At 38.3% G+C, this 71,362-nt stretch overlaps 5 protein-coding genes and 1 pseudogene across 6 annotated transcripts; 3 read left to right on the top strand and 3 right to left on the bottom strand.

Annotated features, from left to right (window-relative positions):
* Positions 1-11,356: 11,356 nt before the first annotated feature.
* LOC122055681 ((-)-kolavenyl diphosphate synthase TPS28, chloroplastic-like) lies at positions 11,357-15,363 on the top strand. 2 transcript variants are annotated; one of them, XM_042617224.1, is made up of 13 exons: positions 11,357-11,461; positions 11,548-11,839; positions 11,922-12,105; positions 12,171-12,385; positions 12,450-12,570; positions 12,654-12,766; positions 12,853-13,079; positions 13,163-13,278; positions 13,377-13,475; positions 13,575-13,832; positions 14,508-14,628; positions 14,716-14,886; positions 14,964-15,363. In XM_042617224.1, exons 2-13 carry the CDS (start codon positions 11,563-11,565, stop codon positions 15,171-15,173), a joined length of 2,112 nt encoding a protein of 703 aa, XP_042473158.1. In that variant the 5' UTR covers positions 11,357-11,461; positions 11,548-11,562; the 3' UTR covers positions 15,174-15,363. The 2 variants fall into 2 exon arrangements, with proteins under 2 accessions (XP_042473158.1, XP_042473157.1); XM_042617223.1 differs by having other exon boundaries at positions 11,370-11,461; positions 11,536-11,839.
* A 2,513-nt stretch (positions 15,364-17,876) lies between these two features.
* On the top strand, positions 17,877-21,899 carry LOC122055682 (calcium-dependent protein kinase 20-like). Its single transcript, XM_042617225.1, has 8 exons — positions 17,877-18,904; positions 19,356-19,479; positions 19,678-19,821; positions 19,971-20,123; positions 20,477-20,592; positions 20,783-20,950; positions 21,152-21,382; positions 21,470-21,899. The coding sequence occupies exons 1-8, from the start codon at positions 18,401-18,403 to the stop codon at positions 21,623-21,625; spliced, it is 1,596 nt and encodes a 531-aa protein (XP_042473159.1). The 5' UTR covers positions 17,877-18,400; the 3' UTR covers positions 21,626-21,899.
* A 1,932-nt stretch (positions 21,900-23,831) lies between these two features.
* LOC122055680 (transmembrane ascorbate ferrireductase 2-like) lies at positions 23,832-27,725 on the top strand. Its single transcript, XM_042617222.1, has 4 exons — positions 23,832-24,094; positions 25,315-25,363; positions 26,896-27,095; positions 27,201-27,725. The coding sequence occupies exons 1-4, from the start codon at positions 23,951-23,953 to the stop codon at positions 27,498-27,500; spliced, it is 693 nt and encodes a 230-aa protein (XP_042473156.1). The 5' UTR covers positions 23,832-23,950; the 3' UTR covers positions 27,501-27,725.
* A 418-nt stretch (positions 27,726-28,143) lies between these two features.
* On the bottom strand, positions 28,144-30,788 carry LOC122054640 (annotated as a pseudogene).
* Positions 30,789-31,876: 1,088 nt separating this feature from the next.
* LOC122055679 (transcription factor MYB86-like) lies at positions 31,877-33,111 on the bottom strand. The gene is made up of 3 exons (XM_042617221.1): positions 32,839-33,111; positions 32,624-32,753; positions 31,877-32,533 (listed from the first exon to the last, which is right to left on the bottom strand). Exons 1-3 carry the CDS (start codon positions 32,969-32,971, stop codon positions 32,008-32,010), a joined length of 789 nt encoding a protein of 262 aa, XP_042473155.1. The 5' UTR covers positions 32,972-33,111; the 3' UTR covers positions 31,877-32,007.
* A 30,027-nt stretch (positions 33,112-63,138) lies between these two features.
* LOC121968041 lies at positions 63,139-63,896 on the bottom strand. The gene is made up of 2 exons (XM_042518561.1): positions 63,567-63,896; positions 63,139-63,477 (listed from the first exon to the last, which is right to left on the bottom strand). Exons 1-2 carry the CDS (start codon positions 63,590-63,592, stop codon positions 63,153-63,155), a joined length of 351 nt encoding a protein of 116 aa, XP_042374495.1. The 5' UTR covers positions 63,593-63,896; the 3' UTR covers positions 63,139-63,152.
* Between the last annotated feature and the right edge of the window lie 7,466 nt (positions 63,897-71,362).

Below are 71,362 nucleotides of genomic sequence, written 5' to 3'. Positions count from 1 at the left end.
GTCTGTTCGGAGCAAAAGGAGGGTGTTTCCTGGGTTACATAGTGACCGAGCGGGGTATCGAAGCAAATCCCAGCAAGGTGAAAGCCTTACAAGATATGCCGCCTCCAAGAAATCTGAGGGAAGTGCAGCGCTTGACCGGTCGGATAACAGTATTGTCTAGGTTCATCTCGAAGATCGCCGATCGGAGTCTCCCATTTTTCAAAATCTTGTGCAAGGCCACCAAGTTTCACTGGGACGAAGAATGCGATCGGGCGTTCGAAGATCTGAAGACATATTTGAATTCTCTTCCGGTACTAGCCAAGCCAGCTGCGGGTGAGTCACTTTGTATCTACTTATCTTCAACTGAACAAGCCGTCGGCTCGGCATTAGTAAGGCTGAGCGGAGAAGAGCCTGTGTATTTTCTGAGCCATATTTTAAAAGATGATGAATCTCGCTACACTGGGCTTGAGAAACTGGCTTTTACTTTGGTCCTCGCCGCTCGGCGCCTCCGTCCTTATTTCTTGGCTCATACTATTATCGTCCGGACGAATAGCCCATTAGGAAGAGTGCTGTTGAATCCCGAAGCGTCCGGACGGCTCATCAAATGGACAACGGAGTTGAGCGAATTCGACATTCAATACCAGCCCCGGTCGGCGATAAAAGCGCAGTCCTTGGCGGATTTTGTCACCGAAGTACAAAGGCCAGAACCCGAAGCCATGTGGAAGATATTTGTGGATGGATCGGCCACTCGGCTCGGGAGCGGTATCGGTGTATTGTTACTTTCTCCCCAAGAAGAAAAGATGCATCTATCCATCCGGCTGGATTATCGAGTTACAAATAATGAAGCAGAGTATGAAGCCCTTATAGCCGGCTTACAGGCCGCCCGGCATGTAGGGGTCGGACGGGTGACGCTACATTCAGACTCCCAATTGGCAGCTCAACAACTCTCAGGCTCTTTTGAAATCAACAACGCTCGGCTCAAGCTTTACGCTCAAGCCTTCGAGAAACTCAAGGCCGACTTCAGAGAGGTTATTATCCAGAAGATACCCCGAGCAGAGAACCAAGCGGCAGATGAGTTAGCCAAACTCGCAAGCTCAATAACGCCGGTCGCCATCCAGCAGCCAATTGAACAAGTTTCGCTGGTGGCTCACATCGACCGGATGGAGGGTCTCTCGTTTCCGATCGACTGGCGGACACCCATCATGGAATTCCTCCGCTCGGGAGCTACACCGTCCGATAGGGATGAAAACCAGCTACTAAGGAGGAGAGCCGGTCGGTTCACGCTCATTGGAGACCAACTATACAAGAAGACTTTCTCTCGCCCGCTGTTTAAATGCGTGAGCTCGGAAGACGCGGCGTACATCATCCAAGAAGTGCACCAAGGATCATGCGGAGGACATCCGGGCGGGCGATCGCTGGCTAAAAAGATACTGCTGGCCGGATACTTCTGTCCAACCCTGCAAACAGACGTCACTCGGACCGTCTCGACGTGCCTCTCTTGTCAGAAGTATCATAATTTCTCACACTGACCGGCAGAAGAAATGAAAGCAGCTACTATGTCCTATCCCTTCGACCAATGGGGAATGGACATTGTGGGTCCATTCCCTATGGCGACCGGGCAGCGGAAATTTTTACTAGTGGCAGTCGATTATTTTTCCAAATGGGTGGAGGCCGAGCCGCTAGCCAAGATCACCGAGCAGATGGTCAAGAAGTTTATCTGGCAGAATATCATATGTCGGTTCGGCATCCCCCGTCGACTCGTCTCCGACAACGGGCGGCAATTCGCGGGAAAGTTGCTCGAAGATTGGTGCAAAAGCTATGGCATCGAGCAACACTTCACGTCCGTGGCATATCCTCAAAGTAACGGTCAAGCCGAAGTAGCCAATCGGGAAATTCTTCGTATTTTGCGCGCTCGGCTCGACCATTTGGGAGGAAGTTGGGTGGATGAAGTGCCGGGCGTTCTCTGGGCCATCCGGACTACCCCAAAGGAAGGAACGGGCGTCACGCCTTTCCATCTGGTGTACGGCGGCGAAGCGGTGATTTCTGTTGAAGTCGGCATCGAGTCCGCCCGGATCCAAAATTATGATGATGGCAATGCCGAGCGGAGGAACATGGAGCTAGATTTGGTTGACGAGGAGCGAGCCAAGGCGTCCGTCCGGCTGATGGCGTACCGGCAACGAATGAAGCAAAACTACAATCGGCGTGTCATCCCCAGGTCTTTCCAGGTCGGCGACCTTGTCTGGAAGAAAGTGAAGCCGGTCGGCGACGTCGGCAAGCTAGAAGCTCCTTGGACGGGCCCCTTCAAAATCATCGAAAAGCTCCGCTCGGGCGCTTATTATTTGGAAGACGAAGATGGGCGGTAGCTGGATCGGATGTGGAGCGTGAATCATCTTCAGCCATACCGAGCTGGGTAAGAAGTGCGCTGATGTAATTTCGTATACGTTTCGGTTGCCCATGTACCTGTAATGCAGGGAGCCAAAATAATTAAAGGATGGCAAATAGCTTCGCCGAACGGCTGTGTCAAGTTAGCCTTAAAGGCCGTCGAGATCCGACGTTAAATATCGAGAGACGAGCCGGCGTCTATAAATCCTCCGAGCGGAAGACCGTCGAGCTCCGACGTTAAATATCGAGAGACGAGCCGGCGTCTATAAATCATCCGAGCGAAAGACCGTCGAGCTCCGACGTTAAATATCGAGAGACGAGTCGGCATCTATAAATCATCCGAGCGGAAGACCGTCGAGCTCCGACGTTAAATATCGAGAGACGAGCCGGCGTCTATAAATCATCCGAGCGGAAGACCGTCGAGCTCCGACATTAAATATCGAGAGACGAGCCGGCGTCTATAAATCCTCCGAGCGGAAGACCGTCGAGCTCCGACGTTAAATATCGAGAGACGAGCCGGCGTCTATAAATCATCCGAGCGGAAGACCGTCGAGCTCCGACGTTAAATATCGAGAGACGAGCCGGCGTCTATAAATCATCCGAGCGGAAGACCGTCGGGCTCCGACGTTAAATATCGAGAGACGAGCCGGCATATATAAATCCTCCGAGCGGAAGACCGTCGAGCTCCGACGTTAAATATCGAGAGACGAGCCGGCGTCTATAAATCATCCGAGAGAAAGACCGTCGAGCTCCGGCGTTAAATATCGAGAGACGAGCCGGCGTCTATAAATCATCCGAGCGGAAGACCGTCGGGCTCCGACGTTAAATATCGAGAGACGAGCCGGCGTCTATAAATCCTCCGAGCGGATGAGGGCAATAAAAAGGATGCGAGTGTCCAAGGAACTCGCCGTCAATATTGTTCGACCGTCTCTGCGTTCCGCTCGGATCAGTACCCAAAGGTACTTCATCAGCATCTAGTGAATGATCTCTGCTATCAAGGCGGAATGTTACGTATCCGGAGTATTACATATTTAGCCGAGCGGAAGGGTCACGCCAATTACACCGAAAAAAAAAATCCCTTTCGGGTACTAGAGGTGTGATAATAGACGAGCGGACAACACACATCAACTAGCAAAAGGACAAAGTACGCGAAAGGAAAAACATTGCATTAAAATTCAAACTTTAGGCCGAGCGGCCTAAGTACAAAAAAAGATCCATTTTTTGGCCTAGCGGCCTAACTACATCTAAAGACGTCTACTCAATGTAATCATAAAGGTTCTTGGGGATGTTTTCCAGGAGCGCCACTTGATCGCCGGCCTGAATCGTAGTGGACTCTGGAAGAAGACCCTTAGACTTCAGATACGTGGTGGTGGCGGTCATAGCCAAGTCGAAGGTTGTGTACATCCGCTCGCAGATTTTCTCCGAGAATTCAGGCGAGCGGATGTAGCTCTGTCTTAGGGCAGCAACCTGACTCGGCTTGGCCTCTTGATATTCTTTGAGGGCCGCCTGGGAGGCAGTAAGGGAATCCTGCAGATTTTGAAGTTTCTCCGCATCGGCCGAGCGACCCGCCTTCTCTCTATCAAGCTGCTCCGTCAGCTCCTTTACCTTCAGCTCCAGGCCCCGAGCCTCCACGTTCTTCTTCTCCAAGTCGGAAATGGCCGTGTTTTTCCGAGTGGTGGCCAAGGTTATTTTTGTGTCGAGCGACTTGACTTGTTGCTCGGACTCGGCCAAGGCATGGGCCTGATCGGCCGTCTTTTTCTGCTCGGTCGCCAACAAATCTTGAGTTTTCTTCAGCTCCTTTTGCAGCTCGGCATACGAAGGGCCTTGAGAGCTGGATGGGACGCTAGCCGCCTTCAGTTATCTCAATTCCTCGTCCACCATCGCCAGGCGGTTGGAGACAGCTATCTCTTCCACCCATCTCTGGCGAGAGAGGGAATTAGAAGTTGTTAGTGGCCGAGCGGAGATAATGCATACCAAACTTTGAAGAAAACAAACTTACTCCCGTGGCCTCCTGCATATGGATATTGGCCAAATTTCGAAGGGGGATCAACGCGACGCGCGCCCGAGCGTCGGCCCACATCTCGGCTAGGAGCCCCTTCAAGGTGATGGTGTGCTCGGGCACGGTTGGGCGATCGGCCTCTGGCAGCAGCTCTTCAGTCGGGAGATGAAGAGAGACTCGTACAGTGCGGCCATGGCCGGGGGTCGTCCGACCGGCGGTCGGAAGAGGATCAGAAGCTAGCGCCGAAAACTGAGAATGAATGGTTGAGCGCTTAACTGGTTGACGAGCGGGCGGAAGGGTGCTGACCGGAATAGCCTCAATCGGGGTTGCCGGTTCGTCCCATTCAGAAGGCGTCCGGTCAGACGAAATAGCTTCGACTTCTGGAGCCTTGCCGCGAGCACGTGCAGTAGCTCGGGCGGATGGTTGAACGGCAGAGGTAGCCGAGCGGAGTGGAGTTTCCACTCGGCGCCTCTTCGAGGCGGGTTGTCCCTCTTCCCGAGCGGAACCTTCTTCTTGGACAGTTCCTCCGCTGGGAGTGGCTCCGCTTGCCACATGCTGCTGAGAAGCCTGAGCGGCCGACTCTGCATGAGTCCCGCTCTCCCCTTCATGCGAGCCGACCGGCTGGATGCCGAGCGCCTCCATCTCCTTTGCTGTCGCGGCTTCGAGCGCCGCCGCCTTTCTCTTCAGAATGTCGGACATTACCGACTCCATGACAATGTCCGCTGCAAGGGAAAGGAGAAAAATCAGTTAGCAATCAAAATATATGCCCAAGTTAAATTCTTACCGAAGCTGCTCGGAAGGGGAGTCCGCATGGGACTCAGACCGAAGATGTACATCACTCCTTCGAGAAGAAGCTTATTGATGTCGAGTCGTAGACCGGCTAGCATATTTGCAGCATGGAGGTAGTCCGGTCGGGTCTTGAATTTCTTCAGCTCAGGAGTGGGGGTAGGTCGACCTGCCACTTGGTCCGAAAATTGGCCTGCTCGGGCATACGGATATAGAAAAAATACTCCTTCCAATGTTTATTGGAAGAAGGCAGTTTGTTAAAGAAGACTAGGCCGGGCCGAGCTTGAAACATGAAGGTGCCCGGCTCGGATTGCTTAGGGTAATAGAAATAAAAAAAGATGTCCGGTCGGAGGGGGATGTTGTGGATTTTGAACAAAACAACAACCCCGCAGAGAAGGCGAAAAGTGTTGGGTACTAGACTGCCGAGCGGAACACCGAAAAAGTTACAAACATCGATAATGAAAGGATGTACAGGGAAACGTAGACCAGCGGTAAACTGGTCGCGGAAGACACAGAAGGCTCCGTGCAGCGGCCTGTGCGGCCGAGCAGAGGGACCGGCCAAAAGAAGTTCAAAATCATCGGGGATTTCAAAATTGTCTGTTAGAACATCAAAATCACGCTGGTCGCATCGAGAATGCATGGTGGTGTACCATGGGCCGAGGGATTGATCTTCAGGATGAGAAGAACTAGCCATGATCCGAGCGGAAGGAATCAAAAAGGCAGAAAGGTAGAAGAAAGGCGGCAGCAAGCGAAAAGAGGCCCCAAGGATTGAAACTGGGGAAAGAAATGCGGAGGAAACGCCGGAAATAAGGAAGAAAGGATATAGAGCCTTACTGCGAGGAAAAGGATCAAGGAAGAGGCGCCGGAGAGCGTCGAAGAGCAGGAATGGAATCGCTGGAGCACCGAAACACCAGGGGCGAAGGTAGAAGTCGCGAAAGCAAATGAGGGGGATAGGGGAGAACGAAGATCTTATATGGCGGGGGCCGAGCGGCCTCCACCGTTGGATCCAGGTCACGAGAATCAAAACACACATCGCGTCGTCCATTTCGAACCACCTCGATCCCATCAAAGCACCACGCCGCCGCCACCGTACGATGACGACAGTACGCCACGTGGCATTCAGCCATTCGAGGCATTTAATGAGCGCATGCTCAGGCTTAATGTCGAGGATTAACGCAGATTACGAGGAGATTCGAGGAAGGTTGCTGTTGACTGACCTTACGGCCATCCCTGCGGGAAGCCGAACGGAGGAGGAATGCCCGAAAGTGCCGCCCGGCTAGGCTAGCAGTCCAGTCAGTCGCACTAATTGCCTCCTTCGACTAGACTTGAAGAGGAGGCAAGTGATCCGGAGGTAAGAACAGGAAACCCCCGTTCTGGGGAGTCAACGCCACGTGGAAGTCAAAGGGTCAAGTGGCCGACCGGAGAAGGGTGGTCCGACCGGAGAAGGGTGGACTGACCGCCCGGCCGGCCGGCCGGGATCTGACTGATGGCAAAAGGCGCCCCGGCAGGAGTTGGGGTTCCGACGCTCATGGAACAGGATCGCAAGACCGAGCGGAGGTCATGCTCGGCCAAAGACATAAGATAACATACTGCGAACAGTCCCCACATAGCATATTATCGAGGATCTCCCAAGCATACTAGTGCATATGGAGGGCCGGACGTGATGTGGGTGCCGGCCGGCCGGACGGGAGGTGAGTGCCGGCCGGCCGGACGCCCCGGCGTGGAGTAGGGAGAGAAGGACAAGGAACATCTGATAGCGGTCATGCTCTAGGACTAGGTCGTACTTCAAACCTTATGACAGGGGGTTCCGCTGTCCCATCGAAGACGTGCTTGGACTGTAGCAGTATGGGGTCAGGTAAGCTCACTGACAGGCCTTTACTGGGGTATGGGCTGAGGACACGTGTACACCTCGGTATGTGTGCACCCGCTTCTCCATAGCCCTATATAAAGGCTCTCATCCTTCGCCGGAGGTACGCATTCTACGATTCTTGTAGCCACTTCCTTGTTGAGCTCTGCCTGACTTGAGCGTCAGAGGGTCGCCGCCGGGAACCCCTTCCCGGCCCGACTTCTGTGCAGGTTTGCCGGAGGACCATACGACCGGTCGGAGATTCACGTCGGTAACTCGGAGAGCGCCACGTGCCCAGCGTCCGTTGATTCAGCTTTCGGACAGGATCAAAATTCCCATTTAATTTATATCATAACTACTTTATAGGTGAATGATTGTAGAATATCAAATGTGCAAGATTCTAGGATAATCAATTATGCATCTGGACCTCTTCATAAGATAATAGTGTATTTTGATTAATATGTTAATAACTTCAAATTCATGTGGCACAATGAGATTTATAGAGTCTAACTTTCAATTCTTGTATTTGCATAAAAGGATCTATCGAAAACAATAATTATGAGTTTGATTATTATCGGAGACTTAAATAAATCATAGAGGTTTAATATCCTGCCTTATCCATCAAAAGGTGTGTGTTATTCAAATATTCTTGGTATGATCTGGCTCCAAAAACAAATACTAAAATACATTCAAATTACATTTTAGTTGAGGTAAATGCAAACAAAAATTTCAACAAGTATAAACATTTCATTTTCACTATATAAGCGAATCTTGAATATTCGATAAATCGAAGAAGAGCTAGTGAATGGTTAGCAGTTTGTCGAATAAACCTCACTCTATCATAGAAATGTCCAACTCCATCACGATTCGAAATCATGATGCATTTTAAAATGAAGAAGTTGAGATACATTCAGTAGATTCCTATATTTAAACATTATTTGTAAATGTTAATACACCTTATGAGGAGATGATAATAGAGAGATGTCCAACAGTGAGGAGCTTGTTGAACTAACAGAGTCTAGTATGGAGGACCTATAAAATATTAATGTTTATGATTCAAATTCTTACATTTCACTAGTTATACTATATAAGTCATTAATGTTAAGGTAAATTTCTATTTAGATCTAAATCTTACTAATTCTATCATATAAGTCCCTATTGTTCTGATTTAATTATTATTATGGATGTATATGTGTTATAATATAATTGTGCAAATATAGATATGTCGGATCTAGTAGCTACAACCAGTGGGCAGATTGTGTTGCGGATTATTGAATATTGGCAAGTATTGGTGTTATTCGTAATTTTCATTGCATATATTTTTTTATAACATATTTCTAATATTTCTATTTTTTTTTATATAATTTTACCCCAAATAGTCATCGGATAGTGATGTGAATAAACCATAAGTTCATGGTCGTATCGTCAAGTAATAAAGATCAAATCACAGGGATTGGTGACTAATACCAACTTACTAGTCAAACTTAATTGTCCAGACCAAATAAGTTATGTACAGTGTCACGAGCACGATTAAAGAGAACAAAGAAAAGAGAGTGAAAGATAGCTAGCTCAGAAAGACAATAAGGACAGCAGTGGTCCAATCAAAGGAAACCCACGTAGTAGTAGAAATATAGTAAAGAAACAATAGCAAAGTAGAAATGGATACACTCAAAGAGAGAGATAGCGATTCTAGGACTTCAATTTTACTTCTATGCAAGTAAACACTTGATCTACATTTGAATTCCTATCTTCAATGTTGACTTGTGTAGATAGGCTATCCTATGTATTCGGTGAAAATTTTTGGAACTACACCGACGTACTAATCTCAATTATCACCTATTTTTGGAGCGAACTAAATTAAGGGTTGTAACCTAGGTAGGGCTCTGTCACGAGACCCCACAACCCTTAAATGACTATTCTCTTACTATGTGACGATGAATTAAGATTAATCCATTAAACTCTATGATAGTCTATGGTTCCTTGTAGCATACCGTTTTATTTTCCTAGCCGACTCTCCACGTCTAGTTTTCTACGAGTTGGAGGGTCAGACTCTCCCTTCGGCTCATCCCTGAACTCTCGTGGGATACGAATTTCGTACTTTTGGCATTGAGATCATGTTAACATAGTAGATTTGAACTATAAATCACATATCACATAATAAGAACCATCAAATAAGCATAGATCAAAAGAAATAGTGTTCACATCACATGAATCTATTCCATAATCCTAGAATCTACAGTTTACCCTATAAACGGGGAGTTACAATCCCAAATCATGATCAGAATACATAAATCCAATTACAAGTTCAGAGAATCAAAAAAATGAGAGAAAATGCTTAGGCTCGATCGACGAATCTTCCTCCTTGCTACTCTCGATCTCTCCTTGAAGCGTAGATGACGTTGGATCCACCCAAGATTGTCTCCTGAAGCTTCCTAGGGGTCGTTGGACGACCCTAGATCAAGAACCCCTTTCAAAATGGAGGGATCAACTTAAATTGGTGCTGGAGTGGAGACCTAACTTGGGCCGTGCCTGACGGCACAAGCACCCATGTTGGGTGTGGTTGCTTTAGAGCATGGTAGAACACAAGTTGTGCCACTGGACATAGGCGTCAGTGTTTAGTGCTAGGAGTTAGACATAGCTAGTGCCACTAGACACGAGCACTCTATGTCAGAAGTTGAATGGAACACGAGTCATGCTGCTAGGAATGGGGGTCGGTGTTTGGTGTTGGGAGTTGGACACGGCCCATGCGACTAGGCATGAGCACTCTATATCAAAAGCTGAATGGAACACAGGTTATGCCACTGGGTACAGGCGCTTGTGCCATTGGGTACGGGTCGTGAACCTAGTTTATTTTCTTGGTATGAGCTTATACTAAGTTTTTCTATCTTCGGATTATTTTCGAGAATGAGTGTTTTAGATAGTGAAGTGTGTACTGTGTGAATTTTTGGATTAGTCATCTCAAGAAGATAGATACCAAGTAAATCCTAGTATTAGTGATTATTTCAAATTTTTTTGTCATAACAAATCATCAACAAAGAGATTAAAGTTAATCATTCCCCTCTAACTCCTTAGGTGCCCTAATAAATTGCACTAAAGTTAAAAAGTAACATAACTTTTAATGACCAAGTAGAAAATTTTATTATCGAAATAAGGAACTACTCACTTAATTTAAATAAATTCATTATCATTTTAAAATTTTAATTTTTTATATATTTATAAATTTTTAAATATATTTTTTATAAAAAAAATATAAATTATAATCTCTGAATTCCGATAGAATCTAACGTCTTTAAAAATTAAAATTAATAATCAAATTTTTTTTTGAACCGTTTAATTATCAACCGTGATTTAATTGGAAGCTATTATCTCATATCTATCCTTGTTTAAGACGGCCCGACTAAGATTAAATTTGATTTACTTCTTTCAAAGTGCGTAGGACGTCCTAAAGAGATAACTAAGATGATAAATTTCGAAGGACGCTTAGTTATCATTCAGAATAGGACGTTGAATTTTTCACTGTTCGTCATGAATGAATGTTTCTTGATTTATTAAATGAAAAAAAAATCTGGTTTAATTAATCATTTTTAAGATGATAAACTCCACCTTTTACCACCACAGTAGAAGGTATCCTCGTATTTGTTCTCCGTGGGAATCTCCCTAAGACATCCTTTGGCCTCATTCCCTCTTCAGGCTGCTCCTTTTGTTATATTCCTCCCCCCTCCCTTTTGTTTCCTTCTCCTTCAACTCCCCCTTCCCTCCCCTACATAAGCCAACGCCACCCCTCCCACCCCCCACCACCATTAACTCCTCTTCTTCTTCTCCCCCGGCCTGCCAAGGCAATGACTCCGACGATGGCCATGATGTCGGCACTGCTCCCGCCCCTGCCTCTCCTCCTGCTTCCTGCAGGTAAATTCATTCATTATTAATTCATTGAGCTTCAAAGTTGGCCTTTGAAGTCAGCCACTAGTTTGCATGGTCCATGCTCCATGCATGGGAGCCTAAAGGAGGTGCTTTGGTTGAATTGCGTGCAGGTGCGCGGGAGAAGAGCTTGAGGTCGATCAGTACTGTGAAGGTCGAGAAGAGCTTGAGAAGGCATGCATTGACCAGACCCAGCACTACTGCCGCTCCTCCTCCTCCAGGTATCGTTTGTTCGTTCGTTTAATTATCATCGAACTGAAACAGAGGAGAACAGATTGTTGTTATGACGCCCTGACAAGCCCCGCCACCTGTCGTCTACTGCGTAGATGAGGCTAAGATCTGAGGAAGAGATGAGGCAGCAGAATTCGGTTCAAGTTTCTGTGTTTGGATCATGCGTGTAAATTGTAACCGAGATTGAACGCTTTCAGGCCCACTCTGATTGAATTGAATTGAATTGAATTCACATTGCAGATTACGGTGGTGGGTTGATACAGAGAGCTTTGCCGCTTCTGGAATTGCCACAGCAGGAACATGTCTTATTGTTGGAAGAGGTAATTGGTCAATTTCGTTCATCAACGGGCTCTGCATGCTGCTTTCGCCATTGATAGATGGGTGCTAGCTGTAGTCTTTTTTGCAGAGGACGATAGGCGGGATGGTGCAAGAGGTGAAGGCGATTCTGCGGTCGATGGAGGACGGGGAGATCAGCGTCTCGGCGTACGACACGGCGTGGGTGGCGCTGGCGAGGGACCCGGGGAGGACCGACCGGCCGCTGTTTCCGAAGAGCCTCCGGTGGATCGCCAACAACCAGCTCGGAGACGGTTCTTGGGGGGACGCCGCCGTCTTCTCCGCCCACGACCGGTTGATCAACACGTTGGCCTGCGCCGTCGTGCTCGCCTCCTGGAATCTCCACCCCGACAAGTGCCTCAGAGGTAGAATGAATTACGCTCATTACTTTAACGACGCTCGTGCATCGTACGGTCGTACCTGAGTGCTATAAATGGCACGGTGCAGGGGTGGAGTACGTGAGGGAGAACATGTGGAGGCTGGAGGAGGAGGCGGCGGAGCACATGCCCATTGGCTTCGAGGTGGCGTTCCCTTCGCTGATGGACCTGGCCAAGGAGCTGGGGCTGGAGATTCCCTACTCGCACCCTTGTTTGCAAAGCATAACCGCCATGAGAGACCTTAAATTGAAGAGGTGCGAGCTACGATTACAGTGCAATGCTTGTTCGACGCTTGAGTGCTATTTCGATAATTAAACAGGATTCCGAAACAAGTGCTGCACGAGGTGCCGACCACGCTGCTGCATAGCATGGAAGGAATGGCTGGCTTGGACTGGGAGAAGCTTCTTCGCCTACAGTGCCGAGACGGCTCCTTTCTCTTTTCGCCTTCCTCCACCGCCTACGCGCTGATGCAGACGGGCGACGGCAACTGCCTCAAGTATCTCGAGCGAATCGTCCGTAGATTCGATGGAGGAGGTATGAATCCATTAATTCATCAATTCTGCCAGAAAAATTTGACCTTGGATTCAATTTGCTGCAGTGCCGAACGTGTACCCTGTCGACCTCTTCGAGCACCTGTGGGTGGTGGACCGCCTGCAACGCCTCGGCATCGCCCGCTACTTCAAGCCGGAGATCAAGGACTGCCTCGATTACGTGCACAGGTGATCGAGCTCGCTAGTTCTTGTTCCTCTCGCCAGGTGTTTGTTGGAATGCAGCAGAGTGTTGAGTTGTCCATATTTTGCAGATACTGGACGGAGGACGGCATTTGTTGGGCCAAGGACTCGCGGGTTTTCGACATCGACGACACGTCGATGGGGTTCCGCCTGCTGCGGTTGCACGGTTACCCTGTCTCCCCCGGTGAGCGAGCAGATCAAGCAGAGTGGTCGATCACTTGCCACTTTAAACGGAGTAGTCCTGTTTGATTGGTTGATTGATCCATGCAGATGTGCTGCAGCAATTCGAGAAGGACGGGGAATTCGTGTGCTTCCCAGGGCAGTCGAACCAAGCGGTGACGGGGATGTACAACCTGAACCGGGCGGCGCAAGTGGCCTTCCCCGGGGAAGAGATACTGGAGCGAGCTAAGAGCTTCTCCTATGCCTTCTTGCGAGAGAAACAAGCTGCACACCAGCTGCTCGACAAATGGATCATCACCAAGGATTTGCCCGGGGAGGTAATTGTCCAACTAAAACAGATAAATTTCAGTTTCTACTTGTGTCGAATTAGTACCATATCGTCGTTTGATCGACGGAGCAGGTGGAGTATGCTCTGGATTTCCCCTGGTACGCGAGCCTGCCTCGTGTCGAGGCAAGACTCTACTTGGAGCAGTATGGAGGGGGGAGTGATATTTGGATTGGCAAGACTCTCTACAGGTAAGCTCATCTACTGATCACAGTTCCTTACTTTAAGCTATCTACTTACTAAACTTGTTTACTTAACTGAATGATTAACTGAAAGAGTGATATGGCAGGATGCCTCTGGTGAACAATGATATGTATTTGGAGTTGGCTAAGTTGGACTTTAACCATTGCCAAGCTCACCATCAGCTGGAGTGGCTCTATCTTCAAAAGTATGTCAAATATTTCTTATTCTAATTGAGACCTGCATTGGTTCAGTTTCGTACAAGTAGTCAACCTATTCAAGTTTCAATTGTGTGGTTCCACTTAAGGTGGTACGAGGAGGCAGGCCTTGGATGGCATGGTGTGAGCAGAAGAACCCTGTTGGAGGACTTCTTCTTAGCAGCCTCTTGCATATTCGAACCCGAACGCAAGACTGAGAGGTTGGGTTGGGTTCGAACCCTGGTTTTCTCGAAGGCCATTTCAGCCTACTTTGGCAGGGACTCATGCACTGAAACTATGAGACAAGCACTGATACTGAACTTCCTCAATGCTGATGACTGCTGCAGCAATGAGCATGGCACCAACAGGTCAGTGCTAGACACCATCCCATTCAAATTTAAGAATCGAAAACTCTCGAAACTTGGCGTAGATATCAACTTGCAATGTGTGAAATGCAGTGTTTGGTTTTGGCTAAGACCAATTGTACTTCTGCTTACTGCAATTATTGAAGCTGCTCCTGCAGCAAGCGATGGTTAAGTTGCCCCTCTCAATAGATGGAGGACCATGCCTTCTTGGGGGCCAAATCAATAATAAGTTGTCGAGTTTAAGCACGTGGAATCAAACATACTGTTGATGAATCTCCCCTTCAGGATGGTCGGACTACATTAGTTTCATTGTATATAGTCTTCCTTTACATTTTGCAATAGGTTATTTTTGCAACTCAAATCCATGATAACCTCAAAATCACACGGAAACAACTTTACCATTGCACGAAGGCTCTTCTTCAAAACAACTAAATTAGCTAAATATAATCATCTTATTGTTGTCCTTGATCATCTTATTTTAAGCTCAAATCGATATGATCTAATCTCATATTATGCTTGTTAGGACGTGTGTTAGAGTCAAATCACTGTTACAGTTTGGCAATTTGTTGTCCAGGGATCAGTTAGGACCCAGAAGGACTATCGTCTTGCTCATAGTTTGAAGTTGATTTGTCTTGGTGCTTTGGCACGTTTAAAATGGTTAACGTGATGTTAATGCAGGGCAGGCAAGAGTGGGAACGGAGAGTGGCTGGCCGAGTTGCTCCAGCAACTCGTCGATGGCCTTGTGGTATTGGGTGCGGAATCTGATCGAAAGCGAATGCGCAACTACTTACTCGTAGCCGTAAGGCTCTAATGCTCTCGATTGCGCGCTTCAAACAGCTGTTTTAAATCTAGAACTACTTTGAACCTATTTGGATCATTTTGGCAGTGGATTGCGTGGTTATCGACATGGAAGAATGAAGAGCAAGGAACCGGGGTGTTACTAGTGAGGACCATCGAGGCTTGTGGAGGGCGTTTCGACTCAATTCTAGCTCAACCACACTGTGACATCTTATCCTCCATCTGTGATCGACTTTTGCAACAAAAGCTCGACCCCAAGGTACATTCCCTCCTCCAGGCAATCGACAAACAACTCCATGACAATTCGAATAATAATTCCCGCCCAAATCCTCTCAGAGCACGCACAAGGAGACACTAGAGGAGAAGATGCGAGAGCTAGCTCAGTGTGTGCTCCAGAGTACTTCTTCAGAGGAACAAGGGCTCGACTTGCACCAAACCAAACAGACATTTCTTCTTGTGGCAAAGAGCTTCTACTATGTTGCTCACTGCTCCGAGGATGTTCTCAACGATCACATCGCCAAGGTCCTCTTCCAGCCTGCGGATTAAGAATGAACTTAACTGTGCTTGGTTTAAGTTTGAATGAATTGCAAGTGTAAATAATGGAACCTTTATCTGGATAAGTTTTCATAGAATATGTGTATCTATTAGATGTTGTTGCCCGGCAGCTTCAAATGGCAGACAATTGCATGATTCAGAGAATAATGAAGATATTCCGGCGGATTCGATGGGTGCGTATGGCTGGTCGTGTCCTCTTGTTTTCTAATTGATAATTTTTTGCATTATTGAGCTTAAAACTTGTGGTTGAGTTTGAGAGTGTCGTGTCCGCGGGAATGACGATGCGTCCTCTCGCAGTGTGGATTCTCGAGCCGACTTGCTGGAGGGAGATGACGACAAAGAGAGGGTGTAGGAATGTGTCATTATCATTTCCAATGGAGAGATAGAGGTTTTATCGATCATCAAAATAAATTGAAAAATATTCACAATATATATATATTAACTAGAGTTTTTAGATCATCTCTAACTCACATGACCAAATTTGATGTAATTTTCACACTAAATGGTGTAATTTCAGCACCAAACACTATTTCAACTCCAATCCATCCACACCATATCATACTAAACAGGAATATTCTTTAGTATGTTCTATTATTCTTTTTAATTTTTTACATGTATGCATATCAACAATTTTAATATTTTATTGTATTATGTTTATGAAATTAGTGATAATTTTATAAATGTAATTATAATTAAAATATATTAAATAAAATTAAAATAATAAATTTAATAAATTAAATATTTATAAATATACATAATAAAATTTAAATATGTTATTAAATACACTTAATTTAAATTTATAATAAATTATAATTACATTTAATTATACTATAAATAAAGATAAAGAAAATAATAATTATTAATTAATTACATTTGATTTTATAATAATATAATAAAATTTTTAAAAAATTCTCTCCATCACCAAATATGGTGATGTGAATAGTGCAACATCATATTTGGTATTTCACTATTCACATCATCATATTTGGTGTGAGATTTGGTATATGGGTTGGAGTAATTTGGTGTTAAATTTACACCAAATTTGATGATTTGGTGATGGGTTGGAGATGCCCTTAGGTCAATTGTCTATTACAGAAAATGTTAGAAATGTGAATGAAATAAAAGAATGGAGAAGACTAGAGTCTATTATGTATGAGTTTTTAGTCCTACATTAGAGTCTTTTAACTTTATTATTAGCTTAAATTGGCACATGCATTAATATTATGAACAAATGTATAGAGAGACTCTCTCTCACGCATAGATAAGTAGTAGATGTAAATTTAGGGTTCAGATTATAGTGACCCAAGTTAACTCGTGTGTGAGTACGACTTATGTGCGTTGAATGTCAGACCAATTGAAGCAAAAATAAAATGTTAGCAAAGAGATTATGCTCCACTTTGTTTCCCCCTTTCTCCCTATTGTGCATTTGCTCGGTAGACCTACTCATGATAGCATTCGGGTATCCTTTCATTTTGCCATGCATCCGCTCGGTAGACCTACCAATGATAGCATTGGGGTATCCTCACATTTCGCCGCGACTAGAAGTACAGACGATCCAAGAAAACCTCAAAACATAGCAGCAGGTGATTTGGACAACTTGTGTCCCAACTCTAGATCCACTCAGGAGAACTCATTTTGACTCAGCAACACTTGATAGTCGGGTGACATTCTAACTTCAACCTTGTCAAAATCAACTCCGCTGGCAGCTTAAAATTATTTGCTCAGACATTCAATAGGTAAGACTAATAGACTAATTTAATCTTGTAATTTTAAATTCAATTATTTTTTCCAAAAATCTCCCGTAACAATTGTTCAATAGAAAATTCATCCTACAGTAAGACTCCATCCTTGAATCTTAAATGTTTGTTAAATTGAGAGGACCCCTTAGCCTACGCTGCACAGCTGCCGCCAGGTGAGAACGGGCTCATTGTCCCATTTAGTCATGCCGCCTAGACTGGGGATGAGCCATATTGGCCTGGCCCAACTCACGGATAGGGGCTTAATTGCTTATTGGGCTGTGCTATCTTGGCCCGATTGGTATCTCTATACGAAGGTCATTTATAAAATTTATTTTAAAAAATGTGTACGTAAGTCTGGTTCGGTCTATTCTAAATTTTATTTTTAAAATTATTTAAACAGATTAACTACTGTCTTATAAATAGTCAACTGATATTAATGCTCAGCTCGACTATAACAAAAAATTAATTAATTCTATAACGAATGGAATTAATTACTTTTTGTTGATGGTTCAATGCTCACTGGCAATATCAATATTAATGCCCCCTTTTTGAATTTTCTGTTTTACCCCCCAAAAAAAGCTTTACTAACACATAAATATTAAGAAACCGAAAGAAAAGTGTTGTTTTACCCTTGCAATTTATTTATTTTTAAATCTTTTAGAGTTCACCAGCCTCCCTTGAACGTTTCTAAACTAAGCATCTACTTTTTTATTCCAAGTCAACTCTATACAAAAAAAAAAAAAAAAAAGAGTTCATATCTGAGAAATAGAATTAGTCAAAGTATAATCTTCTAGAAATGGCATTTTAGTCAAAATAGCAAATTTTAAGCATTCGTCAAAGTTTTTTTTCATTGAGAAAAAAAATGGATTTATTTGATATCGATTGATTAATCTAAGAAAGAAAAAACAAAACTTTGAGATTATAAGGAGGGCAGCAAGGAGATGAGATAAAGGCGTGAAAAAGATTGCATTTTTATTTTATTATTGTCTTCTTCTCTCTTCCTTTCTCCTCCCCGTCTTCCCATTGCGATGAGAAGCGAGGAGAGATAGAGAGAGAGAGAGAGAGGTGGTCAAAGGGGGAACAGTAGGTAGAACCGGTCGTGGTGGTCCTTTCTCCATCTCCCACCTGCCCAACCTTCACAGCTCGTCCTTAATTCCTCCCCAAAGTTCGCAAACTTTCTCCAAGTTCGCATCTTCCGGAAACTTTCAAGTGTTGCAATCCATTTTTACTGCTTGTTCCAGTGATTCCCGCGTTCGGCGCCCTTTTTGGGTCCCGGCGATGGCGACAAATTCGTCCCGAGTTCTATAAAGCGACTTCCTCTTCATCCCCTGGCTTATTTTGTTGAGATTTGACGCAAAGATCGTATCTTGCTTTTGCCTTTGTTGAATCCGCTGATTTGTTCGGAAAAGGCCAATTTTTTGGCTCCGTCCTTGAAGGAAAAGCTTCAAAGAATTCGGATCTTTAGGCTGCGGAATCGCGATGGGAAACTGCTGTGGCGCTCCTGCGGATCCGGAGAAGAAGGGGGCACGGAGAAAGAAGAAGGAGAAGAAGCCGAATCCGTTCTCGATCGAATACAACCGCGGGCCAACCCCTACCCTCGTCGTCCTCAAGAACCCCACCGGCCGCAATATCGGCAGCCGGTACAAGCTCGGGCAGGAGCTCGGCCGCGGCGAGTTCGGCGTCACCTACCTCTGCACCGATACGGCCACGGGCGAGCGCTTCGCCTGCAAGTCCATCTCCAAGAAAAAGCTGCGCACCGCGGTGGACGTCGAGGACGTGCGGAGGGAGGTGGAGATCATGAGGCACTTGCCGAACCACCCCCACGTGGTCAGCCTCAAGGACACGTACGAGGACGACGCCGCTGTCCACCTCGTCATGGAGCTCTGCGAGGGAGGTGAGCTCTTTGATCGGATCGTCGCCAGGGGGCATTACACTGAACGCGCGGCCGCCGGAATCATGCGTACCATCATTGAAGTCATTCAGGTTAGTTCTCTGCATTCATGGTATAAATTACACACTCAAGATTCTCACTTTAAGATCATGTTGTATTTTGCTTGGCATCTGAATCTTCGAAGGAAACTGCTATGAAACTTTTCATGTTGTAGTTTTAGATAAACAATACATTTTCAGACCAATTTTGTTAACTATCCCAGCACAATAAAAGCATAGAACAGTTTCCACATTGACAAATGAACATAGCTTCAACTAATAGTTGTCATACTTCAATTAATAGTTTCCTTTTTGTTCATAGTGGCACCTCCATGTCTCCATGTTCTTGATATTGGGATAGTTTTATTGTTACTCCTGGATTGGGATTATCGTTCCTACTCTGGTGTAGTTTGTCGTGTTGGCATTGAGCGAACGGTGCTGGTTGCCGCATTCCATGTGATTGTGGAGTACACTAATTTGTTTTGTTTTCATCATATCTTTCCAGGAGTGCCACAAGAATGGAGTTATGCACCGGGATCTTAAACCTGAGAACTTCTTGTTTGGGAACAAAAGGGAAAATGCCCCATTGAAGACGATTGACTTCGGGTTGTCTGTGTTTTTCAGACCTGGTAATTCGATTGCAGGATGTTTCTTTTTCAGTTGGTCTTCTTACATGTTATCTAAGTTGTTAAAAGTAAAGATTCATATGATTCTTACTTTAGTTGATGCCCACTTTCTACCTACAATTACTCATGGAAAAGGTGGTCTTAATATTACAAGCTAGCTAGTTAGTTTCTGAATTGTAATAGTCTTCCTTTCGATCCCAGGTGAGCGCTTTAACGAAATTGTCGGCAGTCCTTATTATATGGCACCAGAGGTTCTAAAGCGAAATTATGGACCTGAAGTTGATGTCTGGAGTGCAGGTGTTATCTTATACATCCTTCTTTGTGGGGTGCCTCCATTTTGGGCAGGTATTTTTCATTCATAGGATAATAAAACCATTTTAGACTTCCAACTGTATATCACTCAATTATAATTTCTTGCAAGTCCATCCAAACCGAGATGTTTGCATCTGGCATGCTTCTAAGAACCAGTCGTGTAATTCCTTGTTTCAATGCAGAAACTGAACAAGGTGTTGCCCAAGCAATTCTTCGTTCTAACGTAGATTTTAAAAGAGAACCATGGCCAAAGGTTTCTGATAGCGCTAAAGACCTCGTGAGGCATATGCTTGAGCCGGATCCTAAGAAGAGGTTGACTGCTCAGCAAGTTCTTGGTAACTCTTGGCTCCTTGATACCTTTTCTCAGTTCTTGGCACTTCTAAAACTTGTATCTTGGATCTGTTTTCATGTAGCTATATTTCTAATACTATGTTTTTCTTATGTGAAACTATCAATTTATCATTTTCTCTCTCAAGTGGATGGTTAGTAATGAGCCATGCCAGTATCTCATACAAGTCGAGATGGCAAATAATTCATTCTTCATAAAGAGATTTATTTATAGTTTTGCTTGTTTCTTTGCATATCATGCATGCTTTGTAAGAGCAAGAGAAGTTTATCCTGATTTCTTCGGTTTGTTCTATAGAATGTACTTAATCTATGAACTCAAATTGTATATCTGATGTTGCAGATCATACATGGCTGCAGAATGCAAGTAGAGCTCCTAATGTTAATCTGGGTGAAACTGTACGAGCAAGAATGCAGCAGTTCTCTGGGATGAACAAGCTTAAAAAGAAAGCTCTACGGGTAAGAGATAGAATTAAGTGTCCATGTTTTCATGGACCATAGTGCAACACTGTTAAGGGCATTTAACTGTTGATTTTGGTTGTCTGCAAGAATGAGAGTTTTGTCGATTTGTGAGTTATGTCTATGATACATACAGTTATCCACACGCGAGAATAAATCAACCGCTGACACAATTGGCTCTTTCTTACAGATTGTGGCTGAATATCTCTCTGTCGAGGAAGTTGCAGACATAAAGGAAATGTTTGAGAAGTTGGACATCAATCAAAATGGAAAAATAACCTTTGAGGAGTTGAAACTTGGTTTGCATAAACTTGGTCACCAAATTTCTGATTCAGACGTGCAGATATTAATGGAAGCAGTAAGTACTCAATCGAGCATCTTATCGATGTTATTTGTGTTATTGTGAAATCCTTAACCACCATGTTTACACAAATGCAAAATCATGTCCCTTTGTGTTGTTATATTAGTGCAGCTATTTTTTTCCGTCCCGATAAACCTCCTCTCCTATTCTTTTAGTTGTAAGATAATTTAAGGGGTCATTGCAACTAATTTTGTACAGGCTGATGTCGATGGAAGTGGCACCCTAAACTACGGAGAATTTGCTGCTTTATCGATCCACTTGCGCAAGATTGGAAACGATGAACACCTGCACAAAGCATTTTCACACTTTGATCAGAACAAGAGTGGATACATAGAAATTGAAGAACTCAGCGATTCCTTGGTCGACGACTTGGGTCCAAACCGCGAAGAAGTTATCAACGCTATCATTCAGGACGTAGACACAGACAAGGTGGGATGTCATAATCTTTCACTTCACAAGTTCGCTGCACTGGCAATTGTAACAATGTCAGCTGACATCGGACCTCTTTCGTCGCAGGATGGAAGAATAAGCTACGAGGAATTCGCAGCAATGATGAAAGCCGGCACGGATTGGAGGAAAGCATCGAGGCAATACTCGAGGGAGCGGTTCAGTAACCTCAGCTCTAAGCTGATGAAGGATGGATCTCTGCAGCTGATAAGCGGGGCCAGATAAAACTGAAACAAGAACAAGCACAAAACTACATATTTCTAGAATTGTTGATCCTTCCATTTTCCTTGTGGCTTTGCAACATTCTTTCGAGCTGTACTTCTCTTTGCCGACCCGACCGACCGACGACACCGATGTAAAATTTACGAGGAACATAGAAGTAAGGTATTCGCTATTCGCTGTGTACATAAAGGTATTCTCTCCACTTCCTGTGTGACTGAAACAAAGTTTCTAATTCGTGTGTATCTTTAAATTTGTTAAGCAAGCAAGTTGTTTCCAATCCTCTGTTTTGTTTACCATTCTCCTACGCAGCTGTGGTGCTACATTAGTCAATGGCTGAGAAAAACAATAACAAGGTTTGGCATGGCACGTCTGAGATTGCGACCGTTTACCTTTATGATATTGTCATTCATTGTTGACTTGAGGGCGGCCTTTGAAAGTCAACGTGGAGGTGGGTTGTCGTGCTGGCGGGGTTGTTGAATGTTGAAGGTAGCGTGTCTATCGGGTCAACACAACATTTTCTAATGGACACGAAGAAGGCATGTCACTTGTAGTAATTGCAATGATGTGATTATTGCCCAACTAGAGGTACAAACTATTGAAGAGGCTATCAATTGAGTAGGATGTAAGAAGCAAGATGGGTAATTAAGTCCATCAGTACACACCGTTGTCCGTGTTATGATCGAGAGAATTTGACAGTTACCGCAGCCGTGCCCCTTTCGGGTGGAAAAGTCTCTGAGTTAAGTGGTAAAAAGTGATTTGTTCGATTCTAGTGTTCTAAATTCGTCTCTAGTTTAATATAGAAAAATTAAATCAGGAAAGATTATTAATTATTAGTACAAGTGGATAAAATATGAAAAAGATATGCAGAACAACTACACTACACTGATCAAACAACTCCAACTCTTTAAAATAATGACAATATCAATTAATCTCATTAATTATTTTTGAAGATGATCAATTTGATCTTAAAAAATATTTCACTGATTGTCAGAATAAATTAAAAAATACTCATTTTTATTCTATTATATCTTGTGATGACATAAGTCTTGATCTCTCGGCGATTATAAAGGTTATCATTAGAGTTTAATATATATTTTAAATTTTTTATTTAAGTTTTTATTAATCGGCATAGATATCCCGTGCCATTTTAAAAATAATATATATATATATATATAACCTCTTTATTGGGTTTTACTTTGCTAATAAAGGTGCCAAAGCAATTCCAGACGTCGGATAGGGTTGAAGGCTCGATCTGTATCCGCCAGAGTGTCAAAAATAAATTTGACTTATCAATTCGATCTGGACCGAAATTAACTCGGAAAAAAAATTTAGGTTTCGATTGGATTTGATTGATCCGTGTTGACCTGAATTAAGTGATAATAATAATAATAATAATTATAATAATAATACCCGAACCTATCCAATTAACTGAAATTAACACCTTACTCTAGACGATCCATTTCTTCCTTGGTCCAGTTGGCCCGGTCTGGTCCGTCCAAATGACATTTCTCTTACCAAAATTTTCAACTCAAACCCGGTTCTATTTAAAACCCGCTTTTTACTTAAAAGAAATAATCATTTTTTTATTTATCCAAAAGAGCATCATAATTTTAAAACTACTTAAAAAAAATATAAAAATAATATTATTCCCTTTCTATTATTTCTGTCAACCTCCTAAATCCCTTCTTCTCTAATCATTTTCTAATACATCCCCTCTCTCCAAAATTAAAAAAGGGTCTTATATATTTCTATATCAAGTCTACTGTTGAACCTGATATGATCTCATATCAAACCATCGACATATTAGGTTCACCGTTGGACTAGATATGATCCCATATTAAGTTCATAGTGGACCTGATATTTTCATATATCAAACTTACTCTTGATCTGATATGGTCCAATATCAAATTTAGCATGAATCTGATATTTTTCATATCATACACAACATGATATTTTCCATATCAGACTCATAATGAGTCAGATATTTTGTCATATTGGTCTGGTATTTTTTATATTAGATTACGCTAGATCTAACATTGAATTATATTAAGTTAATGTATTAAAAAAAATAACGTGAGATTTAAGAGGTTGAGAGAAAGGATAAAATGAGAATAATATTATTTTTAATATTTTTTTTTAGTAATTTTGAAATTAGAGTGTTTCTTTTGATCAAAATAAGAAGACATTGGCCGATCCTTTTCCTAACAAGCCGCTTTGGAAACCAACCATCACTTGACTTGCTCTTTCGCTTCCCTTTTGAGGACAAATCGAATCGATCCTTCCTCTTTTTCTACAGTTCAGAATCAGATCGGAGGAAGAAGCGGAAAGATGGTCTCTCCGGCGGTGCGATTCTCCATCATTCCTCTAATTCGGGGCGGCGCTGCCGCTGTCACCGTGCTCGTCCTCGTCTGGGCCGTCCACTTCCGGGGAGGATTGGCTCTCATCTCCGAGAACAAAGACCTTATTTTCAATGTAATCTTGCTCTTTCTCGTTCCAATGATATCGCTTGTTCGAACTTCATCGGTTACAACATAGATCACATTTTAGATCAATTGTAGGCGATGCATCATGCATGCCCTCTGGACTACTGCTTTCTACTTGGTTTTAAAATAGTTTTTGGTACTAAGGCTGGTTGACAGTAGACGTTAAGTACTAAACACTATGATGAAGTGGCCATTTAATGTAATGGCTTTAAACCATGGTAGAATATTATTTTTCATTAGTATCTTATTATAGATGATGTATTCTGTTAACCCACAGCTCACCGTAAGGAACTAAATTTGGGTGTTACAACTAAAGTAACCTCGAGATTGGAATTTGCATATTTTTCTAAACCATTTATGTTTTACTACATGTTGTGGTGGATGTTGTCGCATGGACCACTGAGGAGGGATCATAAACCATTTACTTTTTGTGTCTCATGTTGTAGCGAATTTTATTGCATCGAGCTTAAAGGAGAGATGAAATGCCATTTATATTTTGTGCCACATGATGTAGTGGGTCTGATTGCATAGCTCAATGGAAGGATAATATTCATGCAAATAATCCCAAATAATTAGGGCAAACAATGCATGAAGATGTTGTGGTAGTGGATCTTATTTTGTATGGTTGGGCTAATAAAAGTTTTGGATCTGAGGTTCATGTATCAACATCATACCAATTTGGGGAAATCGTCAAATCCTACAGCTCAGGATTATTGCGAATCAGATGACAGCTGACCCAAAATTGTATGACGTAGAGCTTGTTGTCAAATTGTGCTGTACAAAGTAGTACGTATTTCCCTATGAAAGTATATTGAAGTTTAAAACTCTCGTGAACCCTTCATCTATTTATTGGATAGTTTAGAAAAGGGTAGTGATCATATTTATGAATGGATCCACGGTAACAATTTCAGCAAAATGGCTTTTGTGATGATACTGTGTTTTGTTTTCCTCCTTTGCTTAGTTGATACTAACAAGAAAAGAGAATCTGCTTAAGTGACTTTGGTTGACATGTGGTTTTACTTTTACATAATTTTTCTGTATGCATTTCTTATCAACAATCTAACACTAGTAAGCCATGCAAGTGAAAGACTACTGCTGGAAACTGCATCTTCTCTGAATGTAGCATAGACAATCTAAAACTGCATCTGACTACTACAAACTGCATCTGCACTATTACCAAGTAGACAATCTGATACAGTTTTCATTTAGGTGCATCCTGTGTTGATGGTGATTGGCTTCATACATCTAAATACCGAAGGTACCACCTTTCTGGTTAACTGGTAATTCAAAATATCAAACTTGTATGTAGCATTCATGTATTTTATTGGAAATTGCTTTTTTTTTCTTCTAGCTGTTTAAAGTTTTCATCTTTTCTAATAAGGGCAGTTGTTGAGTTGAGTATGTTTAATCATGGTACAATTTAAGTGGTGTAGAAAGACAATTCTGTCACAAATACTGTTAATGATGTATGCACAGCAATAAGTGGATTTAGCAGTATATTATGTAAACTATCTCATGGAAATTGCACTTCACTTCATTAGCCATTAGGAATAGAGATAGATGCAATCCCATGGTATTTCTTGCAGGATATATAACGGATGCAAAATTATTTGTGGATGGGGTCTCTAGCCCATTAGGATGATGATGAACCATTAACAGTATATGTCAATTTCTTTTCACCTTGTCTACACTTTGCTTGCTGAGGAGAGCGATGTGCTAGGTGCATCATATTCAGTTTACCTTCTATAGTCGTGTTGAAGTGCACATGAACACCACTCTTTACCATAGAAAGGGAAGTACAAGACTTATGTCCATTGTATGTGTCCAAACATCTTCATATACTGGTAATTTGTAGTTTGCATTAATCTTGTTGCTTGTAATTAGTGACGTTGCATTTTCTATTTTTTTGCAATTAGTCGTTATTCATGTTGCTGTTCATTGTGCCATATTTAATTTTGTCTTTGTTACCTTATCCTTATTCATCATAACTTTCCCGTGTAGACTTTCTGCTCTTGTTACTGCAAGATTAAGTGGAATCTAATTTAGGCTTGGGTGGGTGAAGATTTGGCCATTGATAGTTTATCATTAGTATTATCATTTATTTGTCATTAAAAATGCAAATCTGTATTTTTATAATGCAATTTGGATTCTTCTTAGGATTTCTCTTTGCAAAAAACTTTTACACATGCTCTTTGGAAAGTATGGTTGGGCAAGCAGGTATGAGGACAAATTGTTGCGCGTTGTGGCGACCAACCTGGGTCATGACAAAATAGCTTGCTATTTCATGTTGGTTGTTTGACATTTACTGGTTGAATTCTAAGATGCTTTAAATCTTCGCCTTTTAGTTAATATTTTCCCTTTTATAATCAAATTCTTCATTTTGGATGTCCATTTTTCTGGATAGCTGTACTCAGAGAATAGTGCCATTGTCCCCTTTAATTTTTCTAGCATATCTGAGAGTGTCAATATATCAATGGAAATGATGAATAATATATGTTATTCCTCCTCAGAATGGTTGGCCAAATTACTGATGAAAACTAAAATGGACTGAGGCATTGTGTGCATATTATTTGAATCTCTATGACATGAATCGCTGATGGTCATTATTTTGTTTTCCTTTCAATATTTTCTTGCAACACATTGAATTCTGCCAGTATACTTCAATATTCTCAAATGATCCAACTAATGTTATCATTATCATCATTAGAGTTTTCATTGGTGAATAATGAATATTTGAATTGTCTCAATTCTATTTTGTTGCAGTACTGAGTGACTTCTGTTAAATGACAGCTATACTAGCATTCAAGACAATGCCGGGAACTAAAAGCTTCAAAAAAACAGTACATCTTTCTATTCAATTTCTTGGTTTATGCCTGGGGTTAATTGGTGCATGGGCTGCTCTGAAGTTTCACAATGACAAGGGCATTGATAACTTCTACAGCCTGCATTCGTGGTTGGGCATTGCATGTCTTCTACTATTTTCCATTCAGGTAAACTCGATGATCCAGCATTTCCAACCACAACTGATGAATGTTGTCATATAAAGGGCTCCTCTGCTGCCTCCATCAAGTGATTTTAACTTTGCTCTTGTACAGTGGGCTGTAGGCTTTGCTACGTTTTGGTATTCTGGTGGCTCAAGAAATAGCAGAGTGACGCTGCTTCCTTGGCATGTGTTTTTTGGGGCATACATCTATGCTCTTATTGTAGTCACAGCAACAACGGGCCTCCTTGAAAAGGCTACTTTTCTTCAGACTAACAAGACGATCTCGCGCTATTCAAACGAGGCTTTTTTAATCAACTTTTTAGGCATTTTCCTTGTACTTCTTGGTGGTCTTGTTATTCTCCTGATTATTACACCACAATCTCCGGCAACTGTCCTGCAGAGGAAACTCTGACTTCGAATTACTCATTTTATTCTGGACGGTCCATGATGATTCCTTCCAGGAATTATACTTGCACATCATTACTGTGAGCTTGGTCTGTGCGAGTTTAGAAATCTGAATTATCTTCACTTTTTTTTTTCTTCCGTTGTTTCTAATCTGGTTGTTTGATTTTATCTGTCCTGAGACTATGTAGTTTCATTTTCTGAGAAAACAATTGAACTATGGCTTTTTATCAAAGTGATGTTTGATTTGTGGATTCTGATGGTGCAGAAATTAATGGATTGTTCTCAAAATCAGGTTTGGTACAAATCTCAGAATTTTTAATTCTAGAAACCATTTTGTTGTGGAAATATATTTGGCTGATGGTATTTGTCACAATTATGTCATATTGATGGAATTTATGAGCTATAGTTGAAACGATCTGAAGTGAGATTAGAAGGTACAAATTACTGGTGATTTTTTTCTCACGGATACTGGTAAAAAAAATGGCCTCAAAGAGGTGGCATTTATGATAGCACCCATCAACCATTATATAATCTTAATGCGCTGTTACATAATTAACTTTGGCTTAGTTGAGTACCAAATGAATTTTATCGGTACATATTCTCAACCTCTGACTGCATTAGTCTTCATCTATATTTGTTGTAGCAATGTTTTAAGCAAGTACAATTGTTTCTACAGATGCTGCTGCAAGAACTAGTTCTAACTTTTCTCCATCCTGCCATATCTCAGGTAATGCTTCCCTTAAATTATGAATGCTCTCTAGTGCAAGATCAGCACAAGGTACTAACATTAAGCTGTATGCGTTTGGCAATCAAATAGTGAGATTGGTATTTGGGAACTTATATATGCTAATTTAAGGTCCAGTGCATGCCTTGAAAGTGTGAAATATAATTGAGATAAAATCTTCTTTTTCTCCTTGAATCTCCAAATACATATATTTTTGTTAACTTTCTTTGTGTATAGGTTTTTGAATGATTAATAATCTTCTTTCAAGAATCCTTCATGTTGGGTTTATGGGATTATATTGACAATTACGGTTTTCTTGGACTGTCATTAAAGAAGATCTTGGTACCCAAAACAACAAGAAAAATTAGTACATGTCAAGTTAGATTGAATCAAGAACAATCTTCCAACTAAAATTTACTGTTCTATTCCGATTGACATTTGCGATCCTAATAGCGGTTTCAATGACTTCTAATGATGGCATGCAGGGTATTCTTCCTCTTAAATTTGAGTTGCTTAAGCCACTCTCAGCACTGTCACTGTTTGATACATCATCTATCGAGATGGTGTTGCTTTCACCAGGAACATTTTGATCTGGTTTTGGGTTAAGTGTCTAAAGTATATAACACCATCAAAGCAATCTTCAAGGTTGTCGCAGACCTGAGAATGTTGGCTGTGAGCCTCTATGTGCACTTCTTCGATTTACTCTAACGGCCGGTGGAAAATTTCCGTGGGGCCGGGCCGAACGCCCCAGGTTCAACGTTATCTAACCCGGTTAATCATTTTTCAAGGCCAAGCCTACTAAGAACTTTGGCAACATGAACTTTATCTGCATTCGTAAAGATCTGTTAAAAAAAAAAAGGAATCATTTGCACATAAGATCATGATTCCCTTAAACTTAAAAAATCATAATTTGCTTATCTATGAACTTTTTCCTTGCTATTGTTCTTTGTGGCTTTGAGAATAGATTTCTCAATACAGGATCAGATTTCAGATCAGTGTCTCATCTGGCAATCTTCCATTAATATTAGCACGGAATTCATCATTGTCAAATTCATTAACTAATTCCTATACAAAAAAAAAAGGGAAAAAAATCTGATCAGAAGTTTATTGGTACCTTAAAACCAGCCATTGTAGTTCCAGATTCTTTGTACAAGTCCAGGTACATTTTAGGAACTTGGCTTTCTTCTATTTAAAGATGGTGCATCATGTAATCTATAGTTAAGAAAATCAATCCAACTTTGAGATCTGAGGGCATGTTATATGCATTGAAACCAAACATGAAAGGGCTATCAATGCATTTCCTTCAACGTTCTTGCGGTAAACCAAGTTAAGACTAGAGGCTAAGGGATACAAGGTATCATTAAAATCTGAAAATTATGGATTCGATCCAAGTTCTTATAAATAAATGGGTTAGGATGTATAACTGATGTGGCGGATATATAAGGGGCTCCCACGTAGGATCAAAAAGTCAATCTTCCGATTAATATGGCAGTCAAGTTTAAGGTAGGTCGACCCGAGTGAATAGCCGATTGGGACACCAGAAACCACCATTTGATCGGCAATGCTATGCTATGTCCTCTCACTCAGCTCACAGGATCAAGGGACTCTGCTCCCTTACATCCTCCCGATCGGCAGGCTCTGTTCTCCTACATCCTCCCAATCAGTTCACAGGATCACAGGACTCTGCTCTCCTACATCAAGGATCACAAGGCTTTGTATAGCAAAGATACACGGATTTGACATATCTCTTACGTTGATATGACAATTAATGTAGGAATTACAAAGGTATTATAGAAGGGTCCTGTTCCTACATATGCAAGTACGTCTTTTGCTTCGCACACATCTTACATTCTTCTATTACCATCCATCTTCCACATTTTCTCCATCTCACTGACTTGAATGTCGGAGTGGCTGCGCCAAAGACCCTTGGCTTACTAACACTCCTTCCTCCTCCACCTTATGATCTTGAAAGTCTTCTTACAGTCAACTTCAAAGTCATCTCGTTGATGATCCCCCTTTTTATCCTTCAAGATTTTCTTGTAGTCAACTTGAAAGCTATCTCACCGGTGGTCTAGCTTTCGTCGATTTCATACGTGATCAATAACTATTGGTCAACTCTTTCTCTTACCAAGGCATTCGTACTTAGGGCATCTCCAATAGTTAAAGCTTTGAATGAGCTTTTTTGAAGATTTCAATATGCCACATCAACATTATAAAAACTCGTTGAAATATTCCTAATGGTTAAAGTTCTAAGTGAGCTTTTTTGTAATTCTCTCCACATGTAATTGCATGGCTCATGCACATTAATTCTCTCCATAAGTGGACTTATTATTAATTATTTATAAAATGAAACATTATAAAACATTATGGCAATCATTGACATTAATTATTAGCTCTATGTTTAAGAGAAAAAAAGTAGGTTTGAAAACTCAAACCTGCTCTTAAATTAAAAACCTCAAACCTTATATACACAACCATAAAAGCTCTTCTTGGTGAGGTTTTTCAATTTTACAAACCTCTAATAAAGCTTGCATTGGAGATGCTCTTAGCTTCCCTCATATCTGTCTCCATTCTCAGATTTTTATTAGTTCCAAGAATATAATAACAAGAACTACCTCAGGCAAGATGAAACCCTCAACAAATACTATCAAATCTTGTACAATAATAAAAAAAAATTACATAAAAAGACAATAACGAAATTCCATGTAAATTGTTGTTACCTTGGAAGAAAATGAGTGGTTGGATGGTTGAAGTGATGAACTAGGAAGCAGAGATATGATATGTTGCACACCCATCGTTATTTTTTAAAAAAAAAAATTCACTTTCTTTAGCCTAAATACTATACCCTAATCCCTTAAAAAAATTAGGTGTTCACGGATAGGTGTGCAACGTAACATTTCCACTAGGAAGCATATTTATAAATATGAAGGTACAGATATTGCTGATGTGGGATGACAATTTTAATTATTCCAGTGTGATATTTGGGCAGCACACTTTCTTTTAATCCTTAATGCTTTCCTACAAAGACCCAAATAATCACTATGGGAGAGAACAATTTATAGAGTTGGAAAACACTTTTTTTTTTCTTTAATTGAAGTTGGCGAAAAACTGATTTAGTCAGAAATTTTATGTCGATTCAGTTTGAGCTCAATGTGTTCCAGTTTCTGGATAATTACTTGAACTGCTCTGATTCTGAAAACATTGTTAAAAAGTAATCATTTATGATGTTGTTATTCATCCGTCTGATGGTTTTATTCTAATATTTGGACTAACTTCACAAACCCAAGCTGACAGTTGTTGGATGAACTGAATAGGGTGCACATCTTGGATGGATTGCTCAGGACTTGTGAATTGTGGTTCATCAATAAGCCAGAGAGTAGGACGAGTAGGACAAGCTGAACGGGTTAGATATATCATTTTAAGAATAGGTGGAAGTTCTTAGATAAAATTCTTGCATGTTCAGTAATTATTTTACTATTATGATTTGTATAAATGTACTTCTTGCTCATTGATCCTTCTTCAAACCACTATCACATGTAACCTCACATGCCCACCATACAAACTTCATTAACCTTTGGAGTTAACTGCAGTCCTCTCTGAAAGACTCCAAACATTTTAAATTTCTAGCTTAAATCTCTACGAGCATGTGAATTCAAAACTAGAAATAAAGTGAACAATCTTTATTTGATATTTTTTGTCACCAAGTGTGTACAGCACAGGAAACCAATCAGTGCACAAAGGGCTAACAGTGAATCATTCTCTCACCCAGACCTTGCAAATACAGAAATTTTTATGAATCAGTGCAATTACTCAGCACAGAAGAGAGGAGATCTGTCCTGATGTCACAAAGTGGAGCTTGTATTGAGCCAGAGAAGGAAAAGGTCCCTTCGAGGTTCTCTGGCCACCTGAGCTCCTCACTCTCATCCTTGTAGAGCAGCATATCTGGCCAAGTGAGGATGCCACTGTCAAAAGAGAAGGAGTTGCTGCTGCTCATGCTACTGCTACTGATAGAATGACAAACTCGCATAACATCGTCAATCGAAGTGGACATGTTTGGATGTGGAGTTGATGGAAAGGAGTAAGCCTCCGGGAGTACTTGGTCCAGGAAGAAAGCTTTGGCCATAGTCGGCACAAATTCCCTCTCACTTGATTGCCTATCCGACACTAGTGAAGAAGCTGAGTTGGAGTTGTCGAAAGGTTTGTGTGTGTTTGGGTCAATGCCACTCTGCCTCAGCTTCTTCCTGAGAAAAGAGTTCCAGTAGTTCTTGATCTCGTTGTCCGTCCTACCGGGCAAGCGTGCTGCGATCTGTGACCACCTGAAGGACCAAGATCTCAAGAGCATTAGTGAGGTCGATTCTAGGGGGGGCAAAATTTTAAAGTGAGAACTAATTGTTGGTTGCATCTACTTGTTCCCGAGTGCAGCATGTAGCTCGACTATGAGCTCCTCGTCCTCGGCCGAGAACATGCCTCGTTTGAGGTCAGGCCTCAGGTAGTTTATCCACCTCAACCTGCAGCTCTTGCCACACCTCTGCAGACCTGCAAATTGTTGCCGAGGCACAACAATGGCTCACAAATTTTCCTTTGCAGCAATGGCAATTGATGCAATTGAGCAACTGTTTACCTGCTAGTTTAGGAACAGAGCTCCAACAGCCATGGCCGTACTTTATCACGTGCTCGGTCAGCTTCGCGTCTTCATCCGGAGACCACAGGCCCTTCCTTAGCTTCTGCTCATGGCAGCACGGGTGCCTGCCCATTGCTAAGGTGTGGGAATGTAGCAGTGCTTGAACTGAGCTTAAGAAGAAGCGAAAGATGTTACAATCAACTGGATGCCTTCAAAATCAGATTGTCCTCTTCTTCTCCTCCCCCTCCTCTCCTTCCACACCTTGATTTAGATTTAAAGAGAGGAGAGGAGAGAAAGAGTTGGGCCATCCATATCTATCTTTCGGGATGCTGCCATGGTGGGTCTGCTAGTTTTATATATATATAGCACTGAAGTTTTTTGAATGATTTGCTAATTGACACATGCGTAGGCCAATGACCGTGTAACATATGCACAGACAGTTGATCCATCTACATTTGAATGTGAAAGCCCCCCGAACCTTTGTCCAAAAGCCTTCTTGATTTATCTCGCTTAACTCTAAATCAAGCAATTGTTAATTATATATATATATAGGAATAGTCAAGAAAAACTACTTGTCTAATTTGTAGTACCTTCAATCTAATCTCCTTTGCTTAGACATCTCTTACAGTTTCGTCTCTAATTTGTTCAGGTGAGTTAATTTGATTGTTATCTGAAGCTATATAAGTACTCAATTGCTAGATCGATGCTCACTTACCATGGCTCTCTTGTTATCTTGATGCACTTTTGGTTAAGTACATATTGTGCACTTTGGAAATGCTAATATCACCTTCTAGTATTTGTGTAGGCAGAAGCTTGAGGGTATTCACAAAAGAGAAAAGGACTTTGAACCTAGAAGGGTAAGACTTAATGGAGTCGGACTGGACTACAATGAAAGGTGAGGTACACGATGGCAACATATACGATCATATTAATACTGCCAAAATAAGTAGGTAGTTAAGGAGGCATTTCCCCTTAAATGCATGATCACTCTTGACAGTTCTCTTTGAACAGAAAGAATAGGACATACATGTTCTTACTAAAAATGTTATAATATTTTCTTTCATTTGTTTTCTAATTAATTTGAGTCCCATGAGAATTCTGATTCGTAAGAAAATCTAAGAAGAAATAATTAAGCTGACAAAAAAATATGGAATTTATGTCCTGTCATTTCTTTGCTTAAGTGAAAGGAATATTTTGAAAATGGAGCTAGAGATGAACATGGGTGTTGGTTCCATTCATGGTGCATTTGGTGGATGCATAATAAAATTGGCATTGTATAATATAGTATTAATTTGTTGAATTATTAAAGATAATATTGTATTAGGCCAAGGTTAACTAAGAGATACCCTTGATCTAAGACCTCATTAATTTTTTCCTTCCATGGTGTCTTTCAAAGTCTCTCTTATCCTATTTTCTTTCATGAGATACCCTTTGAAGTTTGTTTAACTAATATTACATCTGTTTTATTACACTCCTTTGTCACCTTGAAAATTTTATGTTATTATTTTCTTTCAGAGCACCTCTGGCCGATGTGCCGCGACATGTGGAAGGTATGCTTCACCAACTTATTACCCTTTAAATAGTGTTTCTTTACCTCTCTGTCTTTAAGCTGAAGATGGACACAGATAAAAAGACATAGTTTTCGCTAAATCATAGGGCATATCTTATCATTTGGCTTCTACACTAGTTGCTCTTTCTATGATTGGGTCAGTCTCTACTCTCTCCCATCCCATTATCGAGACATTGATTGACTCACTCTAGCTACAAAAACCCTACTGATGGAGTCATCAGAAAGCTGTACAATATAATACACACATAGCTGGTCCTGGTCTGTGAATCCACCATCTATTGCTGTCCCTCTTGTAAGCAAGTTGGCATAAAATATAGAAACAGTGCAGTGATTTTGGCCCTCACGCATAGATGGTCCTCCTCTTAGGGAAGCATGCAAATTAACTTGGGTCCCTGCCCTTCTCTCTGCATCAAACTGTCACAATCATCAACTTGCACGTTAAGTATAATTATAAATGTCATGCATGACATTATTGCTGTTTGTATATGTTTCCTCCTTTGGGATTTAGTGCATGCAGCAAATTTTTTTAACAATATTTAATAGTTTCAATAATAATAATAATTTTTTAAAAAATTCTTGTAAAAAAATTTGTGACAAATTTTATATATTTTTTTTTGTTACTAATATGTCTTCGCCAAAAATTTACAACGAATAATATTTTATAACAAAACTTATTGTAAATTAGCAACTAATTTTACAACGAAAAATAAATTTTGTTGTAATTTTGCAAAAAAAAAAAAAAAAAAATAGTGACAGATTTTGCTTAAAACAATTGTGGCAAATTTTGTAGTAAAAATTATTTTCGTCAAATATGTGATGAAAATAATTTTTGTTGTAAAATCTATGATGAGAATATTTTTCATCTTAGATTTGCAATGGAAATTGTTTTTGTCGTCAAATCTATAACGAAATTTTTTTTCGTCACAGATTTGGTGATAAAAATATTTTCGTTGTAGGTTTTGTAACGAAAATATTTTTTTCCTGACAAAAGTAGTTGCAAATGTTTCAATAAATTTATTTTCATTGTAAAATTTGTCGCAAACGTTCAAATTTGTGACACATCAAGACTCGTGATGAATTTATTTTTGTTATAAAATTAATTGCAAACTTAACATTTTTTGTAACAAAATTTGCGACGGGCATCAATGACAAATCTGTAACTTTTGGACGGATATATGTTTCACTAGCTATTTAGATCAATTTTCCTTATATAACCTATTTTTATACTACACATCTAACTTCATCGACAACTAACCGTCCAATCATCATCAACATTAAATTTATAATGTTATGATGTATGTACTAATCAATCGAACTAACTATTCAATAAGATCAATAAACTAAGATTTTCACGATAAATCATCATAGTAGTCAACAAAAGTAAAGTGTCATCAAGTTCTAATATTCATATATCAACCATACAAAACCAAGAAAATTAGCAACAAAACACACATGTAACAATCAAATAACATTCATACGCAACAATTGCAAGTACAATCACCACCATCATCATCAACATCATCGAAGAAATCATCACCATCATGAGCTTCACTGAGAGGAGATAGAGAAGGGGTAATATGACTTAGAGCAAATGGTAATTGAAGATGCTGTATGATTAAGATCTATTGTTGGCGAAACTCATTTATTGTTTTTTTATCCCTTTGCCTTCATAGTGTACCGAACTCTTGAAGTGCATTGTCTCTTCGTACGGGTAACTCCTTCAAATAGCTAACATCTTCATTCAATTGATTTATTTCTACCCTTAGTGCCGGTGGGGTGGAAGAGGACGTACCAACGATTCTACAATTTCTACTAAAAGAATTAGTTCAAATATTCTTTCCCTTTTCGATTCACCACTTGCCTCAATCAATAGACTCATATTACTAATAGATAACTTAGATCTGCTAGTAAAATTACTAACACCCGAACTTCTATGTATTAGCTCATCGTATCTATCATGTATTGTCATGTGTTTAGCAATGATATTTAATGCATAAAGCCTTTGTAACTTATGAGTTAAAGACAAATAAAATATTTGTCAAAGTGTTGTTTCATTTGCGTTATTATGATGGTTGCTTATTACAACCCGATCTCATGATATTCTTGTACCTATATTGATTATAAAATTTATCATCTCCTCAATATAGTATACGCAAACATCAATTCTTTCCATTGGAAAACATAATTTTTTTCATACTATAGAAATCATTGGACATTATATAATCATGTGATAATATCTCTCCAATAACTTAAACAAAATCATTAAAATAATTTTTAGACACATTATGCTCTGTCTTGACATTCAACAGTCTTACGATTAATGATAATTTAGTTTGATTGTCACAATCAACTCACACATGTTCATCTGCAACACTCAATAGTTCTTGAAAAATATGGTTCATTATTCGTATTTTCATCAATACCTGGTACTTCTATCTCCTCCCATTGTGATAGATAACTAGTATACATTTGTTCAAATGTTGGAGGAAAACTAGAACTTATCACGCTTGATTCGGGAATAAAATTTTGACCCGCTGCATCATTACCATCCTCTAATATAAATTTAATTGATCATAATAAATCTGATCCCTGCTAACTAAGATTTGTATGTTACGTTTATACTCTTTATCATATAAGAATGGTTCACTATGAAATACCCGATTATAATAATTCAGGATAAAATTAAATCTTCAAAAATATTCTCAAACTCTATCACACTGAAAAAATTCATCATTATGACACTTTCTACATAGACACTTTAATTTATTCTCATACTAATGGAAGTAGTCATCAACAATCGTTCCTAGAACTATTTTAGATTCTCCAAAGTAAACATTACATTTGGTTTGGCACAATGAAAAAAAAAATTAAAACTATATTATTTTTTGAAGTCTATGATGTTCACGTATCAGGAAGAACTAAACTCAATAACATGGATTCATCATGATAGGTATTCAAAATTCTATGACAAGATCAGGTACTTTGACAAATACAATCTTAATGAAAAAAAAATAAAAATAACACAACATGTCCGTGCCCCATATAGGACGCGGCTGGACTGCTAGATCTACACGGCCCCATAGGGTTGCACAGGCTAAATCCGATGGTCCAACCGTCGGATCTATACCCAAGACCAGAGAGAGATAAGGAGAGAGAGAAAGAGAATACCTTTCAGATCTACGATCGACAATCCTTTGCCCCCTCCGTATCCTTCTCAGTTTTTCTAATATAAGTGTGATTCTGCAACTAAATATATTCATCATAGAATTCGCGGTAAATTTACACGAATTCAAAATTCATTGTCAAATTTTGTAACTAATTATAAATTCATTGTAAAATTTGACAACGAATTAAAAATATGTCGCTAAATTTGTAATGAATTCAAAGTTCATTGTAAAATTTGTCAACTAATTCAAGGTTCTTTGTAAACTTTGAAAATTTTGTAACGAAATCAAAATTTATTCGAATTCAAAGTTTGTTGTAAATTTTACAATAAATTTATGACGAATTTAAAATTTATCACTAATTTTGCAAGGAATTCAAAATTCATTATTAATTTACCACGAATTTTATGACAATAAATTTTTCAGTCGATCACAAATTTTTCAACGAAAGTTTTTGATTGTCAATTTTGTAACAAAATATTTTTTTTTCACTAATTTTATTACTGATTAGTGATGATTTATCTGTTGTTGCTAATTTTGTTATAGATCTAATTTTTTTTCATCGTTAAAATTCGTATCTATACTTTTTTGAAAAATGATATGCTCAAGGAAAAAATTTCAATGAAGGATAGACACATAAATTCATGTGGCCCACAAAAAATTAAATGATGAATTATAAATCTATATCTCTATTCTTGATCTTTTCTTTAAAATTTTTTCCTTAAGTATATCGTTGTTTTTTTTTTTTTTTTTAATGTGCATTCATGGGTCATGGGATCCTCTCGTTTCTTCATGTCGTGGAAAAACATGCATGGAGATAATGCATTAAAACCACACATAATTTCACGTAAAGTTAATGTGGAAGGAGAAAAGTGAGTGATTAGAATGAGAGACCAACCATCTTACGTGATGTAACTTTCCACCCACCTCCGAGTCTCAATCACATGAGGCGAACTATTATTTCTCCAATTGAGTGTGCCAATTAGAATAAAGAACGTATAGATACAAAATAGATAAAGAACGGACACTTACGTAAAAATGGTTTCATGCACACGACCGCACCGAAGCATCGTGCGGCTCGCATGTCGGTCCCCCAGTTTGGGGTTGGGGGGTGTCCATCACGTGGTGGGGTCTGAAGACTCGCATTTATTGGCGGCGTTGGTTGATTGATAGATGCTTAGCGTATTATAAGTCGACGCGTGTCCTTAAGGGAATCTTTTTCACTTTCTCTCCGGGTAGTACGTTACTTGGACGCCGCCGTTATTACTATAAAGACGATACACGTGGCGCATCCCCACGGCTTCTTCAACTCGACTAATAATATTTCTTCATTATTATTATCAAAATATTTCTAACGTCTCTGTATGAAAGATATGCAAATCGCTTTAAGAAACAATAATATTATTATTTGATAGTGATTTGTTGGGCCAAAATATGTCGATTTTTTTTTTGGTTAAACAAAAAATAAATCTATTTTATTTTAACAATCGGTTAGGTTTTCTATTTCTTTTAGAAATCTGTTAAGGGAGAAGGATGGGATATGCATGACGTTAAGAAAGTATTTGATATATTTATCTACTCGAAAATATTGAAAAGGGAATGTAATCTGATATATATATTTTTAAAAACTTTCATGCATGAAAATAACTCATGACTTGTCGATGGGTGAGTATGCCAATGACATTTAGAGAGTGTTTGGAAGAATTTGTACTTATTCAAAAGTAATTTTTATAAAGATTATTTTAAAGTTAATGAGAAGTTAAAATATGAAGTGTTTGGAAATAATAGTTAAAAGTTATTATAAGATATAGTTTGAGTGTTTGATGAATAATTATTTTTAAGTTTAAATTTTAGTTAAATGATAATAATATTTTTTAACTATATAAATTAATCTTTTTTAATTATCTAAATATAATTTTGATACACCATCTATAATAATGTGTTTATATAATTATTATTATATTTTAAATATTATATCAAAATTAATTTTTTTAATAACATGAATGTTTAAAAAATGTATAAAATTAACAAAAATAAAAATATAAAAAATGACAAAACTTATATAAATACATAATATATATATATAATTTTGGAAATACAAATTATATAAAAATATAAAATATTATTTAAAAATAAATATTGATGATAAAATATGAGTATTATTTTAAGTTAAAAGTGCGGTGACAATTATGTAAAATGATAAATTTATTAAGGATATAAATATCAACTTTTAATTTTAGACGATAAAAAATATCAAATTTTTATTTCAACTTTTTAGTAAAAGTTACATAAACTGAAACAAGTTAACATTTACAAACACTCAAAAGTACTTTTATGCAGCTATAATATAAGAAACGCTTAGTAAAAGATTTACCAAACATTTCCTTAGATGTTTAATTGATCTTTTAATATAGCCTAGGAATCAAGACCAGCCCTACAATGGTCAAGGTGGGGTCGACACATAGGACCCCACCTCGAGTAGGGCCCACCTCTATTAGTAAAAAAAATTAGTATTTATTGAATAAAAAAATAATTTAAAAAAATTTAATTATAAAATCTAAAATGATTGTAATTTTTTTTTTTAAAGTGTCGATAATAAAAAAGAGAAATACGCATGGGAGGGAGTTCGATCATATCTTTTCTTCTTTTATTTTTTTCCATTTCTTCTTAAATCCTAAATTTATTTTTGCTCTCTGTCTCACACTCAAACTTTTCACTTTCGCCCACTTTGACAACCACCGACAACCTCCTTCCTAGTTCCCACACTGTGATTTTCAGTGTCGTAGTCATTGCATCGTTGCGTCACCACCAATATCCACTGACACTACACACGTGCTTAGACCCTTCGAGGCTTCAATTTAGATAGCGTTTTCTTATTTGATCCACGTTGTTTTAGTTTGGTGTATAATTAAATAAAAAATAATTTTAGATTACTTAATTAGTTTTTTTCGATATCTTTTTATTATGTTAAAATCCTTATTACATATGTTAAAATCCTTATTATGTTAATAAAATTATTTTTATAGTATCGATTTTATTTTTTTTATATAAATACAAATGTCTATTTTTTTTTTATACCATACCCTTTAAAATCTAAGAATGAATCACATCGAGAGAGAGGTCATTTATTATTCTTCTTAAAATTAAACTCGGCAGGAATATAGACACTTATTTTATACATAAGTGTATCATAGTAAATAAATTTCTTTTGGCAAGATTTCCTCCACAAGAAATAGCACGTGGAATGCCAGCATTGATGACTTTGACGTTTAGGCAATGACAAAAATAATAATAGGTATAAAAAAGTTTGTCTCGTACTAATCCATCACACGAGTTGCTTTTGTAGGTGGCGTAAGACAATTAGAAATTCTTATTCGTTATCTCAAAAAAAAGATCGAACTCCCAGGGTAACATCTCGCGGTCCACTCTAGTGAGACTGAGAACCGCCAACCAATAAGTGTGCCTTACAACCAACTGTTCAAGTCCAAGCTATTGTTCCTACTAAAACTTCCTACGAAATCTCTCGATCGAGGTGAGTTATATGGTACAATGAGAATGCTTGGCTTCAATGAAAGATATATAACATGAGTCTATAATTAAAGGACACCACCAAGATCTAATTAATACCCATAAGGAAATTTCAAAGTAAGCAACTCCATAGAAACGTGAAATTTAATTTAAAGTTGGCTAGCTAGCTATACTTGAGAAATTCGTCTTAACCTTGTTGTTGTCGAACGACGTAAATATCTCAAAATTAAAGACAACTAAGAAGAGTGAAGTTTTCAAAATTTAAATATCATGCATACAATTTATTATCCTAAGAGATTTGTTGCGCCTAAAGGATGTCCACATATCTCCACAAGGACATGATATTATCCACTTTGGGCCTATGCGCTCATGACTTTGCTCTTGGGCTATACCCAAAATGTCTCATACCAATGGAGATATCTTACATCCTTTTAACCCCCATGATTTTTACCAAATCTTTCCAATGTGGGGCTTTGATTGAACCCCAACAAGATTAACTCGAGTTCTTAACCTCTAATAAGGAAACAATGAACAGACACAACCTTAGTTGGCAAATAGGGGCATGTCGATTCACTTTTGTCATTTGTTCTAGTTGGATATATGTGAATGGAGAAAAGATGAAAGAAGCATGAAGTTTCATTGTGAATGAAACTTTAGTCCCACATATTGATCGGTTTATATTGATTCACATGCATTAATAATGTGAATAAATGCATGAGGAGAGACTCTCTCTCATACGTGGGTGCGTAGGGGGTGCAAATCCAGGGTCCGGATTGCACTTACACATGCCGAATGCCGGACCGATTGGGGTTAAATTTGTCCAAGTGGAACAACTAACATTTTGTCACGTAAATCTTTTTTTACTTCTTGTGTAATAATGGATGCATTAAAGTAAGATTAATGCATAATCAAAATGGTAAAGTGAAACGTTGCACATTGATCTGGGCTCCTATATAAGAAGGCTACGACCACAGGTAAAAGGTTACATGCTCAAAAAGTTGAAGCTCTCCACCTACATTCCCCTTCAACTCTGTCGTGCATCTCTTGCTCAACGTAACGGAGTGCCCATGATAGCAGTCAAGTACCTCTCAGTTCGCCGTGATCACCAGTGCTTGGTGGGAATTACAGCTCACCGTTGTATCCTGGGAAACAAATGACCCGAGAAAGCCTCCAAGCACAACCGAAGGTGGGCTGAATCTATTTTAAGGAAACTGCGTATCGCAGGCCTCGGTTCACACGTTCGGCCGCTGCACATCTCTCGCCCGATTGCAGTGCTCGCCCAGCCTCAGCGCTCGCCCATCCTCAGCGCTCGCCTGGCCTCAGCGCCCGCCCGACCTCATAGCCCGTTCCGCCGCTCGCATTGCTCGCCTGGTTGCAACGCCCGCTTGGCCTCAACGCCTGGCTGGCATCTCACTTGGCCTGTCTGCTCGCCCTACCGGCCCCTCGCTCAACCTGTTGGTTAGCCTCTCTACTGTGCAACTCGGACGCGGGGTTGATTGCTCACCCACTCGGTCTAACTGCCCGCTCAACCTGTCTTCCCGGTCGGCCAATCTATTGCTTGCCCGCCCCGCCTGTCAGTCCGCTTGGACTTTGCTGCTCCGACTCGGAGCTCAGTCTGCACTCAGCAATTAGCAAAAATCAGCTTCTGCAGCCTGCCTAAGATTATCAGCTCAGGTCATCTCTACAGATAAGTTGAATTTAATTTCGTGTAATTTAAATTCGACAAAGTCTTAAATATCGCCGACAGATTGATTTTTATCCAACAGTTCTGACCAAATACTGTGGACAGTCAAGCCACCGATCAATGAACGGGCTGACATATATGCTCTCCGGAGATCGTTGATGAGGAGGATGAAAGGACCTAGAAAAATACTCTAAAGAGGGTTAGAATGATATTGGGGAGGGATTTTCGGCATACCACTCTGATTCTCAAGCTAGAGTTTAATTACTTGAGGAGGTTGAAATAATCGGGTATATAGGTATGGAGGAAGATGTGGTAAAATCCTAAAAATTATACACACACACGAAACTGATATCCTGCGCGTCACATAGTGCGCGATTACACTCGCAGGATATCAGATTTTTTATTTTTTATTTTTTATTTTTTTAATATTTAAAAACTAAATGTTCTTAAAACTAAATATTAAATAATTAGTATACCCGATAAATGTAATACTAGACCCCCTAAATACCTTAATTTTTTCATTTTTCATTTTTATTTTAACCGAACACTATCAGCTAATTGGGAAGTCTAACCCCTAAAGGTAAAATTTTAAAATTTTTTAGCATGAACATTATAATCTAACTAAAAATAAAAAAAATTTAGACGCACCCTTAGGTTTTAGATTTCCCAATTGGGTTATAGCATTCAAGCTAAAATCTTTTAAGATTTTACCTCTAGGGTTCAGACTTTCCAATTGGGTTATAGTGTTCAGTTAAAAGGAAAATTAAAAACGAAAAAAATTTAGGCGTACCCCTAGAGTTTAGGCTACCCAATTGGGTTATAGTGTTCAAGCTAAATTTTTTTAAGATTTTACCTCTAGGATTCAGACTTTCTAATTGGGTTATAGTATTCAGTTAAAAGAAAATTAAAAATGAAAAAAATTTAAGTGTTTACGGAGTATAGTAATGTGTTTATGGGATATATTAATGTATTTGAGATTTATAGGAGGAAATGTTAATTTTTTTAATTTAAAATTTAAAAAATAAAAAATTGACCATGATGTCCTGCGCGCGCAATCGCGTATTGTGCGGCGTGCAGGACATCACGACTATATATATATATATATATATATATATATATATATATATATATATATATATATATATATATATATATATAAGTTTCAATTTTATTGGGAAAGAAAAAACTTTAGCTCGCTTTCCGTATTGGAAAAAAAAACTTAGTTTGTCTCTTTATCCGATTACTAACACGTATCCCATCTTCTTTTTTATGAGAAATCATCACTTGATCGAAGGAGGGCAAGACGTGTAAGAGCAAATAAGCACAAGAATTTAAAATTTTAATAAATATTCATAAGTTTATTGAAATATTTTTTTTTTAAAAAAAAAGAGAATGGTAGGTTGTAATAGGATGATAAGTAGGATATGTATGGATACCCGATCCTCCGACAGGTATGGGGATGGTAATGAAAGTTAAATATCCGATCAATATAGAGATGAGTATATGAGGATGGATTTAATAAATGGAGATGCGTATGAAGAATATAAAATCCGGCTCAAATCCTATCTATTGTCATCCATAGTAATGAGGTATTTGTGTGCGCATACCTGTGGCGACCTTTTAAAGAGTCATAAATGTACATGCTCTTCAAGGTTTGTGCTTCTATTTCCTACATGTCCCAGAATGTTTGTGGTCATTGTCCGTGTCTCCAAGGATGCACGCGGTCATTGCCCACGTCTTCTAGGAAAAATAGTCTTAATGAGGCGTTACATCTCCTCCTTATCCACACGCCCCAGCTATTGGGACCAAAAGAATTCATATATCTCCACAATGATATGATATTGCCCAGTTTGAGTCTAAGCCCTCATAATTTTTATTTTTAGGTTCTACCCAAAAATCTCATACTAATGAAGATTTTTATTTTTTAAACCCATGAATTTTTTTCATGTATTTTCAATATGGAACTTTGATTGTATTCTCAACAATTCTCTTCTCAAATGAAGAACCATCACTACTCTCATGGTCTAGACCTCCCCTCAAGTATTTGACCATTCTTGATCTGTTCTAGACTTTCCCTTAAGTATATGGTCACTCTTGATATGCTCCGAGCCTCCTCTCAAGCATTTGATCACTCTTGACCTACTCTAGACCTTTTCTCAACTTCGTTTAAGGTCACCCCACATAGCATCTGATCTGTACTATGGTTCTAATACCACTTGTTGGGACCAAAAGAATTGATATATCTCCATAATGATATAATATTATTCACTTTGGGTCAAAATTCTCATGATTTTTATTTTTTGGTTCTACCCAAAAGAACTCGTAACAATGGAAATATCTTCATCTTTTAAACTCATAATCTTTTTCATATATTTTCAATGTAGAACTTTGATTGCATTTCTAATACTGATCACATAAGGTGTGGGTCCGATTCAGGGATGGATAAGGAAGGAGATGAGGTCGATGTTGAGTGGTGCCAAGGATAGACGCTGTCAGCGACAAAGGCTTAGTCAAGGGCAATATTGGTGATTGAGGCCAAGCCAGTGGTGATGTCGGTGACTGAGGCCGAACCAGGAGTGATGTCGGCAATTGAGGCCCAACCAAGGGTGATGTCAACTACTGAGGTCGAGCTAGAGATAATGTCTACAATTGAGACCGCACCAAGGATGATGTCAATGACTGAGATCAAGCCAGGGGCGATGTCAACGATTGAGATAAGTTTGATCAGACCTAAATGTTGGAACCCCAAGGTGTTTTGATGTGATCAAACAAGTTAAGTTAGGTCCTGTTTGGTTTAACCCTTGTGTCTAAGTGTGCAGGAGCTTAGGAGCACAGGAAGTCGAGCGGAAGATGCCGCTAGCGAGAAGGACGACACGGGGAGAGAGTCGACGGGCTCGATGCGTCCAAGGGACGAGGTGCCGCGGAAGAGTACATCGGTGGAGGAGAAGAACGTGCGCGACGTTCGAGAGACGAGAAACCGAGGAGGAAGGCTGCTCGAGGAGAAGGCCGGAAGTTGGGTTCGGGTGAGCCCTATTCCGAATGACCGAGATCACCCAAGCTAGCGGAGCCAGAGTGGAAGACCCGGGCCGAGGCGAGCTGAATCGGAGTAGAGGTCCCGGACGAAAAAGTCAACCGGAGTTGACTTTGGGGGTTTGGGCGCCCGGAACAGTCCGGGGTGTCCGGAACCCATTCAAGTGTTGGTGCGGTTAGCACTAACAATTTAACCCAGGTTTTGATGAATGACAAATAGGTTAAGTTAGTTTTGTTGTTGTCTGACACTTTGATCGAGTGTGCAGGAGAAGTCCAGACAGGTCGACGGGCTGACCGGATGTCTGGCACGAAGTCCAGCTAGGTCGACGGGCTGACCGGATAGCTGGCGAGAAGTCCAAGCGGGTCGACGGGCTGACCGGACGCTTGGCGAGAAGTCCAGCTAGGTCGACGGGCTGACTTGATAGCTGGCGAGAAGTCCAAGCGGGTCGACGGGCTGACCGGACGCTTGAACGGGCTGACCGGACATCTGGCAGGTAAGTGAGGTAAGTCACTGGAGGGGAGTGACTGCGAGGACGCGTTCCCGGGAAGGGAACATTAGGCGTCGATCCGACTTAGATCTATTTCGGATATCTAAGTCGAGATCGTGACTAGATTCCGGTCTCGGAAAGATGGAATCTAAGTCATACTAACTTGTGCTAATTCATACTATTATAAATGTGCTAATAATCTATGTTGCAGGGTATATATTGCCTCGGACTAACTTTGTTTTGTAGGAAAAGGGAGTTTTCTGGAACAAGGTGGTCCGGGCGCCCGAAAGGGATCCGAGCGCCCGGAAGGCAAATTATATCCAGCCGAGTCGTCGCCACATGGAGCATCACGGTTTGTGCAGCTATGTCACATTCTAGGCGCCCGGAAGGAATCCAGGCGCCCGGAACAGCATATAAAAGAAGCCCCAGGCAGGAGCTTCAAATCAATAATCAATTTGAGAACTCTTCTACTGCTGGTCTTGCTGCTCGACGTTCAGTGCGACGCCAACAAAGCTCCGACAAAGCGCTCCTTCGGTTTCTTATTTAATTTCCTTGTCGGTATTACTTTGTTTTCACTAGCATTTCCTGTATTCATTTTGTAATCATATTTCGACTTGTTAGTGATTGCCCAACGAAAGTGGTCAAGGACCACGGGCCTTCGAGTAGGAGTCGTCACAGGCTCCGAACGAAGTAAAAACAACTGTGTTCATTTACTTTTCCGCTGCGTATTTTTACTCGACTTTTCGAATCGATATTCACCCCCCCTCTATCGAATCTAACGGTCCTACAAGTGGTATCAGAGCAGGTACCGCTCTGATTTGGTGTAACCACCAGTCAGGCAAAGAGGGGTGTTTTTTTAAAGAAAAATTAGATATCGTTCGTCTTTAAAATAAAACCTTACGCCTTTCGTTTTTTCCCTCTAAAACTGTTTTTGAAAAACACATCATCATCTTTTCACCGTTGCTTAGTATTGATAAAATATTATATTTTCAAAATTTTGGAATAATATTTTTTATTAATATTTTAATAATTTTTTTTTTTCGAAAATAGTGAAATATTATTTTTTCAGCACTGCTAATCCAAGACCAAGTCTTGGGATTTTTTTTCTGTTTCTCTGTGTGCAAGAATAATGACTCTTCTAGAAGGACGGAACCCCCACGAACCACCACCATACGATCAAGATTTCAACTATTGGAAGCGATTAATGGAATGCTTCTTAGGAAGCGTAAACTTTGATTATTGGCTGATATTGAGAAAACCTTCTCAGAACTTAGAACTAAATACAAATGTAAGTAAAATAATTTGTAATGTTTTACCTAACAATGTTTTATGCAGAGTAAAAAAGTACAAAGATGCACATGAGCTTTGGACCCAATTGATCAAACTTCACGAGGAGCCAATGGAGCTTGAGGATCAAGTAAAAATCGAATCTGAACTCGGGTTAGATCCAATTGAAAAGCCTACTGAATTAGGGGTTGCGCTCAAGGTTAGTGATATTTACCAAAATACCCCTGCTAATAGTAGTTTAGAAAATATGAGCATTGATCTGGTTATTTCTGAAAATATATGTGAAAACAATGTAGTTGACAATAATTACAAAAATACCCCTAAGATATTATCTGATAAAACAAATCCAATTAATTTAAAAAATTCAAACTTGAACCTAAACAAATCTGAAAACTCAAATGATAGAGAGGACAAAGTGAATATTGATCTAGATAAAATTAATAAATTATTTAATAATCTAGACAATATTAATCTAGAAAATCCTATCCAAACCCAAGATAATTTAATTAATAAAAAATTAAATTTTAACGATAAGAATAATCTAATAAATTCCACTAATTATATCAACTTAAAAAATAAAAAAAATATAAGAATAAAATCAAACACTTTGATAAAATCAAAACTAAATTTAACAAAATTAAAATTAAATGTTAAGAATAACATATTAAATAAAGATAATCTGAAAAATTCAAAATTAACAATTAATAAAAGGTTAAAAGATAAACCTTTAAGGAAATATAATTCAAACAATTTAATTAATTCAAATTTAAAAATGAATAAAAACTTAAACTTTAAAAATAAGCTATTAAAGAAAAATAATTCAATTAACCTAATAAAAGTGAAAATGAAAGAAAATTTTAAATACATTCTCTTAAAGAAAGATAATTTGACTAATTTAATTAATTCAAAATTAAAAACTTGAATCTAAATTACAAATTAAACATTAAATTTTAACCAAAACTTAACTATAATAAACCCAGAACTAAAAACTAAATTTATGGCCAATAATTCAGGGGGAGACTCCAGAATAGCTGGCACCTCCAAAACTAACCTACCCGACAGGGTAACCCTAACCAACCTACCCGAAAAGGGTAACCCCAACCAACATACTCGACAGGGTGATTAGGACTAGTTAAAGAGGGTTCAAGTTTAACTTGAATAATGGTACTGGTGAAGTTTTTTGATGATAGTACGTTGGGGAAGCTTGAGCATCGCATGTCTAGAAAGATATGACTTCAATCTGGTGCATTTGGCCAAGTGGAACCGACCGAAGCTACCTTTAAATGGATCCTAACTAGTTAGACCAAGATTTAGTACTAAGCTCCGTGGATAGGACTATTCGGAAAACCTCGAAAGGTTGGTTACTTCTAATGACGTCCAAGTGACTCACCAAGCTTAGAAGTTTATCCGAAGAATGCCTATTTGTTGAGACCAAAGCTAAACCTGAATCTAACACAAGTTAAACCAAACTCTGTAATAAAATCTAATTCATCTCACAAAATTATAGGATTCCCTGATTGATAATCTAGATCGGGTGAGATGAATAAAGATTAAATTAATTTTCAAACTAAATTAAAATTAATTAAAATTAAAATTCGAATTTCAAATTACTTAAAATTAAATTTTGAATTTCAAATTAATATTAAATTTCAAATTAAATTTCGAATTTAAAATTAAATTAACATTAATTTTAAATTAAATTAAAATTATTATTTTTTTACTTAAAAATTTATTTTAAAAATTAAACTTAATTTTTTTTAACTTAAAAATTTATTTGAAAAATTCTTTAAAAACTATTTTAAAAATTCTTTGAAAACTATTTTAAAAATTATTTGAAAAATTCTTTAAAAAACTATTTTAAAAATTCTTTAAAAATTATTTTAAAAATTCTTTAAAAACTATTTTTTAAAATTCTTTAAAAACTATTTTAAAAATTCTTTAAAAATTATTTGAAAATTCTTTAAAAATTATTTGAAAATTCTTTAAAAACTATTTTAAAAATTCTTTAAAAATTATTTTAAAATTCTTTAAAAATTATTTTAAAAATTCTTTAAAAACTATTTTTAAAATTCTTTAAAAATTATTTGAAAAATTCTTTAAAAACTATTTTAAAATTCTTTAAAAATTATTTGAAAAATTCTTTTAAAACTATTTTAAAAATTCTTTAAAAAACTATTTTAAAAGTTCTTTAAAAATTATTTGAAAAATTCTTTAAAAACTATTTTTAAAATTCTTTAAAAATTATTTGAAAAATTCTTTAAAAACTATTTTAAAATTTCTTTAAAAACTATTTTAAAAATTATTTGAAAAATTCTTTAAAAAACTATTTTAAAAATTATTTAAAAATTCTTTTAAAAATTCTTTAAAAACTATTTTTTAAAATTCTTTAAAACCTATTTTATAAATTATTTTAAAAATTCTTTAAAAACTATTTTTTAAAATTCTTTAAAAACTATTTTAAAAATTATTTTAAAATTCTATAAAAATTATTTGAAAAATTCTTTAAAAACTATTTTAAAAATTATTTTAAAATTCTTTAAAAATTATTTGAAAAATTCTTTAAAAACTATTTTAAAAATTCTTTAAAAATTATTTTAAAATTCTTTAAAAATTATTTGAAAAATTATTTAAAAACTATTTTTAAAATTCTTTAAAAATTATTTTAAAAATTCTTTAAAAACTTTTTTAAAAATTCTTTAAAAATTATTTTAAAAATTCTTTAAAGACTATTTTAAAAATTCTTTAAAGATTATTTTAAAAAATTATTTAAAAAACTATTTTAAAAATTATTTAAAAACTATTTTAAAAATTCTTTAAAAACTATTTTTAATATTCTTTAAAAAGTATTTGAAAAATTCTTTAAAAACTATTTTAAAAATTATGTATCATTTTGAAAAATTCTTCTTATTTTTTCACTATAATGAAATTTTGTTAACTTAAAAATAGTAATAATAAATTATTTCTATAGATTATTTTCACTTTAAAAATTATTATTTTGACTTTAAACTCATTTTTAATCTTAAACATCATTTTAACCTTAAAATTAATTTTTAATTTAACTTAACTAAAAATTAAATCTTAAATTAAAACTTAATATTGAAATTACAATTAAAATTTAAAATTTTAACTTAAACTTAAAATTAAACTTAAACTTAAATTAACCACTAATATTAATTTAAATCTAAAATCAAAACTGAATCAAACATATGTTAATTGACATAAAACATATTATAAAAATCATTCTAAATTCCTTTTAAATGCTGTTTTAGAAATCCCTTTAAAAAAAAATTAAATAAATAAATAAAAATAATAATAATAATTATAACTAACACTTTCATTGACCAACTCAATCAAGTAATATTAAATTTAAATTATTTCACTAAGTATTAAATTATTAAATCAAGTAAAAAACTAATCAATAAATTATTTATAATGCTTAACTGTTATTTAATTAATAAAATCTTATCTTATTTAACCTTAAACTAAAGTTAAGCACCTGAATCTAAAATTAATTAATAATTGATTAATCAAATTTAAATAAACAGTTATACCAAGGATACAGAGATAATAATATATGTATTACTAAATTAGACAAATGTGTTAGGGCTTTGAAATTTAACACAACCAAACCTTAGTATTAAAGGGGAGATATTAAATTAAGGGGAGTAACCAATTCAGGGGGAAGTTCAATTTTTTTAATCCCCTAGAAAAATTAATAAATAAGGAGGATTAATAAATTAAAGGAATATCAAATTCAGGGGGAGGTTTATTTTTTAATTATCTCCTTAAGCGTTATTTTTTAATCTTCTCTTTAAAATCTCTCTAGAAAATTCTACCTAATTTAAAAAAAAAAAAAAATTACTTTGAATATTTTTAGCAAATATTTTCAAAATTTTATGTTAGGTTCAGGGGGAGAAATTAATTAAAATTTTGTGTGTGTTTGAAAAATGCTTTTGTACATCTATTATAAAACTAACTTTTTTTTTAAAAAAAAAAACACCAGTTTTCAAAAAGTTAATGTTAACTAAGTGTTTGAAAAACTTGGAAGTTTAATTCCACCTAATTTTCAAACCTTATTTAAAAAGTTGACTATTGAAAATTAAACTTTCCAAATTTAGCTTTTATCAAATTAGCCTTAAAAATTCTTTTTGGCAAATTTAATCTTACTTAATTTTTGCTTTGTTTTGAAAAATTGAAGTTGAAAATTTACCTTTTGAGAAGTAAATGTTACTTAAACCTGAAAAGAAAATTTACCTTTTGAAAAGTTGAAAAACCTGATTTAAAAATTTTACACGCTTGAAAAGTTAAAACTTGATTAACTTTAAATTTATACTTTTCAAAATTCAACTTGACTCCCCCAAGTCAACTTGATTTTTTCCTTGGATTTCAAAATTGTTCTCTTAAACCAAACTCAGATTTTTTTTTTCAAAGATTAGCTGTGATTATTTTTTTTTACAGTAACTCTACACTATGATTGTTTACCCTTGTTTTTTTTTATGAATGCCAAAGGGGGAGGGTTAGGCGGTTAAGTTAAGTTAGCTAAACCAGAATTGAAAATACAAACTAACTTAAAAACCCTTTAAATACCTGGTTTCTTTTGCATATGTTTTCACTAACTTAACCAGATTGTCATTCCATCAAAAAGGGGGAGATTGTTGGTGCGGTTAGCACTAACGATTTAACCCAGGTTTTGATGAATGACAAATAGGTTAAGTTAGTTTTGTTGTTGTCTGACACTTTGATCGAGTGTGTAGGAGAAGTCCAGACAGGTCGACGGGCTGACCGGATGTCTGGCACGAAGTCCAGCTAGGTCGACGGGATGACCGGATAGCTGGCGAGAAGTCCAAGCGGGTCGACGGGCTGACCGGACGCTTGGCGAGAAGTCCAGCTAGGTCGACGGGCTGACCGGATAGCTGGCGAGAAGTCCAAGCGGGTCGACGGGCTGACCGGACGCTTGGCGAGAATAGGGGTGTCAATTCGGGTGGGTCGGGTCGGGTTGGGTCGGGTTGGATTTTTTTTTTATTTTTTTTAACCCAACCCGAACCCGACCCGAACCCGACTTCAACCCAAAACACCTAAACCCGAACCCGAACCCGACCAACCCGATCAACCCGAACCCGACCCATATAATCCGAAAATCCGATTCAAAACGACTTTTTTGGGATATTTTCCCTATAATTCTTCACTTTTATCTCAATACTCCATCATTATCATACAAACATGATATTAATATACATAAAAACATCTAAATTTTTAAAATAAAATTTGATTTAACCCCAAAAAATCCCACAAAACCCTATATTTAAGTCAACCCGGGTCAACCCGAACCCGACCCGACCCAACCCGAAAATATTTAACCCTCCAACCCTCCAACCCGAACCCGAAAATGCCCAACCCGAACCTGATTTTTTTCGGGTCGACTCGGGTTGGGTCGTCGGGTCGGGTTCATTTTTGACACCCCTAGGCGAGAAGTCCAGACGGGTCGACGGGCTGACCGGACGTCTGGCAGGTAAGTGAGGTAAGTCACTGGAGGGGAGTGACTGCGAGGACGCGTTCCCGGGAAGGGAACATTAGGCGTCGATCCGGCTTAGATCTATTTCGGATATCTAAGTCGAGATCGTTACTAGATTCCGGTCTCGGAAAGATGGAATCTAAGTCATACTAACTTGTGCTAATTCATACTATTATAAATGTGCTAATAATCTATGTTGCAGGGTATATATTGTCTCGGACTAACTTTGTTTTGCAGGAAAAGGGAGTTTTCTGGAACAAGGTGGTCCGGGCGCCCGGAGGGGATCCGGGCGCCCGGAAGGCAAATTATATCCAGCCGAGTCGTCGCCACATGGAGCATCACGGTTTGTGCAGCTACGTCACATTCCAGGCGCCCGGAAGGAATCCAGGCGCCCGGAACAGCATATAAAAGAAGCCCCAGGCAGGAGCTTCAAATCAATAATCAATTTGAGAACTCTTCTACTGCTGGTCTTGCTGCTCGACGTTCAGTGCGACGCCAACAAAGCTCCGACAAAGCGCTCCTTCGGTTTCTTATTTAATTTCCTTGTCGGTATTACTTTGTTTTCACTAGCATTTCCTGTATTCATTTTGTAATCATATTTCGACTTGTTAGTGATTGCCCAACGAAAGTGGTCAAGGACCACGGGCCTTCGAGTATGAGTCGTCACAGGCTCCGAACGAAGTAAAAACAACTGTGTTCATTTACTTTTCCACTGCGTATTTTTACTCGACTTTTCGAATCGATATTCACCCCCCCCTCTATCGAATCTAACGGTCCTACATCAAGTGCCCGAACCGAGTTTTTAGCCAGATCGCTGTCAAATTGTGATCCGTACGAAACGGATAAAATTTTATCCCCCAGGGCACCTGGAACCCTTCCAGGTGCCCCGAACAGTGCTATAAATATAACACTGATTTTTACAGTTAAATCAATTCACTTGTAATCCAATTCTCTGTGGTATACTTTTTTGTCTGTGTTGTTAACGCTGAATGAGGTCACTCCGCCCGAAGGAGATCTTTAGATAGTGCGCCATATTCTCCTTGGATTAGCAATCTTCTGATTGCAAACCAAGTAACTCCTTTGTGTCTGCTTTCTTTTAATTAGTCTCTATTTTTTATTTACAAGTGTTCTTTATTTAGTTATAAGCCGAGAAAGGGTTGGTTTATTTTTTAGGGCAATTCACCCCTCCCCTCTTGTCGGCCTCCATAGGGACCAACAAGTGGTATCAGAGCGAGGACGCTTCAGAAGGATCGGACTAATCGCCGACCGAAGCAAAGGAACCAATGGTCGGACCAAGCATCGTTCCACTAAAGTTCGAGGGAAATTTCACACACTGGAAATGTCGTATAAAGGTATTTATGAAAATAGATTTCAAAATTCGTTTAATAATAAAATATGGTTTTGTAGCTCCGACGAATCAAAACGGAGAAGAAAAAGAAGAAAGTCTTTGGACGAAGAAGGAGCAAAATGATTCTGTAGCAAATAACCGAGCGGAGTATCACTTGCCGAGCATGCTGCCGCCTCAAGAAGTCAACCGCATCGGAAGTTATTCGTCAACCAAAGAACTATGGAAAAAATTCCTGGAACTCCACGAAGGCACATCCGAAGCCAAGCTTGCAAGAAGAGATATACTTCGGAACAAACTGACGAACATCCATATGGAAAGAGGTGAGAAAGTAGCTGATCTACACGTATAGGTAAAAGAGTTAATTACCGGACTCGAGAACCTCGGTGAAACGGTAACCAACCGGGACATCATACGCTACGCACTCAATGCCTTTCCCAGAACTCCGGAATGGACCTCAATAATCGATGCCTACTACATTTCAAAGGACTTGGAGGTAAGTACTCTAGAGGAATTATTTTCTACCCTTCAATTACATGAAACCAGATGTGCAGGAATAACAAAAGAATCAAGCCAGATTATGGCACTAAACGCAACCAAGAAGGATGAACCCGAGTCAAACTCAGAAGAAGATTAAGAAGCGTATATGGTAAGGAATTTTAAAAAATTCTTTCGATATAATAAATTTAAAGAAATACAGAATAAGAAGAATCTGAGAAATAGAAGAAAGGTTCATTGCTACCAGTGTTAAAAGGAAGGCCACTTAAAAGAGGATTGCCCAGAACTCAAGAAAGATAAAGTCAAGATACCCAAGAAGCACAAGAATCTAAAAACTACTTGGGACGATACTTCATTATCTGAATTCGAAGTACAAGAATATGCCTGACTAGCACTGATGGCGAGCTATGAAGGGCAAAGTACATCGGAGCCCAGCATCGATGAAGGGGGACCGACTTCAGATGAATGCAACGAAATAGGGGGAGAGTCAGGCTTCAAGTCTGATATGGTAAGTGAGGCATGCCTCTTACCTCCTGATCAGCTTTATTTTGGAATTAAGTCTATGACAAAATTCATGTTCAAGTTAAAAAGTAAAAATACCAAATTAAAAAATGAAATTTTAGAAATAAAAAGAATTTTGACAAAATCTTGTCTAATAGAAGACTTTGAAAAAGTAAAACTTGAAAATGATAAATTAAAATAAGAAATAGAAAACTTGAAAAATTCTGTTTGTTCAAATATTTCTTATTTTAGAAATTATAGAGGATTAAACTGGTACTATGGGTTTCACAAAACTCAAATCAGAAAAATATCAAAGGCTTATATTCCTAAAAAATACTTGATTAACCCTGTAGGAAGGAACCTCTATTGTGTTCCAAAACCTATTTAATTTAAATTTAAAATTAGTAGCATTTTCAGCAAGAAAATTAAACAATTTATTTTTTTATAAGACTTTGTCTAGAAAGTGATTGTTACTCCAATAACCAAGAAGACCTAGTGCCTTGCTACTGCCTGGAAGCCAAGTATTGAAATTAAAAGTTTAATTGACTAACTGAAAAAATATTAATTTGAAATGCTTTAAATAGTTACTCAATTTGTTTTAGACAATTCTCAAAAATATTTATGTTTAAAAAAACATAGAGAAATTTTCTCAATTTTTTAAAAATTATTTTTCACTCATAAATTTTTTTACTTAGAAACTTTTTGAAACTCTTAGCACTTATTAAAATTTCTTCTAAAAGTTTCACTTAGAAAAATTCAATATTATTTCTATTAAAATATGTTATTCCGTTGCACAAAATGTTATGTTTAACTTAGAAAATCAAATTTCTTTTTACTTAGAAATTTTCATACTTTTTTTAACACTTAAAATTTTCTAATTTATTGCAAATTATTTTTTTTAAAATTAACCTTAGACTTGTTAAAGAACCTCTTTTTTTTATGTGATCAAAGGGGGAGAAGAATGTTAAGTCTATAGGGGGAGGTGTATTCAAAATTTTTCATTGAAAAATCTTACTTACACTTATTTGCAAAATTATTTGTTTCTACATTATGTTTGTTTTACTCTAACTTAACTTGGGTTGCTCACATAAAAAAGGGGGAGATTGTTGGAACCCCAAGGTGTTTTGATGTGATCAAACAAGTTAAGTTAGGTCCTGTTTGGTTTAACCTTTGTGTCTAAGTGTGCAGAAGCTTAGGAGCACAGGAAGTTGAGCGGAAGACATGGCTAGCGAAAAGGACGACACGGGGAAAGAGCTGGCGGGCTCGATGCGCCCGAGGGACGAGGTGCCGCAGAAGAGTACATCGGTGGAGGAGAAGAACGTGCGCGACATTCGAGGGACGAGAAACCGGGGAGGAAGGCTGCTCGAGGAGAAGGCCGGAAGTTGGGTTCAGGTGAGCCCTATTCCGAATGGCCGAGATCACCCAAGCTAGCGGAGCCAGAGCGGAAGACCCGGGCCAAGGTGAGCTGAATCGGAGCAGAGGTCTCGGACGGAAAAAGTCAACTGAAGTTGACTTTGGGGGTCTGGGCGCTCTGAACCATTCCGAGCGCCCGGAACATCTGAGGCGCTCGGAACCCTTCCAGGGGCCCGGACCGAGTTTTTATCCAAATCGCGGTCAAACCGTGATCCGTGCGAAAGGGATAAAATTTTATCCCCCCAGGGCGCCCGAAACCCTTCCGGGCGCCCCGAACAGTGATATAAATATAGTACTAATTTTCATAGTTAAATCAATTCATTTGTAATCCAATTCTCTGTGCTATACTTTTCTGTTTGTGCTGTTAACGCTGTAAGAGGATACTCTGCCCGAATGAGATATTCAGATAGTGTGTTATATTCTTCTTGGATTAGCAATCTTTTGATTGTAAACCAAGTAACTCCTTTATGTCTGCTTTCTTTTAATTAGTCTCTTTATTTTTTATTTACAAGTGTTCTTTATTTAGTTATAAGCCGAGAAAGGGTTGGTTTATTTTTTAGAGCAATTCACTCCTCCCCTCTTGCCGGCCTCCAAAGGGACCAACACTAAATCCCTTCAAGTTGAGTCTGATCCCCTTTAGGTCATGTCTGATCTGCCTTGACTTTGACTGACAGTTCAACATGACTTTTGACCTCATGAGACACTTGAGGGCTGCAAGCTTCCACTGTATCATCCTTGATAATTTAATACTATTCATTATGAATTTATCACTAAAAGTTATATTGATCTTTATGGTTAATCCCTACATGTATCATTTACTTCACAACTTGTAAAAAAAATCTATGATATGCTTTCAAAATAACAAATCAATTGCAACTTTTAGTAAGTTTATTATGATCATGCTAAACTATCATATACTAGCGAAATTTATATAAGAATTTATCAACTATGAAGTGTTCACCTGTTCAGTCTTTTTTTAAAATCTACATTCTATCAATTATATCTAAACAGATTAAGTTGGTTAGATTTTCATATAATATATGATCTAGTCCTAAATTGAGGGATGCAATGACTTTTCGATATGTCTGTAGCTGAGATCTCTAAGTAAGTTGAATGCACGTAAGTCGGCTTTCATTGAGCCGACTCCAATTAGGTCAGCTCTTCGGGTTGGCTATGCTACACCGAATAATTGTATGGGCTCAGGCAAAGATTTCCATAACCAACAACTAAAATGACGAGAAGGAGGTTAGAAGGGGGTCAAGGCTTACCATGACATGACCCCTCTGACGTTCAAGTTAGATTCGGAGAAAAGAATTGGATGACGATAGTGAAGAGAAAAGAGTAAAACACTATTTTTTGATGTACCTATCACTATTACCTTATATAGAGGGTGAAGAGGTGACCTCGATCTTTAAGGGATGAACCTCTTCCCTCTCCCCCCAAAAGTTACAATCTTTTAATTGTAACCGACACTTGCTCTAATTGTTGTGTCCTTTAGGATTATTGGTGGCTTGCATAGTGGGTGTATCCTTTAGGGCTACATCGGTTTATATAATAGCCATGTTCCTTAGGGTTGTTGCCAGCTTGTATAGCGGTTGCATCTCTCAGGGCTATTGGCGAATGTTAAGGGTATACTTCTAAAGATTCTAGGGATTCCAGATCCTGATTACAGTCATCTTCAGATCCTTAAGAATCATATATAATCCCACAAATTAAAAATTAAGGATCTATATTTATTATAATCCCATAAATTAAGGATCTTTAGTTTTCGTTATTTTCCTATTAATATTGTATCAACAACATATTATAGTCATATGCTAAAAATCAATACAATATATTTTCTAGGCCAAAGGACAATTCCAGCGATCCTATGGTTGGAAATATGCAGCTAACAACAATTCCTACCATGATATCCTTCACTACCCTAATATCAACAAAACTAAACCAGAGGAATTACATTATCTGGAAATCCGAGGTATTATCTATGCAAAAAGGTCATTGCTTATTTCAATTCATTTGTATGGAGTTCGTAATCCTTGATGAGACAATAGCAACTAGGAATGAAGCTGGTGTAGAGGAGATCAAAAACAATCTCGAATATGCAAATCTGGGAGCAACAAGATCAATATCTCCTCAGTTGGCTTTTGTCAACACTTTGGAGGAAGTATTGGGTTAAGTTGTTGGCCCCTCTTGCACCACCTCAAGGCGCTTGTGAACATCGTTGGAGAAAATGGTGGCCTCACAATCTGGTGCATGCCACATGCAACTCCGACTCCAACTGCAAACAGTGAAAAGGGTCGACTGGCCGTGACCAAATATTAAAAAAAAGGTGAAATCCATCTCGGACAATCTCACATGTGCTAGACATCGAGTTCAGAGTCTGATTTAGTGCTTTATATTCTCGGAGGACTCGGACCTGAGTATGAATCTACGATGATTGTCATGACAACCAAGAGTGAAGGAGTAAGCATAAAAGGGTTAACTAACATACTACTTACTCATGAGCAACGATTGGAGTAGTTACACGCCATAGAGCCATCTTCCATACCATACCTACCTCTCGAATTGTCTGGAAGAAATTTTCACAGAGGCGCCACTCCAAATAGGACTACTTCAGGGGATCCTCTATTGGGCACCCCTCTTCTTTGAACCCTTCGTGGGCTCACAACCCTTACGGGTCATCATCAACTTCTTCATTGGGCCAATATCAAGCCCAATATTAGAACCCGAGCCCAACTCCTTTTATAACAGCTCATGAACTCCGAGCCCATAATCAACAACACGAGAAATGTTCATATAACGGAAGTCGACATAATAAAAATAAATGATCCAAGTGTCAACTATAAGATAGGTTTGGCCATATTGCTGCTAATTGTCGTACGTCGTACTAGTGCCAAATCTGTAACGAGGGCTGGGGCCATTCTGCAGCATCATGTCGACGTTGTTTTGCCAAAATTTTAATTCTCCTTCACTACTATCTGCTATGATAGCAGAACCTGGCACAGTCTCTGATCATACTTGGTACTCTGATTTCAACACCACTAATCATCTTATAACATATTTAGAGAATCTACATATTCACTCCCCGTATCAAGGTACAAAATTATTGTTGGCAATAGTACAACCTTTCCCATATCTAATATTGGTGACTCATTGTTACGCTTCCCCAAGTGCACGGATTCAACGTCAGTAATAAAGAATATCGATTCCACGAGGATTGGTTATAAGCACTAGTGATGGCACACTTAGGATTAGCTACACTATCGATGGTTGTAAGTAATCTAAGGAAAGAGGTTAGAGAGCGGAAATGAGAACTAGCAACAAGAAGAAATGAACCTGGTTAATGAAGAGTTCTAGGAGTTCGGTTTCATTGTGGTGGTATTGATGTGTCACATACTATCCTATACTCATTGTCCATCAACATGCATTCGGCGGAAGCTAAAGCAACTATCCTTAAGCACCAAACAAAGACGATCCCTATGAAATCCTGTTACGGTTAACCCTTGTCACTAGGGTGCCTCAGTAGATCATAAGGACACGACTCTAATTGATGTTATCAAAGATAGAATTAAGAAGTTTACTTTGGTCTCTTACTTCCTTGTGGAGGAGTCGCCTCTCCTTTCAAGGAAGTACCCTAGATGTTCGTGAATGGGTTACTCATGTCACTAGGGCCCCTCGGGTGTATGATCTAAGATATTCCCTCTACGAGGTTGGCAATTCCTCCACAATCAATCAACAAGACAAAGAGATCGAGTAGTCGAAATAAAACAAGCGAAATCATCCAATGAAAATAAGCATAGTGTGAGTCTTACATCAAAACTAATCCACAATTACTCCCTCATCCTAGAACAAGGACTCTACTCCATAGACATCGGAGAAAAACCCGAAGACATGATTATATAAACATACAAATTCTCAACACGAAGAGAAAAGGAAGAAGTATGCTTATCCAACAGCGACGAGTGATCTTCGGATCCAATCCTTTGCTTCTGGAGTTGATGTGGTGATGAAAGATAGCTGGACCAATGTTCTGGATGGTGTGGAATGACACCAGAGTGATTCTCCTGTTGACGGCTCGCCTCTCGGCTCTCCCCCTCGGAAAAAGGGTTAAAACCCCTTTTATAGGCTAGGGCGCGATGCGGCGCGACGGCACGACCGTGCAATCCTTGCACGGTCGTGCCCTTCCTTGGCTCTGGGGACGCTGCACGGTCGTGCCAATTGGCACGACCGTGTGATGCTGGGACTCAGCTCTGGGGACACGGTCGTATACGGTTGCACGGCCGTACAGGGTTGCATGACTGTGTGCTGCTTGGTCTCGGTCATGGGGGGCACGACCGTGCAAGTATGCACGACCATGCTCCGATCTGCCTCTAGGTTGGCCGCATGGCCATGCAAGGGTTTCACGGTCGTGCACTTCTCCTCTTCTGTTTGGCCACACGACTGTACAAGGTTTGCACGACCGTGTTCTCTGGCTCGCTTTGATGCATCGACAAACGCTATTTTCGCTCCGAAAGTTATCCCTGTCAACACAAAACCAAATAAAGAGCAGATATCCGTACAAAAGAGTATATATGATGAGTACATGATAAAAGAGGTGATCGTACAAAGAATATGCACATATAAAGTAAGTGAATGTACGTAAAAACATGCATAAACCATCATAATATTTACACACATCACTCATCCATTTTTAGCCCCATCAAATTATTACAACTTCAAAATATATGACATGTGCCTGCCATCACTAAAAATCTACTTAGTGTTGTTCGTTTTATGGCTGACAAGAGTGTATTTTTTGAATTTCATCCAACTTTTTGTGTTATTAAGGATCAGGCTACAAAGGTGGAACTAATTTAAGGTATCCTTAAAGATGATCTCTATCGTCTAGCCTAGATTGGTGAGCCCTCTACCAGGCAGTCTGCTTGTCTTGTAGAGTGCTCTTTTGCCAACACACGACATCATCGTCTAGGACATCCGGCATCCGCTATAGTTGTTCGTCTTATCTCTCATTATAGTTTACCTATTTTAGTAATAAGATTATATATTTTTGTGATACATGTTAATTTGGATAGTCCCATAAACTGCCTTTTTCATTATCTTAGTCTCAAACTACAGGACCTCTTGATATAATACATTTAGATATTTAGGGACCATCGCCTAATTTCTTTGTTAATGGATATCGCTATTTTGTGTATTTTGTGGATAATTTTAGCTGCTATACTTGGATATTCCCTTTTAAATGCAAATTTGATGTACTCCTAACTTTTCTCTAATTTTGAACTCTTGTTGAAAATCAATTTAACAAGACGATCAAAACAATACAGATAAATTGGGTGGGGGAGGGGGGTTCATATAATCTATAATCTCCCTGAACTATAAGGTACTCAACATTGTCTATCATGTTCTCACATGAGTGAACAGAACGATGTTGTTGAATGTAAAATTTATCACATCATCAAGATGAGTCTTGCTATACTAGGCCACACCTCTCACTACAAAAAAAACACCCATATAGGGACGGTTTTTTTTTACTTTAAAGAGCGGTTTTCAACCACTCCTACACTTTTGCCAACGGTTTGAAAACTGCTCCTCCTATTGCCGTCTCTATATCCTATAGAAGTGATTTTTGTAACCGTTGGTAAAAATTAAAACCCGCTCCTATTATACTTTATAGGTACGGTTTGAAACCGATCTTACACATTGTACATATAACTATTTCAAACCACTTCTATAGCTATAAATATAAGAGCAGTTCAAACCACTCTTAAACTCTTTAGGTGTTAGAATGGTTTTAAACCACTTCTATATGTCATAGATATAAGAGTGATTTTGAAATGCTATTAATGCTAGACATTAAGGAGCGATTTTAAACCGCCCCTAAATGCAGGTATAAGAGAACATCAAAATGCTATTAAAGTTTGAAATTTAGGAGCAATTCAAACCGTTCTAGAACACGTTATATATAAGAACAATTTTAAACCGTCCTATACGCCGTATATATAAAAGCAATTTTGAAACATTATTGATGCTAAAAATTTAAGAGTGAGTTCAAACCACTCTTAAACATTATGGGTATAAGAGCACTTCAAACGTGGTTAAAGAACGCTTTCGAAACATTGTTGATTTTGAAATTTAAGAGTAAGTTCAAACCACACATAAATGCCATGAGTATAAGAGTACTGCAAAACATTGTTAAAGTTAAAATTTAGAAACAATTCAAACCACTCTAGCTCTAAAACCCATTAGATGTATAAACAATTTTTAACTAGAGCCCAATAGGTATAAAAATAATTTTCAACTCATTAAAGAAGAAAATCTAATTGTATATTCTTCAGAGATGTAGCCCTCCCGTTCTGGAACCAAATGGCCACCTGCCTTAGATGCAGCCCAAGCGCGGTAGCCAACTGTAGTTTCCTCTTTGACTCCAGTTTGTTTCCCTATAGCTCGAAGCTCCTCTCTAGTGCCCTCGCCTATTCCGTGTTCAATCGCCTCCTTCTCCCCTGCTTGCATGCCGTCATCGGAGAGTTCATCAGAGAGCTCATCCTCGGCCATTAAAACGTCGTGTATGTCATTAGTTGCATTACCGATCCTGGCCCGACAAGGACATGGATCTTTTCCCCTGCACAGGATAGAGTAGTGGAGTCGTAGTTTCAGCAAGATTAATTGCTAGTGATTGAGTTAAAATTTGAAGGAGAAAGCAAGGCTCACCAGTGAGGTCTTGCAGGTTGTGGCATGGAGGCATGGCTGGTGCAGGGAGTTGTCGGTGTTCAGCTTCATGGGGTGGTTGAAATTGTAGCATCTGCTTCATCTGTTCTTGAAGTCCTACGTGATCTCACGCACCAGATGCCGGAACAGCAACTTCATGATCATCCACTCCGTGTTATTTTGGTACTTTTGGATCTCTTCCTCAACACCATCGTGCTTGGAAAGAAGCGGTGTGGCTTCTTTACGCCGCTAGTCTCGGGATCTGACTTCCTCGGCGCCTTGCTGCCAGTAGACTTCGCGCCATCTGCTTCTGTAGAAGAATGCGAGATTAGGTGTGCATTTAAGTAGGAAAGAAAGGGGCGTGCCATGAAAAGAGGTGTGCATTTAAATAAGAAAGAAAGGACATTTCTATTTTGAGTGATGCAATATTCAACCATTGGATTAACTCTAATCCAATGGTAAATAATATCAAAATCATAATCGATCCATGACACTTGTTTTATCCAATACATAATTGCCACGTAGATAGAGTGTTAGATCCTTAAAAATCATAAGGAGCAAATTGATTTTGATCATTATTAATATTGAGATATTTTAAGTATTACAATTTAATATGTCTCCTTCCCATTAAAAAAAAAATGTAATTTTAAAGTGATATGTCGAGTGGTGAGTCTTAACTTGTCATATGTGATATGCTGATGAGAAGGTGGCTGATAGTAGCAGTTGCTTAGCAGGGCGTCGCGCGGCAGAATAACTAGCAGAATAGATGTAGAGTTAATTAAAAATTAGGTTTTAATTAATTAAAATTTAGTATTAAAATCAATCAACTTACAATAATTCCAATTCTAGGCTGGCATGCAATTAAAATTAAAATTATATGTTTCCTATAATATATAATTAATGTACAAATAAAAAATACTATAAAATTAAATAAATTTGAAACACGGTGTAATTTTAATTAATTTTGAGAAAATATTTTTTTTCATCTATGTGAAAATTGAAAAGAGCATAAAACCACATAAAAATTAAATGATCATATAATATATTTTTAAATTTTAAGAAAAGCAGCTCTCCCTTTTTGCTTGGATTGTGCTTTATATGTTAAAATAATATTTTTAGTCATATATGATTAATTTAATTTGAATAAAAGAAAAATAATATAAATGTATAAATATCTATAACTATATTAAATATTAAATAATTTGTACCATTTTCAAATATTAGGTGCATGGCCGAATTTTTTATATAAGTACACTTATTAAAAAATTAAAATTAAAATTTGAAAATAAAAAATCAAATTTAAATTTTTATTATTTTTAATAAGTTTTATTAAAAATTTTATTTAAATTTAATTTTTATCCTATAAATAAAGATCATAAAAAATTTAAGTTAGTAATGATCACATGGTTAAGGTGATTCTATTAAATAAAGAAATGAGTTTTTTAGGATATTGTTATAAGAAATAGAGGTAGTTTGAAAGAGTAATTTTATACTGCCAAACTCGCATGACTGACTCCAGTGCCCAACTGAGTGTATAGGGCATCCAGATGTATGTGAGCGGTTTGTAAACTTCTCTTGGAAGTTATTTTAATAGAAATAGTTAGTAGCAATGTTTGACACGGAATGATTGCCAAAAGTATCCAAAATTGTTAGTTTTGATATTGTTTCTAAAAGTTTATCAATAAGAGTGGTTTATATCAGCGGTTTATGTAAATCGGCGCTAAAACTATGTAATATATGCAATTTAAAAACCAATTCTAAACCACTAGAGCAATAGAAGTGGTTTATAATAACACTTTACACAAGCTTCTGATCCAAAAATCCAATATGAGCAGTTTGAAGATTTCTCCTAGAAGTTGGAGCAATATAAATAATTAGTAGCAGCGGTTGACTCAGAACCGCTACTAACAAGTAGCTAATATCAGCAATTTTAAGATTGTTTCTAATAGTTGCATCATTAAGAGCGGTTTATAGTAGCGATTTTTTCGAATCGATGCTAAAACTATGCAATAAGAGTGGTTTCATAATTGTTCCTAAAAGGTCAGGTAATAGAAACGGTTTAGTTCAAACCGATTTAGTTTGTCAATTTTCAAGAGCGGTATTAAAACCACTCCTAAACAACCGCTCCTATACGACTATTTTTTTTTTGTAGTGCTCTATGCCTTTACTTTATTAGGATGAAACATTTCTTATTGTAGCATACTTGATTAATCGAATTCCCACTACCATACTAGATTATGGCTCTCCTTTTGAGATGTTATTTCAATGGTATCCTAATTATGGATTCTTTAAAATATTTGGGTGCAGCAACTTTCATTTTACACGTTTATACAATCTTCACAAGCTAGCTTTTTGATCCATCAAGTGTGTCTTTTTGAGATATAGCCTATCTCACAAGAGTTATTGTTGTCTTCATATTCGTAGAGGGAGACTATTTATTTCTTGGCGTGTGGTTTTTTATCAGACCTCTTTTTCTTTTACTGATCACAGGGATTTTGGATCACTCCCTGCTCCATCATCAACTACAACCCCTACTTTTGTCATACTGGATATCTTTGCAAGCCCTAGGTCACTCACTTGTTAATGGTTTCTCATCATCATTGCATGGTAACCCTTCCATTGTCACAAGGAATTATGCTCCTCCAGCCGATGTACTATCCTTCTCAGATTCTCCATTGGCATCGTTTGACACGAGCCTTCTCAGGGCCCCTACTTGTTCTCTATCATCCTCCTCGAATTTTCTACCAGCATGGTTTGACACATGCCTTCTCAAGACCCCTGCTTGTTTTCTACATCCCATGACCACTCATGCCAAGATTGGGTCTCTTCGTCCTTGTGCTCATCTTGTGACTACTAACCCTTCTGAGACAACCAACTATTCTAGTGCTAGTAAGGATCTTGCTTAGCAAAATTCCTTGACATCGGAGTACAAGGCCCTCATCAGTAATGATACATGTTCTTTGGTTTCCCGTACTTCTCATCAAAATCTTATTGGTTGCAAATGGGTATTTAAATTGAAACGGGGGATGGATGACTCTATTGATCACCATAAAGTCCACTTGATTGCCAAGGGATTTCACCAACAATCAGGCATTAACTATATTGAAACTTTTAGCCCTGTTGTCAAGCCCACTATAGTTCGTATTATATTAGCTCTTACCTTCTTTCAGGAATGACTCATTCATTAGCTTGATGTGAGTAATACCTTTTTACACGATACATTGTATGAAGAAGTATATATATCTTAGCCTCTTAGTTTTATTCACCCTGACTATCCAGACCATGTTTGTTGCCTTTACAAATTAAAGCTATAAATGGTTTGAAGCAACCTCAGAGAGTGACATACGACACTACATACCTCATTACTCAACCTTGGATTCCTCAAGTCAAAGTCAAACTCATCTCTCTTTGTCTATCACTCTTCAGAGGTAATAACATATATTTTGGCTTATGTAAATGATATAATTTTTACCAGCAATTCATCATCTCACATTGCCTTTACCATGGACACACTAGGTGAACTTTTCCCCCCTCAAAGATCAACTGCATTATTTCCTTAGTGTTGAAGTGACTCACACCGCCCTCAGTTTGTTCATATTCTAGTCTTGCTATTTTAATGATTTGTTGACTAGGGCTTAGATGCACCAATCCAAGCCTCTTCACACTCCGATTGCCTCTGCGTCATCTCTCTCTCATCATGATGCAGGTCCCCTAGCCGATCCTTAGTCCTACTAGAGTATTGTTGGTGCTCTTCACTATCTTACTCTTACACGCCCAGAACATGCATTTGTCGTCAACCGTCTATGTCAGTTTATGCAATCTTCTACGAAGTATCACTTGGAAGTTGTCAAGTATATTCTTTGATATCTTCAGCATACCCCACGCCATGGTATTCTTATTCGACCTTCCTCCTCTCTGGGTCTGATAACTTATTTTGATGCTAACTAGACAGGTTGCCCTGAAGACCGTCGATCTACTACAGGACACTATATTTTTCTTAACAACACTCTTATTTCCTGGAATTTTAAGAAACAGCAGGTGGTTGCTCACTCTAGTACTGAATTAGATTATGATGTCTTGACGCATGCCACTGCTGAATTATGTTGGCTCTAGTCACTTCTCAATGGCCTCCATGTTCCCTTGTTACAACTACTGGTTCTTTGGTGTGACAAAATTGGAGCCACATTTCTCACAACCAATTCGATTTTTCACGCTTGTACAAAATACATTGAGATTGACTTTCATTTTGTTCACAAGTGTGTTGCTCAGAAGACACTTCTCATTCGGTACATCTCTACCAAGGATCAAGTTGTTGACATTTTCACAAAAGAGCTTATCCTCACATCATTTTGCCTTTCTTTGAGATAAGCTCATGGTACGTGCCTCCCCATTTCGCTTGCGAGAGGGTGTTAAGGGATACACTTCCTGAGATTTTAGGGATTCCAGGTCCGGATTATAATCATCTTTAAATCCTTAAGGATCGTATTTAATCTTACAAATTAAGGATCTGTATTTATCATGATCCCAAAAATTAAGGATTTTTTACTTATCATTATTTTTCTATAAATTTTATATCAATAGCACAATGTAGTTGTGTTAAAAAACAATACAATATAATTTCTATCTGCAACTTATGTACCGACTATGTCACTCAAGGTCGCAAGTGACTTGCATAACGACTACGTCTCTTAGAGTTGTTGGAGGCTCATCAATGTGACTTAGATTGACTCGGGCTAAGCTTGGCCAGGAGCCAACTATGTTAGGACACTCCGAGAGATAGAGGGGGTGAATAGCTCAAATTGTTTCGTCTTGTTGATTTGTTGTAGTGGAAAATTTGAAGCAATGCTAACACCCTTGATTTGTTTACTTGATATCCACTTTTTTGAGGTGACTAATCTAAAGGTCCACTCCTCATACTCACAACTCTACTATGAATATCTCCTTTCCGAATGTGGAGAAGCCTCGTACAAATAAATCTGAGAAATACAACAAGAAATAAAACAAGAACAAGAAAATAGATATAACAATAAGAAATCTTGCTATTGATCTCTTGTTGTTATGGGTTGCCTCTTGATCAGTTTGAAGTTATAGCAACACTTGTCTTCCAAAAGCTCAAGAACCGATGGCTTTGAATGCTTGCAAGAGATGCTTCGAAATATCCACGATAATCCTTTTCTTGGGTTCTTCGACGCCTCCCAATCGATTCAACTTTTTCCTAATCAATTGTCACATCATCCGATTGTTCGAACACCTATAGAACGACTTTTTTTTTAGCGCTAATTGATTATTGAACCATCTCAATCAAGTTAGAAGGCTTTAATTTATTACCCAATTGATTCCCTAACCTTTTGTTCTCTTACGAAAAGCCTTAATCGATTGTCTTGGGATGAATTGATTGGCGAATCGATTCCCCAACTCTTTGTGTTTTCATAAACTAGTCCTTAATTAATTATCCTAATCGATTAGAGATGCTAGAATCGATTGCCACAATCGATTCCACCTCTTCATGACAAGCTGTTGGCCAATCGATTGAAAATGGATGGATCAATTAGGCCAATCGATTCAACTTTTATTATCGCAAATCTCCTTCGCAAAGCTCCTAATCAATTAAACTTTCTTCCCAATTGATTCAGCATTGCCTAATCGATTGAACCAACCGATTAGAGATACCGGAATCGATTTCCCAATCAATTCTGACACCTTCAATGCTCTTGCGAATTAAGCCCTAATTGATTGTCTAATCGATTAGCTTAAGGTCAATCAATTGCCCAACCCTAACTTGCATAATCCAAGTATAGGGTTCCCTTGCCCAACATCTGGTCAACCATGACCTGTTGAAACTTCTTCACCAAGTGTCCAGTTAATCTTTAATCCACTTGAACTTTCCATCTCGTGTCAACTTTTTGTTGGACTTTTGATCACCAACTGCGGTCTTTCTTGATCCACTTGGATTTTCTTCTTGTCTAACCTCAGTTAAGACTTTCCCTTGCTAAAGTACAGTCCTCCTTGATCCATTTAGAATTTTTCTTTGCCTAACCGTAATTAGGACTCCCCTTTGCCAACACACAGTTCTCCTTGACCCACTTGGATTTTCCTTTGCCTAACCGTAATTAGGACTCTCCTTTGCCAACGCACAGTTCTCCTTGACCCACTCAGACTTTCCTTTACCTAACCGCAGTTAGGACTTCCCTTTGCCAACATGTGGTCCTCCTTGACCCACTTGGACTCTACCCTTACCTAACCCTCGATTAGTCTTTATTTTAGAAAACCTCCAATTAGGACTTTCTTTTGCCAACGTGTGGTCCTCCTTGACGCACTTGGACTTCACTTTTGCCTAACCCTCGAGTTAGGTCTTTGCCTTGCCTAACTACCAATTAAGATTTTACCCTTGCCTAACCCTCGAATTAGGACTTTATCTTACCTAACCTCCAGTTAGGAATTTAACCTCACCTAACCCTCAAGTTAAGTTTTTTCCTTGCCTAATCTCTAGTTAGGACTTTACCAGTCAAGTATTCAGTTCTCCATGATCTATTTAACTACTCTCTCACGTATTGTTAAGTATCCGGTCAACCTTGACATACTTAACCTCTTATTCAGATATTGTTCAAACATTAAAACTTAAGCTTGAATCAACTCGAGTTTAGTCAAACTGGTCAACCTTGACCTGAAGACGATTACACCAACATTCTCCCAATAAACTATTCTGATTTGAGTTCAGGCATGAGTTGGCTAGTTTGACCCAAATTCTGTGCCAAATCGGACATGTTGAGGGCCATGTTGACTAAGTTATAGAGAGGGTTGTACGACCTGTGCCACATGATACCATTATCTCTACCTCATCAATATGTATCACTATAAAAAAAAAGTTTCAATCTGGGATAAAATTAGGGACGAATTTATAAAAAAATTTCGTTGTAAAAAAATTTGGGACGAATTATAGGACAAAAATTTTTTCATCCCCAAATTTGCGACAAATTTTGGGATGAGTGATCTTTTTGTTGCCAAATTCGTTACAAATTTTGCAACAAAACTGGAATTCGTCGCAAAAATTCTGCAACGAAACTTAGATTTCGTTGCCAAATTTAGCAACAAAGTTTTGGTTTGTCGTCAAATTTGTTGCTGATTTTACAATAAAAAAAATTCGTTGCAAACTTTATGGGATGACATTAATTTTCGTCCTAAATTTGGCAACGAAAAAATATTTCATCCCTAAATGCGGGTAGGCAAAATTGGGTACAAATAATAATTTCGTTGGTAAATCTACAACGAATTAATTTTCATCTCAGAATTCGTCCGAACATCTGGGACGAATCTGTGTATTCATCCCAAATTCTGGGACGAATATTGCGACGAATTTTGGGACGAAAATCAATTCATTGCAATATTATCGTTACACAGTATTTTAGATAAATTGACAATGAATTATTTTTGTTACCAAATCTATCCCTAAATCTGGAAAATTTGACCACATTTTATTTGTTTCAATAATTTATCATGTTAATACAATACAACACACTTGTTTACAACAGAAATATACTATACATCCAATTTAATATATCACACATCCTAATTAACATTTCACACATCAAATTAATCTACAAAACTATATCAAATCTTAAACTAACACATCAAATGCATACAAGTCCATACAACAAAAAGTTCCATACAACAAAGTTTGTTGTACCATACAACAAAATACTGTAAAAATCCATACAAGTCATGATAAAATACACATCCAACAAGTTAAATTCACAATAAACTACACATAAAAACTTAAACTAACAAATTTCTTCTCAATC

Source organism: Zingiber officinale, chromosome 3B (genome assembly GCF_018446385.1).
Source record: "Zingiber officinale cultivar Zhangliang chromosome 3B, Zo_v1.1, whole genome shotgun sequence".
Taxonomy (NCBI): Eukaryota; Viridiplantae; Streptophyta; class Magnoliopsida; order Zingiberales; family Zingiberaceae; genus Zingiber; species Zingiber officinale.
This window is presented reverse-complemented; position numbering and strand designations above follow the sequence as displayed.

What these genes read in the sequence shown, in the direction of transcription:
- LOC122055681 (XM_042617224.1), top strand. Translation starts at nt 11,563, where the DNA reads ATGGTGCAAGAGGTGAAGGCGATTCTGCGGTCGATGGAGGACGGGGAG. An exon ending in CCGTAGATTCGATGGAGGAG is followed by an intron (nt 12,386 to 12,449) that starts GTATGAATCCAT and finishes AATTTGCTGCAG; the next exon opens with TGCCGAACGTGTACCCTGTC. An exon ending in GCAACTACTTACTCGTAGCC is followed by an intron (nt 14,629 to 14,715) that starts GTAAGGCTCTAA and finishes TCATTTTGGCAG; the next exon opens with TGGATTGCGTGGTTATCGAC.
- LOC122055682 (XM_042617225.1), top strand. Translation starts at nt 18,401, where the DNA reads ATGGGAAACTGCTGTGGCGCTCCTGCGGATCCGGAGAAGAAGGGGGCA. An exon ending in CCATCATTGAAGTCATTCAG is followed by an intron (nt 18,905 to 19,355) that starts GTTAGTTCTCTG and finishes ATATCTTTCCAG; the next exon opens with GAGTGCCACAAGAATGGAGT. An exon ending in GGTGCCTCCATTTTGGGCAG is followed by an intron (nt 19,822 to 19,970) that starts GTATTTTTCATT and finishes GTTTCAATGCAG; the next exon opens with AAACTGAACAAGGTGTTGCC.
- LOC122055680 (XM_042617222.1), top strand. Translation starts at nt 23,951, where the DNA reads ATGGTCTCTCCGGCGGTGCGATTCTCCATCATTCCTCTAATTCGGGGC. An exon ending in ACAAAGACCTTATTTTCAAT is followed by an intron (nt 24,095 to 25,314) that starts GTAATCTTGCTC and finishes GTTTTCATTTAG; the next exon opens with GTGCATCCTGTGTTGATGGT. An exon ending in CATACATCTAAATACCGAAG is followed by an intron (nt 25,364 to 26,895) that starts GTACCACCTTTC and finishes GTTAAATGACAG; the next exon opens with CTATACTAGCATTCAAGACA.
- LOC122055679 (XM_042617221.1), bottom strand. Translation starts at nt 32,971, where the DNA reads ATGGGCAGGCACCCGTGCTGCCATGAGCAGAAGCTAAGGAAGGGCCTG. An exon ending in CTCTGTTCCTAAACTAGCAG is followed by an intron (nt 32,754 to 32,838) that starts GTAAACAGTTGC and finishes AACAATTTGCAG; the next exon opens with GTCTGCAGAGGTGTGGCAAG. An exon ending in CATGCTGCACTCGGGAACAA is followed by an intron (nt 32,534 to 32,623) that starts GTAGATGCAACC and finishes TTGGTCCTTCAG; the next exon opens with GTGGTCACAGATCGCAGCAC.
- LOC121968041 (XM_042518561.1), bottom strand. Translation starts at nt 63,592, where the DNA reads ATGCCACAACCTGCAAGACCTCACTG. An exon ending in CAACCTGCAAGACCTCACTG is followed by an intron (nt 63,478 to 63,566) that starts GTGAGCCTTGCT and finishes TATCCTGTGCAG; the next exon opens with GGGAAAAGATCCATGTCCTT.